Here is a 72089-nt window from a genome sequence, read left to right on the forward strand (position 1 = left end):
AGCCAAAGAACCACAGTTTTTCCAGCTAAGTAACGTTAGACTGAAGCCCAATGATTTTTGAAACCTAGCACTCTGCTACTAACTGAAAAAATATGCCAATGACCGTAAATGAATGGGGGAAAAAAAGCCATTGATATTTTTTATTTAAATTTTAATTCCTTCTTTGCCATTCAAGTTTGCCAGTTTGCTAACTTTTCGCCCTGAAAATCTGCGGTTCTTTGGCTCCGCCCCTCGAGGTTTGACTCAACCAATGAGATTATTTCCAGCCTCTGAGAAGCGATTAAGTAAAACTCCCAATCTGCTGTTGGAGTTTGTCGTTTGCCCGGTGTCTGCTGTTGCACTCAGCCCCCCTGAATTTCAGTCGAGCAGACGCTTTGTGACAAATCACCCCGAAGTGAACGTCTGTCCCGATACTCTGGAATAATCTCTCTGTCGAAACATTAAATGCACTTGCTTCTACCGTTCTTGGGATGGGACTCGTAGTCCGGACCGGGTGCCTGCAGGGACTTGACTCGCCTGTAGATGGTGACTTGGCGGTCTAGTGAGAACATTAAAGGGCGCTGGGAACCTTACTGGGACTCTGTTGTATGATAAGCTTCTGCCGAGTTCTTTGTGCAACCTGTCTGTTTATTTGTGCCTTTTTTGATAGTCTTGATATCCAAGATTTGATGTGCAGCTTTTGTTCAGTCGGGAATCCGTTGTAACTGCAGTATACGCTCTTAAAAATGAACACAATCAAGTGGGGGGATGGGATGGGATGGGATGGGATGGGATGGGGGGGGGGTCCTTCTCTTATCTTTCAGTTATGTAATTTTAAAGAGATTTGTTGCCACAGCTGTGTGATTTGTGACTGTACTGAAAAGATGAAAAGCGAACATTTATATATATTTTTTTTTTTTGCGTTACCCTTTCTCCTTGAGCCTCAATTTTTTTTTTTTCTTTTTTGATGTTTTTGTGCAGATATTTTTATTGTAAAATGAATGTTTTGTTTCTATCAGACACTAATCTTGTTTGAGTTGTCTCCAATTGAACTACTTCTCTCTGTATGTTTTGATCAGTATAAACCTTTAATTGTGTAGTTGACATTTCTGAAAGCAAAAGGTCCTCGGTTGTGTTTTTAAAGGTTTCTGTTCCACCCGCCATAGAAATGGTTTGAATTGATCGGTCAGTTTAATTTTGCTGTCGTGTGAAGGATTTGACTTGAACGAAGCATTTCTTTGCTTTTATTAAAGACTGGCTGCCACTTTGAAAAATCTTTTTTTTGTTTTTTTTGTTTTTTTTGTTTTTTTTGTTTTGTTTATTCGCAACTCTGCCATGACATTTAACTAGCGGTTAATTAAATACACTGTACCTTATTTAACATCTCTGTGAATTCTCTTTGTAAGCCACAATACTAGACAATACTCTCTCTGTAAAGACTTTAGCACATTCATTATGGGCTTTTGATATAAACATTAACTGTCGACATGTCAGACAACTTGCCACATTTATCATTACATACAGAATTTCAAAATAAAAGTTTCTTGGAGCGAAACAATATTCAAATAAATGTGTTCAATGAGCAGATTGAAAATTCTTAATAAAAACGGTGTGTTACTCCAAAAACATTATGTATTGCTATTATTATTATTATTATTATTATTATCATTGTCTGCCACTTCACCATTTTGCTGTTCTCTTTAAACTTTAAAGGTGAGGAAAAAAGCTTCCAGACCCACTATGGGGGAAACTTTTTATTTTAAAGCGAGTTGGTCTGCCATGCTTTCTTCTTCCACAGTTCACTCTCTTCTGAAAAGTACGGAAGAGGATTAGGGACACTTCTTTTCTCAGAATTCTGACTTTAGTCTCAAAATTCTCACTTTAAACTGAGAATTCTGACTTTAAACTCAGAACTCAAATATTTTTTTCACGTGGCCCTAATCCTCTTCCGTAGAAAAGGTTATCATCCTCCTTTAGTATTTAATGTTATGAATGTAAGCAAAATGATGCTCAAAAGACTATATTGACAATCCCATAAGGGGCGTTTAAGGGGGTTTCGATGGGGTCTCCTCCATTAATAACCCACTTAATTTTAAGGGGATTTTTGCATGAATCAAAGGGGTGAATTAATGTAAATGTAAGGTTATTTTAAGGGATTAGTGGTTCTCAAATCCACAATTCAGCAAGTCCAAGAAAGGACAGAGACAACAAGTAAATACATGAGTAAATTAATTTTTAAAAAAAGGGAATAAAGGGGAGGATTAGTCACAGACAGACAGGTCAGATGCAGCTCAATGCATCCGAGTCTCTGTCGTCAGTCATAAACGTCTGGACAGAAGCTCCTGAGGGCAGAGAGATGTTTGTTTCCTCTGCAGCTTCTGTTTCACACCCAGACAGACAGAGAGAGAGAGAGAGAGAGAGAGAGAGAGAGAGACACTGTGCTGCTGTCTGGCTCTGGAGGACACAGAATAAATAAACCAAAACCCTTCATTTTATCCCTGAAATGTCCTTAGTTTCTCCATTACATGAACACTAATTATCTATTAAAAATTTAAAAAAAAAGTAATGGTTAGTATCATGAGTTTTTAAGGGGTTTATTCACGGGTTGGTTCATGGAGACACTAGAAATTAAGGGATTTTTCATGCCTTTTGTGAAGGTTTACAGGTTATTAATGAGTTATTAATGGAAAGTTCATGTCTCCCTGAATTTCACATTAAATTATAATGAAAGGAGTCAAAAATTAAGGCGGTGTTTAAGTTGGTTTTGACGGGGTCTCCATTATTAATAACTTCCTAAATTAATTTTAAGGGGATTTTACATGAGTTAATTGAATTAATGTAAATGTGAGGTTATTTAGAGACAGGAAGGACAGGAATAACATTCAGAAAGTGTTAGATTGAGCGGTCGTCCCCTTTAATGACTGATGGTGTATCAGTTTAAGCAAATTTTGCAGTGCGGGGTCATATACTGTGCAATGCAAAAATAAAAACAATACAGATTAAGTGTATCACACCATGAAAACACAAATGACCAACAGAAAACAAGTTAATGCAATTTTTCTGTATTATGTCTATATTTGAGTCGTGTGGTTGCAGCTGTTTTGTGGATTTTATAATTCGAAATCTGAATTCTAATTTTAAACAATTACATAGAATAATCCCCCCCCAAAAAAAACGTCCAGCAAAAAAAAAAAATCCTTATGATCATATAATCCTAATCCAGGATCAGACAGACACTGAACAGGCTCACCCATACTGCAGACACAATATGCCGCAGTGTCCAGTAGGGGGCGCTGTCGTATTGACTGTGTAGATTTCATGCAGTCTGCAATTCACTATTCACTCATGGCAATTCACTATTATACGAAGCATTTCAGTGTCAAAATCCTGTTTATTTTTGATTTATTCTCTTGAGGTAAACGTGAGCAGCATCCTGTCAGAATAATGGACACTGATCTGACTTCATGTTGGTCACTGTGACGTCAACGGAGCCTATATTATTTTGAGGGATGTGGTTTAACCACTATTTATAATCATAATTATTATAATAAAGTTTACTTACGCCTTACAAAACAAATAAAATGGATTAAAAAGAAACACAGACAAAATAAGAATAACATTAAATTAGGCTTTCCTGCACAAGTGTGCCTAGAGAAGTGATTTAAAAGATTATATTAAATATTTAAAATTTTTAATAAATATTTATGATAGGCTATATTACAGCATAGTAAGTCGAACTGGTTTAATTAATGAGGATATGGTCTTTTAAGAAAAAAGTGAAGCTTTTTCTGAAAATAGAATTGATTTTTGTTAATATTGGTGTTTATTTGTCTTATGATCACCTACTGGTTTATAATTGATCCACCTTTTTGTTTTCTTCTGTCTCGTTGATAATGCTGACTTCCACTCTGCCTTTGTTTACTTGCTGTGCTTTAACCACGTGCTTACAATGCGCACACGCATGCGCGCTATGAGGATATTGGCATTGGCACGTGTCTGTCTCGGGGGCGCGCATGGCCAAAAACAACCCTTGGCGACGCGAGCGCGCAGCCCAGTAGCTGGCCTCAGAGGAGCTGCGGTGATTGGCTGTCGATGTGTAGACCCGCCCCCTATCGCAGCGGATTGGTTAGAGCGAGATTCTTCCTCTAACTATTGGTTACTATTTGTAGTGAGGACGACTGTGTAGCTAAGGTACTGCTGCTGCCTTCAGGTGCTTCTCGTAAACTCAGACTTCCGAGTGTCTAAGTAGAAAATACAACTTGCGCTTTCAATTGCTTTTGGTCGGAATTCAAAACGAAATGAATGTAGCAAAAGTAGATTTTTCGGTGTCTGTTTTTGTACTTGATGGTTTTGTTTTAGCAATCAAGCAGCACAAAGGTTCTTTGTGAGGCAGCAGCAGTGTGACGAGCAGAAAATGCCCATCAGGCATGTAGCGGAGCCTAATTGACGTTTTAAATAATTTATCAGCCAGAAGTTGTTGTGTGTGTGTGACAACTTAAAGCCAAACAAAGAGTGAACATAGAAACGTAGGCTGTAACAATGATCATTTACACAGAATGGCAAACAAAAACCTAACACAAAACACATTTGACAATCAGTTGTTGACATGGCAACCATGCTCTCTGCCATCTGTCGCTCAGTACATTCCCCATTAACGTCACATCGTGATGATCATAGAAAATTCCGACTTTCTCAGTGTTTTTATATTCCACTTTGTTGGGTCGGTCATGCGCGCTCAACTCGTAACTGCCATATTTCCGACAGCATTTGAAGGCAGCACGGGCAGAAATAAAGAAACGCTGCTTTATTTCACTTTTGTAGAAGTTGGACTGTGAGCGGCTCGCGCGCAGCATCACACGGGGAACCTGAACAGCACAGAAAGAGCAGAGCAGAGCAGATACATTTGACAGATTTTGGGGTCGTTAAATGTTTGTTGCATTATTCAGAAGACAGCGCGCATCATCGCAGCTAATTAGGATTTCGGTATAAATGAGGCCGCGGGCGGGACGGGCAGGCTGAGCCGCTGCTGTCGGACAGAAGCATCACATGTTATCAAGTTGGTTAAAACCTTAAATGACACCTGCTCTTCCTCCTCCGGGCTGCAGCGGCATGCACGCACTCTAACAACACTTCGCCCGATGGGATTTGCTCCAGCCGTTTTGGACGGTGTGTCGCGGGTGTGTTTCAGCTCTGGCCCGGCTCGCGCATCAGATGCGTATTTTACGCGTATAGAGAGCGAAGCCTAAATGCGGTCCAGCCTGTCTTCTTCTGGAGACTGGATGGGACGGGCAGGCTCGGCCGACTGAAGAGAGGAGAGAGAGCGAGAGGAGGCTCCGCGTGGGACAACTGACGGTGTTTTTATTCCCGCAGACGGACCGTGTGCTGAGGGGCTGCCTCAGCGGAGAAACTGGGTTCTCCACCTTTTCCGCGGGGGAAAGGCTCGGTGTTTTGGGGTGAGTATAGAGCCAGTGACCCGCTGTAGGCAAAACATCACCATGATATCTCTATAATACTCCTGGAATATTCCTGTAGGGAGTTAAACTGTCTGTGGGGAGTTTACTGTGGCCTTATCGGACTTTCTGGTGTTTTTTTTAAATCTCCTGTGGCATCAATATAATATTCCTATAGGGGTTTGTAGTTATATGATATTTATGTATGTAGTGACACTTTTCATTGCATATAATTTGATTTTTTTCATAATCAGGGGCTGCGTTCAAGAGCAAAACACCGACACCCAGTCCCCTTTTTTCCATCTTAATTCCCGTGTCACTGTTATTATCAGCATGCCGCCGCTGGCTGGCTCGCATATCTCGGTCAGTGTGGGGCTTAATGCCACGTGAACTGGTGACAAACAGCATGAAAGGCGCTGCATCTCTTTCATAATCCTCCCATGCAGACGGGCCGCAGCTCTCGGTGGAGGATCAGGCGGTGCGGACAGCATGCACGGCGGATTTACGTCAGGTCCCGCTCCGTAGGACTGAAGCAGCGTTTCGGCTTTCCCAGCACCGTTCTTTTGGGGGGGAATTGCAACACGCTGCGTTGTCAACAATGTGTGTTTTGGGTTTTTTTTTTTCTTTCCTCAAAGGCAAAAAGCGACCATGAATTATAGTCTGTAGGCTGGGACGCGCGTCCTCGTCATTAGGACAACAAGGGTAGGACAAGGGTAGCCGGTTGTCTGGGTAGGTACGAGGAAATCTGTCTCATTTCATTTGACACTTTCCATCCTTCATCGCATGATATTTCACAGCTGAGATCCGTCCAATGTCATGAAGCGATGATGCGGCGCTGAAACATAAACAGTGGAGGAGGAGGGAGGAGGGAGGAGAAGGGGAGGAGAGGGGAGGGGGTGGGGTGGAGGGGGGGGTCGTCGTGTGCACGCTTCTCATGTTTTTATACATTCAAATAATCAGGAACAGCCTTTATTTGATGTGGCACAACTTAAGGAAACGTCAAATGAGACGTATCGATCTGTTTCTGCGCTTATTGAATTAATGAGGCTTGTTGGCGCAAAGCCTTGGAGACTTTGGTGGTTGTTTATGTGCAAGACCCCCCAGGAAGAATCACTGTAATATTCCTACAGGGACTTACAGCGTGTCTCAACGGTGACTCTATGTTGATTTTATCCTGCTTAACTGTGCTTTTATCCCCCTATCGTATCAGTAGGCTATAATATTCCTGTAGGGATTTATTGTTTTGCTGATATTTGTCCTTCTAAGATTTATTATAGGATTACCACAGATCTTTTTGTTAAGGAAAGGGTTAAGAGTTTTACATGCCGTTCAACTCAGGTCCATATTTATTCCAGATATTATTCGTGTCATCACGCAATAGGCAATTTAAGAGGAAATGGGAAAACGTACAGAAAACAAATGGGAATCTGCCATTAATCCGCACAAAGCCAATACAGATGGCAAAGTCCCACTTGTTGGATCACTTGTGGATATTGGTCTTGTTCTGAAAATGTCCGTTTCTAACATCATACAAAGACATCATATTCCCTGGTCTTGTATTTATTTACACATCCGGGTGTCTGGCTGCTCCCTCCTCCCCTTCGTGGCGTATTATGCTGCGTTCAGGTCGTATGGGAAATAATCCGATTCACGAATTGGCTGCACAAAAAAAACAACTGGAGGCTTTCAAACTCCACGAAGGAAGCTTTCTCTGAATTAGAACTATAACTTACTTTGAGTTGCTCGGGATAATTATTCTCAGCTGTTCACACTCACCACCCAGGCAGCGTGTCAGATATTTGATTTTACGTTTTACAGCAAACCAAACATTGCTATGTCAACTGCAAACGAAAAATGCAGCAAGGAGTTTGTTTGTGTTATTCTAACTGAACATAGCATTTCCTTCACTTGACAGCATTTCCTTCACTTGGTGACGCTCAAAATTCAGAAAGTCAGAGAAGTCGGAGTTCTTTGCCATTAAAAATGAAATCAATAACAACAACAACAATAGGCCTAATAAAGACCCTTATGTAACACTTACAAGAACAGAGTTACAAAGTGATTTGCAAAACATTTAAACTGTTAGCATTAGGCTATATCATAAAAATGTGAATAATAAATCTTGGGGTAAATGTGCAGTGTTATTAAAACAAGAATATAAACTAAACACAGACCATTCAAGTAGTATTTACCACCTGAAAGCTGAGGTGAACGGTCGTTTCAATAACAATAACAACAACAGCAACAACAATAACAATAATAATAACAACCTTGATTTATAGAGCACTTAACAAAAAAGTTACAAAGTGTTTAGGAAGATTAATTTAAAAAATGAGAAACATATAGAAACATCAACAATAAATGAATAGGAAAAAGATGAAAATACAAAAGGGCAAATGCACACTGTGATTAAAACTATAAACAAACACTCAGACCATTTAAATTGTATTTAATCACAACCTGACAACAGCATTGTGAAGCGTTCCAGTCTTTCCCACGGGAACCTGAACGCAGCACCAGGAGCCATAGACACCAATTGGGAACCGCGGGTGTCAGTCACACTTTTAGTTTCCTCCCCTGGTGACGTTTCCATATCAAAGTAAGCAGGCCAGTCGGTCCATTACGCACACAAAAGAAACAACAAAGCCTGTGGAAAAATGAGAGCCGTCAACACATAGAGGACAGCCGCTCTCCCATGGACCGGAGCGCGTTCACGAAGCCAGTCAGACGAGGACAATCATTTCTTTAAAACCCCCTCCAACAAAAAAAAAACACCCTCCAACTGCGTTTCGCTCAGATCTGATCCAGGTGGTGAGTACTCAGACCCAGGCAGCGTCTACCTCAAAAACACACACACACACACACACAAAAAGACACAGCGAGGTGTTAGAAAAGCTGGTGATGGATCCACCTGCACGAGCCTGGGAGAGCAAACAACAACACAAAAAGCTGACACTGTTGCACTTCAGCTGGCGTCGTGTCGGTGGCTCTTTGTTGGGGATAAACACGTTTGGAAGTGAGGGGGGAGAGAGAGAGAGAGAAGGGGGAGAGGGGGGGGGTCTGGTGTTGCAAATCCAAATGTTAAAGATTTAGATCTGGAGCCAAACTTATCCCACTTGATTTCTCTGATTCCCAAACAAAGAAAGTGCCCGTGCGTAAAGTGTTGTGTTGTTGTTGTTTTTTTGGAGGCAGAGCTGAGAGTCTTTTGTCTGGCCACTCTCTTCCTGTTAGTGGTTACCAAGACGCACAATGTGCTGCCTCTTTGTTTTCACTTTGCTCTCTGCTATCAGCTGTTCCTGCCGTTTTACTTGTCAGGAAAAGTCGCTTCTCTCTCTCTTTCTTTCTTTTTTTTTCGTATTTGACAGCCACGCAGACGAATTGAACGATGTCATTTTATTCAGATTTTGACTTGTTGCCAAGCGATACAGGCTTCCTGCAGTGCACGACAAAAATGATTCTAGAATATATTTTAGAAGGATACTAAATGGAACTTTAAAAATAAAGAAAATAAACAATAATACTACAGAAAACCCTCCAGTCAAACAATAGAAGATGACAAAAACACAAAAATACCATGTGCCATCTAATGCGCTGAAGTCAGATAATGCAACTTGGCTTCATGAGGGACATAAACAAACAAATAAACAAACAAACAAAGCTCTGCAGGTTGTGTTTACTTCTTCTTACTTGGCATGTATGAGGAAAAAAATGAGGTGTGCGTCACGTCATCTTGTCACTTTCTGACTGTTTTTCTTGCTTGGGGGGGGGGGGGGCAATAACAACATGCTATTGCGTGTGTGTGTGTGTGTGTGAGAGAGAGAGAGGGGGAGAGAGAGAGAGAGAGAGATACCCCCCCCCCCCCCCCAAGGGATGCATGATACAAAAGCAAATTTCATCATTGCACATGATTATCATGATGATGAAGTGTAACCAATGGAACAATTATGAGAGTGTGTGTGTGTGTTAGTGTGAGTGTGTATGTGTGTTTGTTTACCTTTCCTCATGCACATGCCTGTGCTCGCTACTAAAATTAGACTAAAACAAACAAGGCTTTCATTCTTTTCATATAGGGATTTTACCTTTGTGGATATATGAACATGGTTTTTTGTGCTTCCAGGGCGGTGGGTTGCCAGTTTGGTAGCTTTTGTTTTCACATTTGCACATTCCCAGACGTGTGTGTGTGTGTGTGTGTGTGTGTGTGTGTGTGTGTGTGTGCTTCGCGTCACGGCTGCTTCCTGTTGAGTTGCGGAAGCTCCTTTGTGTTCTGGTCTGGCTGCTGGCTGCCGTCTGCACGCTGCTCTTCCTGTTGCAGCACGTTGCTCTCAACTGGAAACTTCTCGCTCTACTGTGGCTTTATTTTTACTCTATCTTTCACTCTCAGGGATGCAGCAGAGCCTACTGCTGCTGTTGTTGTTGTTGTTGTTGTGTGGAAGGAGCGGGCTTTGTTATGGACTGTTCAGACAGTTGAGTCTGTGCACTGCAGTGGAGAAAAAAAATACATTACCGTCTGTTGTTGTTGTTGTTGTTGTTTTTTTAAGAAGAGCAGGCAGTTTAGCATCCGTTCAACACTTTGGATCATGGCTCAGAAAATAACAATCAAGCCCTGACACATTTAAAATGTCTCCTGTTATACATTTACAAATGCTCATTCAACAGTTGGATCAAAGTAGATTACAAACTAATGATGACAAGAAGTGTAATTCACTGTATTGTCTTGGAAATATTTAACATTGAGTGTCTGTGGTTCCTGAATAAACAAAGTCCTACTTAAAGTAACAGTCTACAACATCTTCAGATAAAATAAATGTTTGTTTTGCTGCTCTCTGTCGCTGATTTCTATAACACAACAGTGATTCAACCTGTATCCAGTTCATGAAAGCTTTTACATCGTCTGGTCTAAACAGCCGGTGTCTGGTAGCTCTTTCCTGGGAAAAAAATCCTCTGCCGCACAGGAAGTGATGCGTTTTAAGTTGCCGGTTTTGTTTGGAATAAACAGAAGAAGAAGAACTGGGTAGTTAGCATGAGCAGCATGAACAGACAAAGAAAAGAGAAACTCAAACTTCATCCCCCAGAAAATCCAAGGAAAAACACGTCACAGTCCCGCCCACACTGTTTGATTGACAGGTGATCTGTGGGAAGTGAAGTGCAGAAACACCACAGTGACGAGTGCTGAGCAACAAAGATGGAGACAAAATCTGGTGGATTACCACTTTAAAGGAACACTCCTCTGTGGTAGAATCTCATCTTTTTTTAGCGTGCACATCTTCACATGAGTCCATGACCAGTCAGCCGTCTCTACTGGCTCCGCTGGGGATTCACAGTCACTTTCACACGCTTCAAATTTTACTGGTAACAAATAAACAAATATTTGTGGAATGGTTTGGATGTGGAGATAAAACAAAGTACAAACATAAATCAGTTCAAGAAGATATACAAAAAAATATATTTTTAAGAGGTATATGGATGAGGAAGGGTTGTGTTAAAGGTTTAGTTTTATTTTATTGACATCGGGTGGATATTTGGGTTGTACATAGAATTGGGATAGTTATAAATTGTATATAAGCGTTTATGGATGAGTAGTGAGAAAGGGGGTAGGGAAAAATAAGTGTATACTCCTTTTCGAACATGTAATATTTAATTTGTGTTTATGAGAATTTGTTTATTGAGTTTGTTGTATAGGTTTTTTTGTTTATTTCATCTTATTGTTCTTGTTTTGTTTTTATCTTTTTTTCTTTTTGTTTTTTTTACGTTCGAAATAAAATGATCAATCAATCAATCAATAAAGAGTTCTGTTTGAAAAGGAGATATCCACAAAAAACCAGTGTCACCTGCTCTAAAGGTGCACAAAATGAAAACAGTTATGCTTCTTATTAAAGGATAGTAGTTGACTTATGACCTTGGTTGACAAAGTGATGACGATCAGACCAGATACTCAACAATTTGAGGATATTGAATAATGAACTTTTAAAATGGATTCATAGCAAGTTGGAGTAGAACTCTTCATAGTCACATATTTTCATGGCAGTTAAAAAGAAAATCAAAGGGCAAGACTGAAACAGCGTGAGACGATCAGATAATTGACGGTTAGATGCGACTGGATGTTAATGATGCATTCATAACACGTCTATGTCACCGCCGCCTGTTGTCCCAACACCGCGGCGCTGGGATGAATTCATGCCGTATCTATGTGGCACATCATGACACAAGATATCCACACGCATATTAATAACACCAGTAGCTGCATTTGATAAAAACATATTTTGTTGGATGAACGCAGTCATAACAAATCCATATCACAACGCTTATGGATGCCACATGACACCTGAATGTGAAACCTTAGCAGTCATACAAGTCCAGACCACAGATGAAGTCAGGTGTCAGGATCACACGGATTTGGATCAAATCTATGAATTACCTGAACTGTATAAATGACAACAGAGCTTATTTACTCACAATTTTGCGCTTTTGCCTTTTGAGTCTGGCCACTTCTGCAACGTTCCCCAGCTTTGCCGCTTCAAGTAGGTCAAGGCAAGTCTCAATTATACTGTTGAATTTAGTAAACCAGGTCTATCAGGATTTGATTCCTCATCTTCAAAAAGTACAAAACTGAAGAGATTCAGTAGATTTCAGCAGGTGTGTGTGTGTGCGGTCCGAATGAAACTGATTTCATCCAATTTGTTGACTGAGTGGTCAAACTTTTTCTCTTTCGCTGGCGGGTTTTGTTCAGATTGTCATCATGTGCAGCAGTTAACAGTCGAGACCGCTGGGCCACAAGGTGTGTGGATGTTTTGAACCACCTGCTTAAAATAATATTCCACTTAGTTTTAACATGGAGGTTATTTGGCACTTGACCGCCATGAAAACCAGAATATAAACTAATTGCCAAGATCAGATGCAGCTGGACGAGTTTGTAGCATTCAGATTTTTACTTCCCATTCATTTGAATGAGCCACGAAAATAGACTGAAAATGGACATTGAACACGTTTGTGAACAGGTTCAACAACCGTGAAACACTGACCGTGGGTCCAGCGTTTTAGGATATAATTTTGCCAAATAGCATTTTTATTGGTAGAAGAGAACATAGAAAAGGGACCATTTAGGACAATCTCGGAACCCATCGTCTATCGGTCTGACGACGGTTAGACTCTGGGGGCAACGGCCAATATTTTGGGGTTTCCGGTGTAGCCAGCGGACATCCGGGCCAAGACTTCCTCTTCCGTGCGCCAGTCATTGTTTACAGTCCGATTAGCAACTTGAGACGCCAACTTTTCATGGCGGTCAGGTGCTAAATAACCCCCAAAAAAGCTGTAGGCTATTAGGCGATTTTGCACTTTGGCGCCCCCATGTGGCAGCGGGAGAACTGTTTGAATTTTTTTTTTTAAGTTTGAAGGACTTTCTTACCCAGAAGTCATGGGCATAAAATGGGCAGAAGTGAGGACGCTTTTCTCTGTTGCAGCCCCAGTTTGTGATTCAGACTGATAAGACGGTGTACTTTTACCTAGGCACAGCAGCTTTAAGCTGTTTGTTGAAACAATATTTGATCAGTTGCAGCAACTGAACTACCAACTCATTAAAGCGGTGACTAGTGATTAGACATGACTCAGGTGGATGTCACCGAGCAGGTCAGACTTGAATATTCAGATGGTAACAAGTCAGTTGGTGAGTATTTAGGACCGGTTGGTAGAGAGATTGAGATCAAGTCAATTCACTCTTCAAAGAGTCGTTAAAAAATCAATTTGTTCATCAGTGTTGTTTCAATCTGTTTCATTTTCGCTGCTTTATTTATTTTGGCGCCCGACAGAATAAGGCACGCAGACAGCTGTTACGAGCGCCAAGTAGAGGCAAATTAAGTAATCTCCATTCTGCAAGTCTCCAATTTGAGAAAGATTTTTGAACCTCATATGATTCACTCAATATTTATATTTTTGGTTTTCATGGGGAAAATAAATGTCACACTTGGCCGACGGTGATCCAACTTCTTTCTGGCCCAGAAATGCAGCAGGTCTCCATTCTCTCTGGATGTTCAGCGGTGTTGTTGGTCTGTTGTCGGTCTGTTGTCGGTCTGTTGTCGGTCTGTTGTCAGTCTGTTGTCGGTCTGTTGTGATCAGTTGGTCTCAGTCCCTTCAAAGGTCACACATGCCTCAGCTGCATTGTCCAGTAGGCTATTCTAGTCCGCACTCTGCATCAAACTTGTATGCATGTGTTTTTGTGAAGCTGCCTCTCATATAAGCCTGTTGAATTCATCTGCTGAAAACAATATAATGTTTAGACGGGTTAAAAAATCTAAATCGGACAATTATCCAGTTTTCTAGGTTAAATATTTATTGATATTTAATATCACTATCAGAAATCTGTCACAAAGTGCTCTACAAAAGATAACATTGTATATAAATGACAATGAGGAAAACGATAAGCATTACAGACAGACATCAATCAAAACAAGGTTACATTATACAGAATATAACAATGACTACAAAACACAAGCTCTTCTTCCTATTGAAAAGTCTGTAAAAATGTGTTTTGTTTGATTTTCCCGTATTTTCTGTGACCGACCAAATACAAGTTAAAACAAATTCACATAATCTTTATCTCAGGAACTTCAGTACAGTCTGGTCCTGCAGCTGCAGGTTCAGTGGGACAAAGACAAACATTAAAAACACTTGATCATATCAGAAACAACGATGAAGAACTTACCATGAAGAAAATTTGCTTTTGCTCAAGTGAAAGATGATGTGTGATTTCAAACAAGTGAGGGTTCAGTTACATCACCGCACGGCCATCTTGGAAGTCAACAACATGCGATTGTAATCATATAATAGATGATTGTAATCAAATGATTGCCCCAGTAAATGAGCTGTGTTTATATTGGAAATGCAATCAAGATCATGAGTGCTATAAATAGGAAGTATGGAACGTGTCTCTCACCACCCCCCTCCTCCTCCTCCCCACAGGTTTGATTTTCTCCTGTGGTGTCTGTGTGGAGCGTGCCACACACCCACTCCACAACAACGACGGCTTTTGCTTGCATCTTCCAGTGTTTCTTCTGTCAGCAAGTCCAGCAGAGCTGCAACTCTTCCAGTGCCAGCCCTGACGCCAGCGAGGAGCCCTGCCCCATTGACATGGTGAAGATGACCAAGTCCAAGACCTTCCAGGCTTACCTGCCGACCTGCCACCGCACCTACAGCTGCATCCACTGCCGGGCGCACCTGGCCAATCACGACGAGCTCATCTCAAAGGTACGGCGGCGGTGCGAGGTTTTCTCAGAAGCATCAGTTCACCTCTCCCTTTCCTTCCTGTTAGTCCATCCTAAAGCTATTCACACGACGTTCCTATAATCATCAACCGGTCCATTTATATTTTATATACATGGAAACAAGCTGTAGAGGCTTTGCAGCTGCGTCACAGGTCTCCTAGCAACCATGGCTGGCTCCATCATGGAGGTCCAGTGGAGAATTGGCTGTGCACAAATAAAAGATAAATATAACAACCAGGCAAGAAAAAGACAGATACCTAAAAAAAGATTGTTGTGGTGTGGGTGTAGGTCCATTCAGCAACGTTTCAAATAAAAGTGGATAGTCTGGCAGGGCAGATTTGTTTCTAAACTAACTTACTACTTGCTACTTACTGACTACACTTTACTGTGACACAGAAACCTAATTAAGGCTAATTGTCTTTAGCTTTTGCCCCTTTGGTTGTTGCCTTTACTCCACTGCATTACAAGTTGTACTTTGAGAAGAGCTACCTCATTTAACCTAAAAAATAAAAAAAAAAAAGTTGGGTTTTGGCTTTGGTAGCAAGGTAACTAGCTTACAGGCTAATTTAGCAAAGCAGCTGATGTGAATGTGAACAAACAACTATTAGCCACGACTAATGCTGCGTTCACATAGGGCTGGGCGATAATTCAATATTATCATTTATCGTCTTTCAGTGGAATCATATCGTGATGATATGAAGATATTTTAATATCGTGACACATTTCTGCTGTCTAAATTGATGATGACAAGCAAATTTTACTTAAAAACTCTCATAAAATGAGGTATGGTAGGAATATTATTTGAATATTTCTGTTTTGTTTGACATCACACCTAACATTACCATTCGGTTCAATGAGATGAATATTAATTTGATTATTTAACATGATTTTGCATACATGAACTATATTGTGATATATATTGATATCGAGAAAAATCCTTATGATTATCGTGATATTGATTTCAACCATATCGCCCAGCCCTACGTTCACATCATATTATCGTCAACCTCCGAGTGGTAATTCAGAGTAGGAAATATGGGAACTTTCTGAAGGCTCCAATATCTCCAACCTGACTGTAAAAAACAGAAGTGTGTCAGTGCAGCAACAGACATGGCTTGTTGCTAGGCTACAATACAATTTACAATATCAGTTTAAACTTACAATTACCATTTTTGTTCCTCCAAGTCATTCAGAAGAAGGTAGCAGTATCTACTGATCGCAAAGTACCCAACAGTAAAGAGAAGGAGCGCAACAGTGACTGAGCACACGATCGCCATCTTTCATCGTTCTGTTTCCTCACATGTGATGTGAACGTGGCATTATGCTAGCTTCTACTAAATACTTTAGCTAGTGTGCTAATCAGATGTTTACAACAACACACTAATGGTTATCTGACCAGATACTATGGTAAGCTAGCTAACAATTATTATCTAAACACAAAATCGATGAGGCGGGGGGTGGAACCAACTTCATGAAAAAATAAAAATCTGTTTTATTTGGCTGCAGCCAGACAAAAACTATTAGCGATCAAGTGTCAATATAAAGACAAATGGCAGCAGGCTAAACATTGAAATAAATGGCTTAGTTTGAACTTTAGTTGCATCCTTTCTTTTGTTTTCTTATCTATGAACAGGGATGTAGTGGAAGGTAAACACACCTAAATTTAGTTTACTCACCTTTTTATTTGCAGAATACAGTTTACCCACCTTTTTTTGGCCGAAATAAATTTCTATCAAGTAGTAAATTCATAGTATACATTATAGTAAGCAATCAAACTGAGTCAAACTGATACATTATGAGGATAGGCTCTTTATTTATCATTTTTTGTGATTGTTTGTTGTTGATATTGGTTGCTGTTTCTCTTATGGCGATCACCGACTGGCGGTTATTGTTTACCCATCTTTTTAATTAACACCGCCTAGGAAAGAAATACATTTATTTTAATTACAGTATAAAAGCTTAGTAACTGAGTTGTTCAATCAAGAACACAAATTTGTTGATGTGACTGTCCAAGATCTGACATGAAGCACATACGTTGTGTTTGAAGATGGATTTTCACCTCTCACCTCGACTGAACTCATCCAGTCTGTGTTTAAAACAAGAGATTATTCCAGTTTAATTGGATCAGAGCATAAAATGTTCGACTTTCCGTGAACCCTGGCTCTCTGGTCATGGTGGCAGGAGCAGTTATCTATAAAAATGTATTCAAAGACTCATCTGTTTCCTCTGACTGCTTCTCATCATTTGCACTATTGTATCTGTTAATTCAAGTTAAACTAAGTCTTGGGGTTTATTTATTATAATTTTAAATGCAGGATTATCTAAAAAATACTCTCAGTTTAATCTCACTTTGTGGCCTTGCGTTCGTTATTAAAACCAACTGACTATCTGACTTTGTAATTATTTTCAAGTCTTACAAATCATAGCTCACAGAAATTAAATGTAGATATTAGCCTAATGGCCTAATGTTTAATTTTTCCAAGCAAATAATGTTGCTAGAATATTTGTCAGTTCAGTGTGTTTCGTTTATGAGAATACTGAATGGTAAACAAACTTCTAGACACAATGCAGCATGTCTTGAAATTATTATGCAAATCAGCCTGTATGACTCAATTTTTAAGAGAAAATAACACAACAGGTAATGCCCCCCTTAGGTTTCTTAATAAAATTCTGTTGAGTTACTGGTCCTAATCAGCGGGGCACATCAGTCCACTCCCTGCCAACGTTTCAAAACAGAAAGCAAACAAGTCTACAGTTTACCACTTCATGGTTGAATAAACAAGTTACTCATTTTAAGGAAGTTGGAAGTTTAATTTTCAAGACTTCAGCCAGCTCCTCAAGGAAAAGCTCTTTGGAAAAAAGAGTCGGCCATCTTGGTTTGGGTCATTGTCTTCAGGCTGAGATCAAATCATAAATTGAGGGCCATGATGACACACTCTTTTCTTTTAGCTTCATGCAGAGATGTGACCAAGTCAACTTTGCTCGAGTCCCAAGTCAGTGTCAAATCTTGAGGCACAAGTCTCAAGTCAAGTCCCAAGGCTAAATGTAGATTACCAAGTCAAGTCCAAGTCAAGTCCAAGTCATTAATGTCAAGTCTCAAGTATAAATGTAGATTACCAAGTCAAGTCCATGTCATTCAAGTCAAGTCTCAAGTCTAAATGTAGAACAGTCAAGTCAAGTCAGAACAAATCAAGAGTCCAGTATCAATTTAATATCTTAAAGAAAACTAAATATCTAGGACTTTTCAATGCAATATGGTTTTAATAGGATAAAAACTTGGTAAGAGCATCATGAGTTTGATTTCTTTAATCAGTTTCAACTTCAATAAATTCAATCCTTCCGTACAAATTCAGAAAACAGAATTTAAATTCAGTCGTCTGCTGGAACAAATCTCATCACTTTCAATCTGAGTCATTTACACAAACACAAGATCTTTTGTCAAGACTTTAGAAACCTTTTCAAGTGGTCAAAGCACAAGTCCCAAGTCACCAGAACCAAAGTCAAGTCTCAAATCCATGCCCAGCTTGAGCGCTCACTGCTGCATGTATAAACTCTTTGGCCTGTCACCTGAAGGGACTCACCAGTGATTTAATGTCTTCTGGTATTAGCGGAAGTATTGTTGTGGCAAATGACTTTTTGTGTTTGACAGCGGTGCCGCTCCCCGCCTCGTCCCGTCTCTAACGCCTGTGTACCTGTCTGCTGCTGCATCTTTTATTTTATTGCCGCTAGTAAATTCTCAGAGGCTTACATGACAGCTGCTGCTGCTGCTGCTATTATTACTGAATCGTTTCTGCATCGCACACCAGAGCTGGTCAGTCTTTTCTGCATTACTGGCATAGCTATTTTTGGTTCTGTTGCTCCTTATAGTATAAAAAAAAAAAGTCAAAACCAAAAGCGTTGCCCTGGCTCGCTGAGCGCACTCGCTTACCAAAGAGAGGGAGGGAGAGTTATTTTCAAAGTATCAGATAAAAATCAAGACAATCAGACCCCAGATCTGCTTCACTGGCTTGGCTTTTTCTATTAACTCTGGGAACTCTACTGTACTGAGCTGTTTTGCATCCATTTTATATTTGATCCTAGAGAGTAGAGTAGAGGGTATCTCACTTGACATCTCCTCCCCGTCATCTAGATATTGAACGTACAGAATTCCTCAAAGAAATCATTGACACAATTAGTAATAGCATTTTATCAACTGTCAGCACCTATCTCTAAACTTTGTTTTCTCTCAGAATTTTAAGACAAATTGGTGTCAAATTAGCCGACATCTTTGAGTCAAAATGATTTTTTTTTTCAGGAATTACGATCAGGTTTTAGAACACTCTGCGGAACAGAGACGGACCTCCTGCAAGTCACAAATGATCTTTGTACTCATCTAGTTACTGAGACTGCATTAGGAAAAGGATTGTCCTCATCTGCAGCAATTGCTAAACATCCACTCCTGTTGAACATAAACATTTTAGGCAATCTGTCATTGAACGTTCATAGAAATGAGGCGTGTCCTTGTTTTTTTTTTTTAATGCAATATATCTGTCAAACAGCTGTCAAAGAAACCCGCCTCTCTGAAGTGAAGCCAAATGAACGTTAAGTACAAGTGTCGTAAAGGCTTGGCAGTGTTGCTCTGAATCTAGAGATCACTCTTAAAGCTCCTCTCAAAGTAATATTCAATTAAATTATGTTTTAAAAGCTGCACTAGGCAAGATTTTAATGTAAAAATCCACCCGTCTTATCAGTCTAAATCACAAAGTGGGGCTGCGACTGAGAAAAGCGTCCCATCTCCACTAATTGAGACATGGCGGATTTGCTCTCTTTGCCCAAATGAAATTCTGGTGTCAGCTGTGGTTGCTGGCGGGAAATCTTCTCCAGCCACAGAAAGTGGCAAATCGAAATTGAATAGCAAAATATAAAACTGTCTCTTAAACGTCAGTGAGCGAGCCCAGCGCCTCTCTCATCCTTTTTGTTGTAAAGCATCACAGACCTGATGAGCGGAGTGAGCCGTGTGCAGTTTACTGTCGTCACACCACAGGATTTCTGGGTATTGAAGTTCACATTTTTCAAACAGTCACCTCTCACTGCCGCCAACGTGAAGTTGCCTGGTGCAGCTTTAAGATAAATTCCCCACATGAATTGAAATACAGTAGTTTTGTTGAGCATGTATTGAGTGAGCGTGTTTACATGCAAATTAATAAACCAATCATAATCCGATCTAAGCAATTCCCCCGATTATTCAAGTGTTCATGTAAACAGCAGAGTGCGATTTCCTTAATCAGATAAAGGCCATTATGAGAAAATGCAGCTAGGGTTTTGGTCAATCTTTCAAACTATTCAACGCATGTTTACCCTTTGTCTGGTTTCTTTTGGTTTCTACATCTGTGCATGAGTGCAAACATACAGATAGTCGTAGTTGGTATTAGAGGTCGGCCTACGCTGTGTCCAATAGCGGAGGCTTGCTCTAAGAAAGCTTGTCGGCGTCTTCTGCTCTTCCAGAGAGCTAGAAGGAGGAGAGTGTTTGTTAAACTGGTTTGCAGCCGTAAGTACTTCGCAGTGATGAGACACAGAAACCTGACCATGTGAAAATAAGCGGTGCCATGTTCAAAATCCAAAACACCCGTCAGGAAATTTGAGTTTTACTTCACTTCCTTAAGGAGAGAAATCCAACAAATGAATCTTGTAAACCAGGGTTTTCCCCGTTATCGCATTACTAGAGTGCATGTAATTGCGTCAATTGAATTATTGCCTTAACCTGATCATTCCCAGTTACCGGGTGCATGTAAACGTGCTCAGTGAGTAAATTTATATACCATCAAATGAACCAAAGTGCCACTGACTGAAGCTGTGACCTTTCTAAGTGGTATGAGAAGGGAGTGACAGTGTGCTCCCTTAGTTTGGCACTCGCCACACACATGGTACCGCTCCACACAGCTAAGCTGATTATTTAAATGGCAAAGATGATCAATCCATGCACTTGCCATCTCCGTGTCAAAATCCATTTGCCTCCTGCAGCTTGGAGAATTGGAAGCTCACAGCTTGTTAGTGCAAGCAGGAAGACGTTGGTCTGCAAATAGCTCCACCAGCAGACCGGCTGGTTCCTCTTAGCAGCGCTGAAGGCCTCAGGATAGAAATTTGGAGTTGAAAAGTCTGCGCAACAGGGATTTCACAGGGAGTTAATTGTTGAAGAACATCATAATTCAGTTGTTAAGTGCCTTTGGCTAAAGAGAGTGGCTTGTCTCATATATATGAACCTCATTCAACCTGTCAACTGCCCAATCAGATATGTTGATTTATTATCACATCAAAAACTCGAGGTGTTTATGAGCATTCTATGATAAAATCACGTATCTGTGTGAGATCAGGTTGGACTGGACAGCGTTCCAGGGTTCAGCAGGAGACTCGTCTCCAGCTCGCTGAGTGAAGACAGACCCTGGTACCTCGGGTGTAGACTTCAGGTTTTCCAAATGTCTGGTACACAGGTGCATAAAGGCGAGAAGCAGAACTGCGTATAACTGCTCATAAAGGTCCAGCAAGAACGTTTAGTCATCCGAAGGGAGATATTAGCAGAGCTGTTGGCTGTTTCACTGCTCCTCAGTTGCCTTCAACCTGATTTTCTAGTAGTTAAACCTCTCATAATGCATTTAAACCTTTTAGCACAACCTGCTTTGTTGACACACACAATGAATCATTACCCCCACATCATATGGAAAACTCCCAAACTCAGCTTTCCTGCTTTATAATATATTATGCACCAGTCATTTTGACTAAGTACACCGACGCTCTTGTTTGAGCTGCATCAGTGTGACTCGGTGACTTATGAGTACTGACTGTTGCTTCCTAAGTGACAAATGATTGGAGGAGAGAGATATTTCTGTGTGAGCCCGGCTCCTGAGGTCACAGTGGGAGAGGTTTAAATTGTTAAGGGTGTTTTTTTTTTCTTCTTCTTCTGTTTTGTTTTGTTAGCGTCACCCCACATTGTTCACCCTGGTTCCTCTGAACTGCCAGTGGAGCAGGAATGCTGGAGAACCAGTAGCACTAGAGAGCATCAAACGGGGAAATGCAAATAGATTGAATTAATTCTTGCACAGTAGGCATGTCTTCCTCTCACAGTATATCGAGTCTAAACTGTTCTGTGTACTCTGCCATCTCTCTGTTGGAGGAAGTTTTGGCGTGTCTCTCACTGCTGCCGCAATCTTAGCTTCCCCCTGTGGTTTGTTCGGTCTCGGATGTGCAAATGTTTGCCCTCGAAAATGCAAATTTCGAACCTGCGTTTCCCTTGAGTTCACCAGAGATAAATCCCCAAGAGTGACACTTTCAAATGTCAGTGTGTTAGTCCCGGTACTGCAGGTTCTTCGACCGGCACTTGTGTTACTGGAATACGCTGACGTTTGACAAAAATGCTTCGATAATCTACCATTGCACAATTAGAAGATTGTTAGCACACCAAGCTACTGTACATGCTAACGCTATGTGTGTTTAGGGGCCGGAACAAGCTAGCATCGCATTTTCTCAGAACTGTTAGCATATGCGCTAAAGCCGACATAAGCCTGGACAGAGTTGAAACTGGTTTCAGTCATCTTGTCAAGGAGTTTATTTGCCAAATAAGTTGTGTATTCCTTTTACAAAAAATCTGTCAAATATCAATTTGAATGAACTTGCTGTCAAATTTCTTCCTCTTATCACATGAAAGTCTGCAATTCTGGATGTACAGTACAGTGCAAAAGTCTTAGGCATATGTCAAAGAAATCCATAAAGCGAAGATGCTTTCAAAACTAATGAAATGAAAAGTTTCTGAATATCAAAAAATTACAATAAGCAGCAGTCTACTGACACGCTAATGCAGAAAACAAATAAACATCTGAGACTTCTAAGAAATTAATATAAAAAATCTAGAGTGCCTAAGACTTTTGCACAGTACTATATGTTTACGGCCCTCAAGTATCTATGTGTCACCTCTTTATGACTCCAAGGCACAACAAAATCATAGCTTTATCATTTCAATATTATGTGAAATGTTGAAGTGCCCTTGAGCAAGACACTGAACCCCTGCCAGCTGCAGGACTGCTGCTCTGCACCTGACCTCTGACCTCTGACCTCCCAGAAGGGAGGTCAAACGAACAGAGAATTTCCCTGCAGGGATCAGTAAAGTATTGTATGAAAGTGGCTCGGCGACACGGAGGCTGAGCTTGCTGCCTTACAGGTCTACTGTAAGAGTGTTTACTGGGTTGTGTTGCCTTGTTTACTGGGCTAATGCCATGAGGTCACTCTTGACAAATGACCTCATTAGCCTAAGCAATCCACTTTAAAAGTAATTGGATTTGCTCGGGATCTTCCACGCACAGTCTGTCTTTCTCCACTAGATTTCATATGATAAACACTTCAGCAAGTGGAAAACGCCCACATCCCAAAAAAAGTTTGTGCAGGTGTGTCAGAGAAAAGCAACGATGAAAAAACTCCTGCACTCACTTTTTTTTTTTTTTTTAATTCAGAGTAACGTTGCGGTCCAGCTTGTCAGACTAATCAGTTAATATGATAAAGACTTGGCAGAGATGTGTGTCTTCATTTCGCTTTAATAGGGAATCTTATATATAATAGGGAAACACAATAATCTTTATCTATCTAATAATTCTGTATCTATCTGACAACTTTTGACAAGTTCTCAGTTTAATGGACTAATGGACAAATAACTTGACTTGACTGAACATGACCAGGCATGTCTCTGCAAACTTTGCAAAACATTCCAAGCAGCACTGATGGGTCGTTTGTGTTTGACAGCCAAATGCTCCCATGTGCTTATCTTGATTTTCAACATCAGCTTTAAGACTACATTGAAACTAGGGCTGGGCGATATGGACAAAATCAAATATCACAATATTTTTGACCAAATACCTCGATATCAATATTGCGACAATATTGTAGGGATGACGATTGGTGCTTTCACAAAATATTTACACAATGAGATTTTTGATAAATAATCATCAGTAATGTGGATATAATGACTAAGTGGGTAAAGGCAAATAATAGAACAGCTAGAACAGTCTGGTAAGTTCAGAAAATGACATCACTTTACTGTAATGCAGCCTTTAAAACCAGGAAAAGACACTTATGCCATATCACGCTATTACGATATCCAAAATGTAAGACGATATCTAGTCTCATATCACGATATCGATATAATATCGATATATTGCCCAGCCCTAATTGAAACTTGTAGATTTTTTTTTTTTTTTTTAAGTGAACCTGTACTTAAATCATCCACAACCCTAATTCAGAGCCCATACCTGTTAAATCAGGGAATAGGGAATAAATGTCATGATCTGTATTGTGCACTTCATGCTGTGTTTTAATTGAATGTACAAAACATTGTTTGAGTTAATGAGGAAAATCCACAATCAAATCAGATCCTAATTTTGAAAACGGCTGTTGCCAAATGCAGCATGCTGTTGCTAGTGTTATGGTATCAATATCTTCATCATTACAACAGCTCACAGGTCTATTTATAAGCCGTCTATTCCCTGCCACACCTCCTTGGCATTTGTGTGTGTCGTAGTCCAAGGCAGCATCACCGGTCCTCAGCATCAACCCTCCTAAGCCGATTATGTTACTTAGGAGAAGATGACACCGTAGTCTGGTGTTTTCCACTACATGCTGCCAAGGGCCTGTTGCCCCGTCCACATTTGATTTGGATCCCATATGAAATTTGTAAAGTGCCGCGTTTTGCTGCCTCACTCCAATATCATGCTTCACAGCTGTCACTAATACATGCGAGTTATCACATTGTGCTCGTAGGGAAAAGAAGCCACGGTTCAATATTCAGCCATGCTAACACCAAAGAAAGGAAGATGCTTTGAGGGTTTTTTGGAGGTTTTGGCAGATTTCTCCCTACAGTTGCAGTTTGAGTGCTGGAAATCTCATGAGCCAGGTATAAAACTGTTCTCCCCCCCCCCCCTGAGCTTATGCAGCGAGCCTTCGAGGCACGGCAGCAGACGAGCAGAGACGGAGACGGAGCAGCCGAAAGAGAGGATTAACCTGAGCGCACTGGCCAGGAGGAAATATGGCTCAGCGCCGCACCCCTCCCTTCCCTTCCCTTCCCTTCCCCTCCCCTCCCCTCCTCTATCCACCAATCCCCCAATCCTCAACCATTAAACAAAACATGGGAAGCTTCTGAAAAAGCCAGTCTATTACTGCTAACCAGAATGGGGAATGAAAAGGTTATTTTGCAATCAAATTCTCTGACAAACTTTTGTTTTATTTGGGCTTTCTTGGGGCCGTGCAGTTATGGGACTCTTCTGTCAATAGACTTGGTCCAACTTGGGCTGCGGCTAAAAGTGTCCAAATGCAGATTTCTTTTTTTCCCCTCACATGTGACAAAGATCTGATTGTTTCCTAATTGCCGTGAACAGCAGAAAGCTGCATGGAGTCGCATTTTTTTAAATTCTGATCTGGACTGCTTGGGCATGTGGTGTGAAATCAGTCCAAATCGACTTGTATTTAAACGCTCTAATCAGAATTTGATTATACGTAAATCGTATGTCATTCACCTGAGACAGATATTGTAATTTTGGTGCCACAGCAGCTTCTGTGGTAGGTTTTCGCGGTGTTGTCGTAGCGGTGGTGGCGTAGTTGCAGTGCGCACAGGGTGAAAAAATACCACAAGAACTGTGATTGGTCCGCTTCGTAATTCCTCCTACCTGTGTCTGGTTGATGTCCACCGATAGCGAAGACAACATGGATTTGTACGACACCTCATCTCCAAATTATAAAGACTACCACATGTCACTGAATTCTTTTCAGAGTTTCAGAGAATGTAAACACGACTACTTCTTCTGTTATTACTTCCGGGTTTACAAAGCACCACACCGCTATCTAGCTTTTCGGTGGTCTACGCGCAGAACCACCGACGCAGAACTGTAAACGTTTTGGCGTACAATTTGGCCTTTAGCATGGAGGACAGCGAAACACAATGCAAAGAAAGCCAAACAGCCACTTGATCGGTGTCTGGGGAGACGCCTCAATTCAGTCCAAATCAGATGTGACGCCTTTTGCAGTGGTTACTCTGCTCGCACATGTCTTTTCAACATCGCCGTCAGTTCATATTACTGTCATCCAAAACCCTTCAGATACTGTATGAGCAGCGATTCAGAGTTGAGCGGGAAGTCCTCAGAACGGGCGTGTGCAGCGTGCATACTGAGGAGTTGGAGCACGCCTTCTCCCTCGCCTTCCCTCTCAGGGTTTATTCAGCACCTTGGCTCCGTCCCTCCCATCAGCCTGATGGAAAACTCTGCTAATGGATCGATCACATTTATCATTTCTTGCCATTGCGTCCTTTCCTTTCGGTCTTTTGTTCCCCGAGCTGGAACTTTGGCACCGCTTCCCACGGTTTAGGTGGAGCGAGGAAGGCGGTGACAGGACTGGCAATTTAAATATGAATTATTTAAAAAAATCTCGTAATTAAACCCAATGTATTCCAGGTCGACATAGCTTATTAGACTGCATACAGTGCAGTGTTTGAGTATACATGATACCTATTTATAGGCAATATTTAAATGCTATCTGAGGTGTCACTTTAAATAGCTTAAATGTTAATGTTTTCTTGTTAATTGCCTACATGCCACATTATTGTATCAGAATAAGAAGTTGCACAGTCATTTTTTCATGGTAATATTGCAGAATTTAATGCAAATATTAGTGCAAACATCAGAGGTGTAATCCGCAAAAATACTTACCTTAAAGTTGATCTTAGAGGTTTTGTTGAAAAGCTTGTTTAGTTTTAGTTTTATTTATTGTATAATGTATTTTCAGCACTGGGATGAAGTGTTTTTGTGAATGTGGGTGAACTCTTGGGGATGCATCCTCTCTGTTGCTAATGCTGAACTAATGTTACTACCAGAGAATCTCCTTCTCTCCAGAGTGGATTTGTATTTTGTGTTTTTGCCTAAAGAAGTGGATTGTTACCTGGAAGGCGTCGTTCCCTTCAGTCCCATGTGGGGACTTCTAAGGGGATTCGTGGATTTTTAAGATTCGCTTTTTTAGAAATAATTTCTTGGAAACGAGTGTTTCAACGAGAGTCCCTTTCAACGAGCTCAATAACCACGCTCCATTTTCTTATGTTTTATTGAGTAGTGAAAAGCCGGTGGGAGTACTTCCAAACTGCATTTGATTCTAGTTGCACTTTCAGATTTTTGGAAACAATCCTTTAGGATCCTATTAGACTGTCTAATAGGATTGTTGGAGTCTGGGATCGTGTAAAAACCCTGCAGGCTTTTAGTGCAATCCAAAAACTGTCGGGCTCCTATCTGAATTTGACTACATCGTATGTTTTTTGTTTTTTTTTAGGATTTTCCCGTTGAATTCTTGAAGGACTTGTGACAAGCATCTTCTTGCTTCTAATGTTTTTGTGGCTGAGTGATCTACTGTGAAGCTCGCAGCTCAAGAGAGAATAACACTGCTAAAATAAAAATAGACTGTGGGAAACAGATAAGGGCAGAGAGAGAAAGAGAGAGGGAGGGAGGGAGGGAGAGAGAGCCGTCCTTTTGCCAGTGGTTAAGTTGATAGCTCGGCCGAGCCCCAGTCAACCATAGATATGACACCCACCGCTTGTCACATGGAGTAACCCCCCCCCATCCCCCCCCATCCCTTTCCTAAACACTATGGCAGAGCTTGTCGTCAGCTCCATGAGGGCCGACCTAGTTCCCTCGCTCTCAGCTAAAGGTCGCGTGTCTCCTGGCCTCAGACTGAGTGTGTGTGTGTGTGTGTGTGTGTGTGTGTGTGTGTGTCTACCTTTTGCTCCTGTCAAATCCGAACTGTGAATTTGAAAGTATAACAGCGAGACGTTACACCTACTGTGGCCGCAGCAGAGAGAGAGCAGCAAAGGCTGGTAATCCTTTTTTTTTTCTGGCAGTGGCAAGCACTTGTTGATAAAGCTGAACAATTAATCAAAAGTAAAAAAAATTGAAATCGCAATATGAACTTCTGCAATTTCCAAATCGCAGAGGCTGCAATTAATTGGTGAAGAGAGAGAAGCATCCAAAATGGATTTGTGAACAAGGTGTTTTAGAGCTGCAGGTCTTTGGTCCATGAATCAAAACCTTTCATCAGACTCAAACTCAGTAAATCCTGCACACGGGCATCAATTTTTCTTTAACAAAATCACTTTTCTTTAAACAATTTTAAAGTTATAAAAAATGTATGACAAGAAAAACTTGAGATGATATGAATGTCAGTTTAAATTTTAGTCAGTATCTTTCAGCCCTACTTGTTTAAACCCAAACTCTTTCTTTTATTATCTGAAATGAAATTCCCTTTGTTCTGACCATGCTGGCAACACTCGGGGGGTCTTTAACAGAAAGAAAAAAAACCAAGTCCCCTGAGCGGCGGTGGGTTCCCCCCTGCGGAGGCGCGGAGGCTGTGGTCAAGAGGAGGCAGCTGGTGCTCCTATTAGACAGTATTAGCTCAGCGGCCTCAACCGCAGCCGCAGCCTTATCTGCCGCACTCATTTGCAATGGAAAAAGCAAAGCCGATTGGGGCCCGTCTATCTGTCTGCGCCGGCCAAGGGTGACGGGGCCGGGGGGGGGGAGCTGGCAGGTTGAGTCTCCGCCCACTGGGAGAGCATTGCAGCACTCAATATACATTAATGCAGTGATTCTCAACCTTTTTCATGTCAAGGACCCATAATTTAGTCCACATTAGGGCCACAGACCCCCATTTGGTGAGATTTTGTCTCTCGAACCCAAATCTGAGAATATCTTTGTTGTTAGCTATATATGATTTTGTCCAGAATTCCATGACTGTATTGTAGGTAGAGAGATAACAGAGAAACTATGATCAAAACAGTCATTCTTCTACATTCTCTAATTGTGTTAACTTCTTGTAAAGGAAATAATAGTGAAGTTTAACAATTCATCACTTTGCTGGGGACCCCCTGTAACTCCCTCAAGGACCCCTGGTGGTCCCCGGACCCCACGTTGAGAACCACTGCATTAATGCATGTTCATGTATGGACTTACTGGCCGGTTATTTATAATGGCATGATATTGTGGTATTGTGATATTATTAAAACCCCTTGCACCCCGACTTTCCCCTTAAATTTCCCCTTAAGTAGCTTCAAAGTTAGAAAAAACATTTTTTTCCATACTGTACGACAATGTCACAAACATATTCTGTATATCTGCTGGTTCCAACGCTTCACTGAAGCTTTAGCTGCTTATACTGAGTGAAATATTCAAATCCAAGATGCCATGTTTTTATGGCTGCAGCATTACATCAAATGGAAAAAATCCATAGTAGATGTCTTGTGCATCATTTTATACACATTTCTCTGTAATTCAGCATGACATGTTTGGTATCTTTGGAAACCGTGGGATCTTGACTCTTGACTAGAATTTAAAATACAGTTGTTTGGGTTTGAACAGAGCTTGGCTGTGCAACATGCGTATGTAATCATGGTCCTGCTGGTGGAACCGGTAGGGTGGAAGAGGTTTTAATATTCTATATATACTATTTCCCCATAAAGTTCAATTGGAAAAGCAGCAGGGATGAATTAAGGGGTTCATTCCAAACTGCAAACTGTCTGAATTTGAGAAAAAATGTTACCAAAAGTTCATTACTTATTATTTTAATTAAAAAAAAATTAGAAGAGGTGTGGCCAGATGTATTCTGAGCACTACTGTACAGTTCAACCAAAATTACCTTGCATGCATTTATGCCAACAGGTTTGCAGAGTGCAATTCCTCTGTTTTCTCTGTTTTCAGTTGTGTGTGTGTGTGTGTGTGTGTGTGTGTGTGTGTATCTAAGTAGGCTGTATTTCGGCTTTGTTTTTATTGACATTTCATTTAGGGAGCTCAGTGTCTCATCTTTGTTCAGGCACTAATGTCTCTTACTCTATTAACTCTTACCTAATGAGGCTAGCATTGGCTAACTAACCAACATTAACTTACGTTACTGAGGTAGAGAGTGGCTGTGCAGTGATCTGTTCTCATGGAAAAGGGATGAAATCGAACTTGACACACATGTAACTAGAAGGCACTCGGAGAGCAATGCTGAACAACTCTCCAACTTGCTGTTACACCCAAAGACATCATTCCTGTCACTTGCATTTTAAGTTAAGTTGATTTCCTGCAAACATCCCCTTAGGATTTGGAATCAACTCTCTATCTCCGTTAGTTTCATATTTATTGCTAAAAAACTATAATTGTCTAATGGTTGAAATCCCAGATCCGGATCACCGTCAAAATCGAATCAGTTGTTCCTCGGCCCGAGGCCTGCATGTCCACCAAATTTCCTGGAAGTCCATTCAGTTTTTGAGAGATATCCTGCTGACAGACCAGTGAAAACACAACCTCCTCTGCAGAGGTGAAAATTACACATGGACTGAAAGTGTTTTACTGTGTTTTATTTTCCATGTAACTCAACATCGTGAGTAAGCTGTGTGTTTACAACACCACGAGTCTGTTATTTCTTAATGTAAAATTATTATCTTTTAAAACACTATTGAAAACATATTTTTATCGGAAATCCTTTTTAATGATCACTCTACTCTCTTGTATTTGTGTTTTATTTATTTATTCATTTATTTATTTTTATGTAAACTTGTTTTATCTGACATTTTATCCAGTGAACTTGGAGTCACTATGGTTTTCTGTTTTAGGGTGCAGTGGATGTGAATTTCCTGTTCAGTTTCCTGTTCAGTAATATATTAATAATAGTAATATTTGGAGATTTGATAAATATTCTGCTGTGAAAGCAGCATTGTTGCTCCGTATGTTTTGCAACACTAAATGTAAACGATGAAACTTGACTTTTGGACTTGTGCAGTGCAAACCTGGGAGACAAAATGTGAACCTCACACACTTTCCTCCATCCATTTTCACACCCGCTATTTTGACATTTTCCTCAAATCTAAATGGAGCAAACGAGGGCAGAAAGCTGGGCTGCCATCAGGCTTTAACGAGAGTTCACCTGCCCAACAAATGCAAAGTGCTGAGAGCTATTTTTTTTACTTTATTTTCAAGTAACTATTTTGTCATAAGAAGCTTGAGTATAAATCTATTGGAAATAACAGATTCCTGCAGGCTGAGGGGGTTTGAGGTAGACTGTTAGTGTGTCTAGTTGTTACTTATCTTCTGATGTGAAGATAAGTAACAAGGAAGTACAGAGAATGAACTTCTACTCTCACGCTCTTCTCTCTTTGGTGTTCTCAGAAACAAACGCACCTCTCTCATCGTAAAATGTGATTTGATGATAGACTAGCTGTGTGAGGTTGACACGCTCTGTTGTTTTCCCTCAGACAGCAGCACTGCCTTTTTCTTGTTTTGTTTTTTTAGCCTAATTTTACTTCTTACCTGCGGCCAAACTTCTGTGTGGGAGCCTTGACAAGGTGGAAGAACAAGTATGTGCGCAGCAGTTAGCGGGTGAAAAGCACCCCGGGGTGTTAGTGCTGACATTCCTCCACGCTTTTCACGTGGCTCTTTATTGTCAACTTACATGCAAATTTTTTTTCTCTCTCTCTCTTTTCAGTCATTTCAAGGCAGTCAAGGAAGAGCCTATCTCTTTAATTCAGTGTAAGTATGAGCCCCTGAATTAAAATGTTAAGTAAGGGTGCGATCACACCTACATTTTGGTCCAAACCCTAGTGGAAAAGTTTAGCATTTTTGTATTAGATGGATATCGCCTAATTACAAGCAAACCAGGGCTTGTAAACAAAAAGTCACATGACTCACAAGTAGCTTCTGTATTGGACAAAGTTTTGGTCACCTGTCATCCTGCCAGGTTAGAGATTTTGGCAGCGAGTGAGAGTCAAAACAAATCTGACTCCAGTCCCTGTAACTTTAGCTAAGCATGATGGACTTCTCTGCTCTCTTCTTCTCTGGTGTTCATACCAGTTAAGAACACATGAAGAAACAGCTGAATATGAGCATCAGTCCAGACTTCATTTTGTCATGCCAGGCTTTCCAAGCATGAGGATCTGCTGGCTATCAGATGTCAGCATCTGTCTCCTTATACCCACAATCCCTTGCATTTTTGGGGTCGTGTCCTGCAGCGCCGCCCGAGTTCGAGTGGCGTTGTTCTCACCTGGCCAAACGAACCGAACTAAAAAAAAAAGTGCTTAGACTTCGACTAAACCGCTCCAAACTTGCTTGGTGTGAACGCGCCCTTACACAGCAGTATGTTGTGTAGTAAGAGATGTGAAAATACAAAAAAGTCCAAAATGACCCTGAGTGCATGCAGCCAGATTGTCCTGACCTGTGGCCTTTCTCCTCCCGCAGGGTGAATGTCGGCTGCGGGCCAGCTGAGGAGCGGGTTCTCCTTACAGGTTTACATGCTGTGGCTGATATCTACTGTGAAAACTGTAAAACCACCCTTGGCTGGAAATATGTAAGTCAATCACTCCTTGAACTATCACTCCAGCCCTGTGTTGTGTTTTCCCATTGAAGTTGCATGCGATGCTGTGGACTTTCCCTTTTTTTTTTTTTTTTCCGATGCACCGCTTACGCCTTGCCGCTGTGCTGTTGCGTAACCTGCGGTTCCTTGGCTTCCGACGGGACAAATTATGCCACTGTAGGTCAGAGGAACAAGGTTACACTCATTAAAACATTGCTTGTTAAAGCCGCGGCGACAGTTTTCGCTCAGGTTTGTGTTTTGGGCTCGGGGTTTGAGCGCTCTGCGGCCTCCCAGCGTGTGAGATAATTACAGTGCCGAAAGGTTGGCTCCAGACTGCCAGACTGGTACCTCTGAGAGTCTACAGTGATTAAATGTCAGGCCATTTTGAAGAGGCTTGTCCTGGTAATTGTCTGAAAAGACTATAGAAGAGTGTAAAGTAACTGAACACAATATAAGACAGGGACTCACTTAAACCTCCCATCTCCCCTGCGGTGACCAAACAAACAATTAGAATTTTTTGAACAGGAGTTGCAAGCAAATGATTTGTTTACAAGGCAAAGCAGGTTGAATAAATAATTCCAGCTGATAAAGGTGCAGATGCACATCGCTACGCTGATTCCCCTGAAATACTGAGCCTTGTTTTGCCTGGGATTGGGACTAGTAGAAACAATCAGGCATAACATAAACTTGAATGGAGTAATCCTATAATGTCCGGAATTTAATGACAAGATTAGTGCTTTGCTTTGTTTCTCTGTAAAATCATTTCTCACATATGATGAGGCCAGTTGGAAGAGTGCTTAACTTATTTTTCTTATACTTGGTGTTTTGGAAGTAAAATGAACTGCTGAGTTACTGCATGCTGTTTTTATACGATGCTTGCCTCCATGATTTCCTCACAAAAACATTTAAATACTGTCAGACTTGTTTTTTTGGAAGACCACAGTTGCAATGCAGGCCCAAGTTTGAATTACACCAGTAGTGTAGCTTCTTCATGAGGGGAAAAAGGATAGAAAAATGGTCAAATGATTACATGCTCGGTTATTTGATTGAAGAGCAGAAGCATTAATGTTCATGCTCTGTTATTAGTAAAGCACAAGGCTGCAGTAGTTGATCCTTAAGAGACTCCTCAAGCATTATTTTTACATTTGGAAAGACATTTTCACTGTTTATTGCCTGTTTTGGTCTTGGAATAGGACTCAATTTCCTCTGGTCTCGGTCTCGGCTTGGGACCCGGTCTTGACTCGAACTCAACTGTCTTTGACTCGACTAAGTAGTAGTAATGTCACTGAAGTTTCTCTCTTTCCTTTTTTGTTTTGTGTTTTTCTTCCAGGAGCACGCGTTCGAGAGCAGTCAAAAATACAAAGAGGGAAAGTTCATCATTGAGCTGGCGCACATGATCAAGGACAACGGATGGGAGTGACCGGCTGCGGCTGCACTTCTCTTTTCTGACCTTTGAATGCTCTATATTGAACTGCGTGGAGCGACAACCATCGACCACCGTGCCCCCCCTTCCCGCCCCCCTTCCCCCCCCCCCCTTCTACACCCCACCACCCCCTCCCTCCTCCTTCACGTGCACACACCCACCTGCTCATCGTGAAACTGAAAAGAACAATGACATAAAGAGGAGCAACTTGGAAAGATCGCTTCACAGGAATCCTCTCGTTACTTTGAAAGATTGTGTGTTTCTCCTTCGCAGCTCCTGGAGCTTCGGGTTCGCCGCCCCACGTCCCAGGCCCCCCCCCCCTCACCCCCCCCTGCCCCCCCTCACCCCCCTCCCCCCTCCCAACACAGCTTACAAGTGATTGTGATGATTTGGCGACCACTATGCGAAAGGAGATAGACTTCACTCAGAGGACATTTCTTTTCTTTCTTTCTTTTTCGCCCCCCCAGTGAGACGGAGGAGGATGACTTTGGGGTTTTGTTTTGTTGTTTTTTTTTAATGTTATTTTCTATAGTTTTAACTTCTGGGTTTGGTAAGGCTTTGGTTTGATGGCAGATGGATGTTACTGGTTAGCATTTCTTCCCCTGTCAGTCCGTCATGGTTTTTTGGTCTGTGTCTCTGCCTATAGCCCAGCATGCTTTTCTTTGCTAATGTCCAAATGGGTATTCAGGGAAGGGTGAGGAGGGGAGGGGAAGGGGTTAATGTAGTTACACATATGTAGCAGCATCTTGCTTTTTAAACAGTGGCGAAGGATGAGATTGCGGTAGTGTGGGATTTTATACCCATTGTGTTTTCCCTTTTTATCCTTTTATCTTTCCTTTCTTGTGAATTTTCTTTACTTTCCCCCCTTCTGGTACTGTTCAGCACCCAAAAAGCATTGAAAGCAGCACCTAGTATTTGTTTGACATAAATGGATATTTACATAGCCTATATATAATATATCTATAGATATATAAATATTTGTAGTGTTTGGCTAAATGCGATTGTGGCTGGTCCCATTTTGCAGCAGTACCATAAGTGAAAGAGACATGAACGACAAGAGCAGAAATAGATTCTAGACTGGGGAACCGAACATCAGTGTCCACATGTCATAAAACATTATGGCAGACTGTATTATTCCATTGTCTAGTAATGAAATAATGAGACACAACTACATGAATATATATCAATACATACTATGATTACATATCCATAAATACTATGACAATTTTCATAGTATGTAGATATTGGAACATGGATTTTATATAGATTGATATTTACTCTCATGCACTCGTGTATATATGCATATGATGTATGTATATATGCACTGTGTGTGTGTTTACGCATTACACAATGGCATACTTGAAAGAAGCTACTTGGTTTGCACTTTGCAGAGGCCTTTGGTTCATAAGTTTAGAGGCAAAAGTTTGTCTGTCAAGTTTTTATGGCCTTTTCACAGATGAATGGCAGATTGTTGAAGATACTTTGAATGAAAGTGGGAGCTGGATGGTTACAGGTTCGATCTTCTCAGTTGGGATTGAGCCAGCAGCAAATTTTTAAGTTTTCGCAAGCAGCCCATGTTGAAGGATTCCACTGTAGTGCGTTTAGCAGCCATTGCATCTAGACACCTTCACTTCCTATCATTGAAATTATCTATAGACGCCTTCAACTTGCTTCTTGGTTTTTCCACAAATTCCCCTTATCCCCGTTGGAGAGAGAAATATCATTTCTGTTACTTTGCTGCTATCCTAGAAAACATTGTTTCTTCCCGCTCTTGTAGGTGTTTTGCACTTTATGCTTATCTGGCTTACTGCAGCGTCTGAATTGTCACTTTTTTTGTAGATGGTGTCTGTGATTTGCCTCTAAGCGGTATGAATCTTGTGCCTCTTCAAAAAATGAAACGCCTCCCCTCTTCTGTTGTGCAGTGCATAACTCCCAAACCTACATGTGAACCGATGTGTCTTCCCCTTCTGGTTCAAAGTGGCCCTCAAAATAACACTCCTCACCAAATCCTCATAGAGCTCTGCCCTTCTGCGGACAGGAGAGTCTATCCAAACCTGAATGGTATACATAACACACATATATATATTTTATATGTTAAGATTTAGAGGTGCAAAAACAAGATGAGCTATGGATGTTCAGTATATTATTTCTCAGAGTAGAGCATAGAGGAAATGGTTTGAAATAGGTGGGATGACTAAGGGTTGCCCAGGGGCTTGTTGTGTAACTTTTTATTGGGAATGGTAAAAAAGAAGCTGATTGTAGACTGAGGCGGGGCAGGGTGGGATGGGAGAGATTTAAAATCAGCAGTGATTGATTACTTTGCCGGCAAGGTCAGTCAGATCACACGACCTTTTATTCTAAAAACGATGACAATGCAAACCCTAAATAGTTAGCAATGATACCTACTTGAAAAATATAAAGACAAAAACAGCTGAGATATTGGCCCGTGTTACAGTTTTTGTACATAAAGTAACATATTTAAGGTTTTATACGTATTTCTACTGGGTTAGTTCTTTTACTTCCCCAACTTGAAGCACTTTTGTTCACTGTACCTCTGGCTGTGTGTGTGTGTGCGTTTGTGTGGGTGGGTGCGTGTGTGTGTGTGTGTGTGTGTGTGTGTGTGTATGTGTGCGCGCACGTGTGTGCTCATGAGTTCGTGCACATGCGTGCGCACACAAGTGAATGTTTTGTTTCTTCTCCTCAGTAAATGTTTTTTTTTTTTCTCTTTTTTAGTTTAGAGGTGTTTTTATTTGTCCTACCGTTTCTTTTGCAGCTGTTAGGTTTTACTGTCTCTCCCAGTAATCTGTGAGGTCGAGAGCCAGGCTAGTTTGTTTGAAAGTGATTTATCCCCATTTTGTTTTTCTGTTAGCTTGTTGATTTAGTTTGTGTGGTGAGAGCCCGTTAGAGGGCCGGTGGCTAGGTCTCTGCTGAGCCGTGTAGACGTCGAGGGCGAGCTGGAATCTCCCACCATGTCGCAGGGAGAGCCTTTACCAAGACCCTTTCACCACCGCAGTCCGTTACTCCTGTATAGAGGGCTTTCAGCTGATGGATCGCACCCTCTGGCGGCCATGTTGGAGGTCCACAGCTCTTGGCAACAGTGGCTGTGAACAGCCCATTGCGTTTCTAAACGTACAACTTGACCTTCTCAACAGAATTCATTAGACATGGTTCATTTCTGTGCTGTTTTTGACTGAGAACAGATCATGTCATCACTGATACTTCTGATTGATTTTGTGTTTAGATAATGTCAGCTTGTTAGCTAGCTAACCATCTGGTCACCTAACCATCACTGTTTTGTTGTGTAAACACATCTGATTTGCACACTAGCTAACGCGTCTAGTAGAAGCTAGCATTATAGTGGCTTGTATGTTAACATTAACATTGGTTGTTTTGTTAAATTAACCTGCTGGCTGGTTAGCTATCTACGAAAGCCAAAAAACAACAGTTTGTTTTGGTTAACTTGGCTAACTCTTCTCAAGCTGGAGCTCACAGTGCTTTGGAGTAGAAACCAGCACCAAGACAAGATAGTTTAGTTTCCTGTGTTACAGAAACCTACATTTGGAGACAAAGACTATTCACTTTTACCTAGAAAGTTACTGAATTGACTTGACACACCACAACAATGTGTTTCAGGTATCTCCTTTTCTAGCCTGTTTTATATTTTGCCATTATCGCCACACAGCCAGTTCTCCAAAGGACCTCCATGATGGCGCCAGCCGTGGTTGCTGGGAGATTTGTGACACAACTGCAGAGCCTCTATACTCTCCCTTAAATCAATCAACATAAGTAAACCAACAAAAAGCAGTTGCCAGTGTCACTGTCGGTGTGTACCAAATAAGAACCAGGTTCTATTGAATGCATCAGTGTCATGTGTGAGTCAGCAGGCGGGACGCCAGGGATCGTGTTCGATACGAGCCTCTCCTAACTGCTATACCAAATTAAAGACGAGAAATCCTGTCAGTTGTGACATTGTCTTTCTGTAGAATGTTTTGATTCTATGAACTTTAACAACGTCAAAGCAGCCTGCAAGGAAAAATGTAGATATTTGCTGCTGAAAACTGTTTACTTTTTTATTATTTTTCGTGACACTGGCTACATACTTTTTGAGCTCTGTTACTCTCTAGATGTAATTGAAAGGATGTTGATTAAAGGCAAGATGGGTATACAAAGGAAAAGACTGTACAAGTTCTTTTCTTAGAACTGTTAAAATACAGTATAAGGTCTAAAGCATGTTGTATTTATAATGGCTATATGTCGTGCCTGTTTTATTATTATTTTTCCTTAATTCAAAGCAAAAATATTATGCTTTTTATTTGACTACATTGCTTTGCATTCTGTCTTAGTAAAACCATGTCACATATGTCTGTTTTCACTCTAATGTAAACTATCAGATATCACAATAAATTTTCAATGGCATTCAGTTGTGGATTGTGTGGCCTTGTCATTTATTTTTAGGACGAGGCTAATGTTGGGAAGCTAGGGGCAGTCTGATTTTGTTGGGGGTTTACTTAAGGATTTTTTCATCAAGCTGCTTTGGAAATTTGACCGTAAGAAATTATGAGTGAACCATCAAGCTAAATTTGAAGATGTTTTGCCTTATATTTAATGTTCAGAGTAATAATTGTCTAAAACATACAGTGTATCTGCTTTTGCAACAGTTAAAAACGTTGGTCTTTGATGCAGGGTTGCACCAGAAGAAACAAGAAGTCTGAAGTTGTCTACCCACAATTTTTTTTTCCCTTTCACCCAGTCACATATTACAAAATATGCTTGACGATATTAGGAGCATCACAGCTATATCAGATTTCTAGTTCATATGAAATATCTCATGAAGATTCCTCTGTCATATAACCTCAAGTGACATTGGCCTTTTAGAACTTTGAGGGTCATGCAGAATATTTGTCAAGAGATATTGGGTTTTTCAGTTTGGTCAAAAAGTCAAAATCTTTATATTTCTGCACATTTAAAAATGTAGAAACATTTTGGAGCGTTTTTTGAGTTTCATGTGCTAGTTGCAATTGAGTGATATTGAGGTTTTCACTACTTTGCATTACTTTCTGTAATTTATTTTCTATTTCTGATTTATTATTGTCCAGTGCACAGCATGTAGTTATACATTTGGTTAAATATTTTCTGTATGTATATTGCATATACAACGGATTTGTCTTATGCAAAAGTATGTGTTGCTGTGGCTCACAAACAAATTGTGTATTTGTATGTATTTGCAAAAATAAAAACTCAGTCTTTACATGCATTTCATGGCACGCATTAACCAAGAAAGTCCATCAGTTGCACACAATTGATATTTTTCCACAGTTATGAAAGCCATAACAAAAATGGAAAGACACACGGTAAAGTACAGATAACATAATTTCAATCAGTCAGAAACAAACATAAACCATAAAGAACATTGAATGTGTACATCAGTATATCAGTGTGTTGTAAATCATTCATCATGATTGTTCAGTTCATTGTTCATGTTCATGAGTTCTCACTTAGAGCTGTTTTTACATTTCACCACTGTGTCAACCCAGTATCCTGTGTTTCTTCAACAGCAGAGTTGAGGAGGAACTTGACTGTGACAGTTGTGATATCTGTCAAAGGTGATGAAATGAGCCTGACAGGATACCACAGAAGCTAAACTTCTGATTAAACATTTGAGGCTGGGCAGAAAATATGTCAGAAATGCCATGTAAATATGTAAAAACAATTAATCACTCAAGCATGAAATTCACTCGATGCCTTGTTGATGTGTGAGTCCAAGACAGAAGTGGTACACAATAGAGTATAATATTGACATTGATTTCTTATTTTAGGTTTTAATATGATCATAATAAAAAAAGACATACTAGTCTACATAACTGGTAAGATGTCAGGAATGCAGACTGTTCTTTCTCAAATCTGTAGTCCAGTATTTCAATAACTGGAAATATTGTAAAAATGTCACTGAAGTGAGAAGTTATCTATTCATTATATATAACTGCCTGTAAGTGTGACTTGAACAACAGTTTCAGGAACAGCTCCTACAAAAAACAATGCTTCATATGACTCACTTCAACCTGAGAGCCCTGTGGCGTCGTGGCTCTCATCTTCACTGTCAAATATGAAAGTCTGCATTGGTGATTATATTTCCTCTGCTTCATTGATTATATGTGGTGTGCCTCAAGGCTCAATTCTTGGGCATATTTTGTTTCTTCAGATATGATAAATGACAACAATACTGCATTATTCATCAGCATTGGATTGCTTTTCTCTTCTATGCTGACGATACTCAGCTTTATCTCTCAGTTACAACTCCCAGTAGGTTGGAAATATTTCATCACTGTCCAGCTGATAAAAAAAACAGGATGTCTTACCTCAACTAAATTCAGGCATCTTTGTTATTGCCTTTCACATATATCTTGACAAATTCAGCTGTTTCTTGGTCCTCTAACTCTTGATGTTAAGCCTCACTAAATGAATTTAAGAGTTACCTTTGAGTTGGGCAACAAACAAAGCAGGCTGATATACATTTTACCAACTTTCAAGCATTACAAAGATCAATTTGTTTCTGTCTTTTAATAAGACTGAGATAATTATACATGCCCTTAATGTATATCTACTGTAATGCTGTGTTCTACTTTCTGAGTTGACAAATTGAGGCACAGCTCCAGATTACCCATAATTCTGCAGCTAGGTTATTGAAAAAAGACTGGATGAATATTACCCCTAGTACTCTAGCCTGTTAGTTTTAGATCTGATTATCATACTCTATTGATTATTTTTAAAGCTTGGCTAGGTCTTCCTCCTCCTCCAGTCTTATGATGCCCTACACACTGGTTCCTAACACACAGCGAGTGAATAAAAGCCTGAGAATATCACTTTGGAAATGTTTTTACGTGATATGGACAGTGTTGCTGAGGTACAAAATGGGAACCAATCAGCTTTCATTGTGGGCATTAACTTTATTTGCACTCTTGACCTGTGCCTTTCTCCCATTACTTTCATGAAAGCAAGTGAGCATCTAAATCAGGGCTGTCAAACTCTGGTCCTCGAGGGCCGGTGTCCTGCAGGTCTGTGATCCTTCCTGACCTGGTCTTTAACCTGGTCTCATAAAGTCAATAAAGGAACTATCACATATAGTGTAGATGTATATATACAGATTAAGAGAAGGAACAGATGGCAACACTGAGACAAGATGTCATTCTAACGTCATACAATATAATGTAATATATACATACAATATAATATACACGCAATAGCACTGAAACATAAGGCTAAACAAAAGATTGAACAAACATAACACTCTTACCCCAAGAGATAAAATTGTCAGAGTTTATATTTTTATCTCACTGTTGTGACCGGGGGTGATGACTGAATCTCACCTCCAGTTCCCCAGGAGCCTGTAAGTCTGTTCTCACACCGTTTAATCTGGAGTCGCTATACAGTAGATTAAAAGCTGTTGCGTACATTTGCAAGAATTTCTCGTTGTTTATATGAGGCGTGAAGTGTATATAGAAAAAAGGAGCTTGGCAGGGCTCGGTCTTATGTCATTGTACAAATCAATCCAAAACAGAAATGCAAATGTAAATATTATCCATAAATATTCCATTATGTTTTGCAAGACATGGGTTTGAAAAGCCTTCCCGCCACGCAACGTTTCAGGGATAACAAAAAAATAAAATATAAAAGATCAGCTTCAGTAAAGCAGTACCAGAGGTCACATATCCCAATCCATAAACCCTATACACAGATTACACACAGAAGTATTTAAACCGTGTACCTTCTGATTCAAACTGAACTACTGGGCTCTCCACTACCTGAGGCTAGTTTCCATTCGCTCCTCAGTCTTGTTTACTGGTAAGGCGAAGGCAACCGGCTTCAAACCCGTGACTCCAGCAGGGTGAGCTCACTGAAAGCAACAGATGGGCATCTATCGCATCGGCAATCAACACATCAGGCGACCATAAGAACGGTCCAGCATCGTTCTGTTGTCCAGCACGATGGAATATGACCTGAGGAAACCCTGTTGCAAATTAGCATTGAAATTGATTTGAGATGTGAGCATATGGCAAAACCATTTGTAAAAACTGGCACGCACACACACACACACACGCACACACACACACACACACACACACACACACACAGATGACTGCTTTGACCATGGGAAGCTGTGAAACACGATTAAATTAATCTCTTCTAGTATTATAGTAAGGTGTTCTAGCTGATGCAAATTTGAGTATTTGTCAAAAACTGGCAAGTTTTGCTGTGTGATGGGCAAAGAAAAATAAAATTGCAGTCTATATTACTGTGATTTCCAAACTGCAAGAGGCTGCATTTTTTCTCAGAGAATTGTGCTGTTTTGCTCAGTGTTCCACACAGCCTCCTGAACAAGGCATGGTGGTGTTGTGCAGAATCTCTGGCCTACAACTCAAGATGCACTTTGGAGAAAATCCTTCATTATATTCTTACACCACAAATCTTCAGCATTAAAATCTCATTTCCCCACATATTCTTTTATTTTTTCAGAGGACTGACAAATAAATTATGCAGAGAAAGCTGCATATCATAATTGAAATGTTGAACAACAAATCTCCAAACTACTTTATCAATATTTGTGCAGCCCCAGCACTTCAAAGTTATCTGAGTTGAGAGCCACGTAGCTAACTTCTGCTGATCAGATAAAAGATATGCAGGAAACAGTAAACAGATGTCAAAGTGAATAAGCTCTCCTGCTGGTCTTCTCACTGATTTGAACCTGCTGCACAGGTTCTTACAACTCTGAACTTGAATGTGTGTTTGCATGAAGTAACTGGAACTGCCAATGCATCTGCAGGTCTATGAATAGGCCATTTCTGCTGAAGGATGACCAGAACTGCTGTAGTTAAACACAAAAGGATATACAATACATTTATTGTAACATACAGTATGGAGTTGCTATGGCATTGTAGAGTTAGTTGATTCTCCTCTAGCCTCATGGTTTGATGTCCTTGGGATGGCCGGCTTGTCTTCAAACAGCTAGTAGCCTGTCAGCCTTTAATTTATCTCACACTCCCTTTCTTTTTCTTAAAGCTGCAATATGCAACTTTTTTCAGATTAACATAACAATAAATCAATAGCATATATTTTACATTACCAACCTGTGCCTTTCGTGGACCTGTGTGTTCATGCATAAATCCCCCTGTTTGCCTTTTCTGCCCCCTGCATTTTTGGTTGTAAGTGTTTTGTTGTGGGCGTGGCCAGCAGTGAGCTGGTTGTGGCTACCAAGATGAGGCTAGCAGCCACACAGCAGGGAAGTTATAACAACAACAACAACAACAATGGTGGAAAGCAGTAAGAAAAGAAAAAATAGCCAAGCTAAACAGGCTAGATGTCATTTCAAGGTGGACAGCTCATCAAGATGAGTGACAGGTGTTGGGGGGGGCGGGAGCTTGACCAGCTGAGGTGGAGGAGGGCGGGGCTAACAGCACACTTCCTGCCTCGAGGAGAAAAGTTGCATATTGCAGCTTTAACAAAATATTCCTCTTCTGACCTTCAAGCAGAGAAACATGCAGAGAAACATGAATTGGCAGCTCGCTTTGTTATTAATAATACCATAGAAGAAGGGGGCGGCGAGGGGGAGGGGGAGGGGGGGCAGTGAGAGAGAGAGAGAGAGAGAGAGGGAGAGCATATTCCATTTGCTTTTATCCAGAGCGCCTCACGCTACCATGAGTGCATACATATTTCAGTATGGCTGGCTCCAGTGCGAATCAAACCTAACCTTTGCATTGTTAGTGCCATGCTCTGCCCATTGAGATAGATAGATAGATAGATATATAGAAGGAGAGAGAGAGAGAGAGAGAGAGAGAGAGAGAGAGAGAGAGAGAGATGAGGGAGGGGGTTGCTGGTGTTGTGTTGGCTGCAGATAGACAGGACGTAGTGGTGTTGGTTGTGTATGTCGGCGCGACTCACTCTCACACTCAGTCACGTCTCCTGACCTACTTCTCAGCGGCGCCTGGGCCACACAGCTGATCCCACCCTGCGTGCGTCTTCCTCCACCGCGCCGCGCCGCGCCCTGTGGTGGGAGGGGGGGGCGGGGTCAGGGTCCAGGGGGGTCAGGGGTCAGCTCTTATCCCAACCTCTTCACCACAGACTGGTACTGTGTGTGTCCGATAGGCAGGAAGACAGATACAGACATATGGGGAGAGTGAGGGAAAAATACAGAGTGAGCGATGAACAGAGAGAGAGAGAGAGAGAGAGAGAGAGAGAGAGAGAGAGAGAGAGAGAGAGAGGCCTGTGTCTGGTAGGCGCTTTCCTGGGAAAAATCCTCTGGTGCACAGGATTTGTTTGGAATTAGCAGAAGAAGAACTGGGTAGTGAGCAGTGATATGGGTCTTTCACATGGGATGTTGTTTGCTAGGCGCTTGCCTCTTGGTAACCAGCCCAACTCTAGTGTTGTAGGCTATATATCATCCAATATCTAAAATCTCAGATCCAATGGCCATAGATCACTCATCTCCACCTGGTATGCCCACCTGGTTAGAAGACAGAGCTTTTCAACTGAGGCTCCTGTACAGCTTCAGAATTATGTTGCATAATTCTGAAAATTCTGACACTGTCACTTTAAATGTTTCCTGCATTTTCTTTTCCTTCCTGGCGGGCTACTTCCCTCGTTTCTATTGGACGCGCAGCGCAGGCCATTGGAAATAATGTGTTTTCTCAAACTTCGTCAAAGGAAGATACAGTGAAAAAGATGTGAAAGTCCCGCCCACACTGTTTGTTTGACAAGTGAGGCGAAGTGCAGTGCAGAAACACCACAGCAAAGAACCACCAAAAAAAATAAAAAAACAAATGTGAATCTAGTGATTATCACTTTAATAAGATTCTATTTGTAGTTCTGTCAAAAAAATACAAACTAATTTCATTTTTTCCATAGCTGATTAAAGTTAATACTAAGAAGTTCAACCTCTATAGCTTAAGGGTTAGGCGCTGTAGATCTCTTATTGTATTGTGTGTGTGCTTTGTTCTCATGCATTTGTGTTCCTAACGCACAGCTACAGTGTGTAATGTATGTACTGTATTTATGTTGTGACTATACATTAAGAAGTGTCACCATGGAGACCACAGTGTAGAGCTCCACCATTGGGAAATGCAGATTATTCAAAGGTGTCAGTACGTAATTTGACAGAACATCATCATCGCTGCTCTCAGATTTTTCACCCCCTCTGCGTCTGACATTTGTTTTCAAAGGCTGTCGTGCCAAATGACCCCCGTTTTCTTGTTGCTGCTGTCACTTCATTATCTCCCCTGTCATTTTCTTTTCTCTCCTCCGTCCGTTCATCCCTCCCTCCCTCGCTCTTCCTTAGCTGGAAGTGGCTGTCCTGAGTGCAGGGCGCGCAGCAGGCTCCCATGACTGGAAGCTTTAATGCTGCTGCTATTTCCAGCCCTCTGATGTCATGTGAGGGAGGGGCCAGCCCTTATCCCCGGAGCGGTGAGTCATAGGCGGAGAGAGGGAGAGAGAGAGAGAGAGAGAGGTAAAGAGAAAGAGAGGAGAGGCGATTCAATGAGGAAGAGCTATAGAGCGTCCAAAACAACAATGTTGGCACAGTGTTTTTTTTTCCCTTATTGTCACCTGGGTAATGGCAAAAGACTCAATACTGCAGATGAATTTGTGAAGCAGCACAGCAGGCAGCCAGTGACTGGGGTCCATCCTGGGGTTATCGGGACGATATTGGCCTTTTATTAAATATCAAATATTAGCCAGTCAGTGTCGTCCACCTCTGATATGATGCGGGTTCCTCCCTGATCACAGCTACATAAAAACAGCCCATAAACCTGCATTGAAATGTGATTTCTTTGCACATTTATTCATTTAATTGGGTTTTTTTGTACATTAATTCTTCATTAAAAGGCCTAATGTATACCAAAGTTTCCCTGCCATGGAATAGGTGAGGTGGGTCTCCCTAATGCTAAAAGAATTTCATTAGTCTGGGTTTCAGTGGAGAGTTTTAGTGTCCCATGATGATCTAAATGCTGTTTCAGAGGATTTACAATACTGACAAGAAGAAATTTCTGGGGGAAACACTGAAAACGTATATTTGTTTTGTCATAAAAATGCTCAGATGTTAAGATTTTGAAAATTGGTACAAATCAGTACAAAATATAGGCTTCAGTATGAAGATATCAGTATCAAAATCTTTATAAATCCATATCAGAGAGACACAATTTCTGTTCACTTTTAAGATCATCAAAATCCCTTTCCGTGTGTTTCTGTCCAGTCAGTCAGATATATTTGGTGGAATATAAGCATCTGCATCCGTATAATATTTGGTGGTATTGTCACGGGCATAAAACCAGACACACGGACAGAGAAGGAGATGTTGTTTTTCTCCTGTCTCCCAAAGTGATGTCATCCCCATTCAGAGTCTGCCTACACAATGTCGTGGCAGCGCTCAGCATCCACTGTCGCCATGGCTACAGCACTGCATCTGCCACACTCCCCGCGTCCAAAAAACCCCTCGGACGCCGGAGAGGGAGGAGCCATTGGTCAGCTCCGTCCGACCGGCAGGCGTTCCGCCCAATGGGAGAGGAGGGGGGTGATGTCATCGAAAGCGAAGGAGCCGAAGGAGGGATGTGGATCCAAAACGCAGGGTGTCAGAGAGCTTTCGCTGACGCACCAACTTAACAGGGAGTGACTAATTTTCGCTGTCATATTAGCAGTTATCTGTTTGAAGGATATAGGTAAGGGCGCGCATCAGTGTCTGGGATGATCTGCTGCTGCTCTTTTTTTTACATCACCATGACAAATTAATTACCCCACTGCTCTTCAGGGTGGGGTGTATTTTTGGGTGTGGTTTGGCACAGTGCTGGAAAGTACAAACATCACACAGGAGCCTCCACACCCATTCAAAAAGAAAAAAAAAAAACTCCTGTGAATGAATCTTTTTCTGCAAAGGTAATATGTTGAATGTTTTTCCCCCACAAGATCAGGTGAAGTGAAAACAGAGATTTTTCTTTGATTTGCGCTGTATGACAACCGTAAATTACATTTAAATATACTAACAGTTCAATTTTATTCAAATATTTCAAATTTCAATCCAGGAGAAATGATTCCAAATAATTCTGGAAGTGACTTAAAAAGTACTTAAAAAACTGTGATACTTGTGCTACTCAATTTAAAAAGTAATATCTTACTCAGCAGCTGATCAGTGCTGCAGTGCATAAGTGATAGTTAGGTAACTTATTTGTCCTTCATCACTGTCTGGAGTGAGGATGGTCTCTGGGAAATGGAGAACAGAGAGTAAAAAAAACAGACGGCACATAAAACCGCTGCTATAAAAGCCTGTGTGTAATCACAGGAGGTTCAGGATGTCGAAACTGCAGCTGACGTTCTGTTCCACAATCACAGTCGGGGAAAACAACCGGTCTGAAAGTGAATTTTCGGTGTGGAATTTTTTTGTTTTTCTTCATAAACTCATATTCCTCCCATTTGTTATACATTGCATATACACTGACATTTACATATATACATTTTCACGTATTTATTTCATACTACATATATTTCACATTCTTTCTTGTCTCATTAAGTTCCACTGCTACTACTGCTGCTATGTTACACAGCCTCTTAATGCTGTAATTCATGCTTTCACCCATACATTTCTAATTACTGTAAAGGTGCTACGTGCAGCATTTTTAAACACCAATATATGATTGTCGAATTAGTTGTGCCATCTTGGTATAATTACTGTAAACAAATGAGACCATGGAGAAGATGATTGGTAGCCTCTATCTCACGCTACTGGTATTGTTAGCGCTATAGTGTTTCTCAAAATTAAGACCTCATTAACTATAAACCCCTCTGCTTTCTGTCACAAAGAGGATGTTGCTTCCTCGGTTTTCTCTTTGTCTTTCCTGAAGAGGATAAACATGTTGGAGGTGATTTTTCTACCGTTCTTTCACTCCTTCCGAGATCTGAAACTCTGAAAGCTTTAGCTCCGTTTACTCTGGAAGAACAGCGCCCCCTTCCTGTTTTGTGCTGTAAAGCGATCCAGCAGAAATCCGCCTCAGTAGCACACAATGTAAAGTGCAGTGTAGAGGCTCAGTGATGGTCTTGTTTGTTTATGGTAAATATACTAATGTCTTAAAATTAATGTAGTAAGGATTTATTGATGTTAAAATGCAACACACAGCACCTTTAACATGTTCTAATGTTTAAATTGTCAGTTGTGTATGCTTATATAACTCAACCCAATTTGCTCTGTTCTTATGTATATTCTATTTTTCTTTGCTGTATCCTATTACTATTTGCTGCTGAAATGGCCCAATTTCTCCCCGGGGATCATGAACGTTTCTCATCTCATCACCTCTTCTGTGCAGAAAGGCCTGGTAAACTAACGGTTGAAGCCTTCGGAGGCCATTTTGATAATTCCCCATAGTCCCTTTCACAAAGAAAAGCCAGCAAAACATCACACTTAGAAATGCAGCATGGTTGATTTCAAACCCTTTTCTCGCCGTCCCTTGAAAGCCATCAAATTGCCTGGATCTGCCCTTTCATACACAAAAACATTTACTGCTTTTGTTGCCTAGCAACACAAAAGAAGCATGAATAGTGTTTGTTTACTGTTGCTGCTTTCTAGTAAAAGTAAAGTGGAATTCAGCACAAAGTGCATTTAAACAATGGAGGATGTAAGCATAGTTTCAAAGGAAGCAGTTAAAGTTATTTCAGGAGAAAAGCCACCAGTGAGACTGTTTGACTGGTTCCCGGTTCTGTCATTACACAGTGCAATGTGACGTGAAATGAGAAGACGTGCCTTTTTCTTACAGCTCAAAAAATTTTCTAGGTTCAGTATGAAAAGCTTCATTACAGATGCTCAAATTTACAATAACTTGTTATGTAATGTGTCAGACAATGTTTAAGATGTTGGGAATATCTTCTTTTCTCCTCTTCCAGTGTACTGTATTACTAAAACAAGAAATTTGTCAAATACTTGAAGATCCAAAAGACCTTCCTGTTCTCTTCCCTTTGTCCCTTTCCTCCACATGCTGCACTGCATTAGCAAGTAGTATCACTCCAAACACAAGTGCATATTAGTTTAATTAGTATAATTATTATGTTTAGTAATTGTATCACTCAAGCATATAGAATTAAAAGCTCTTTATGGCTTTTAATTGCTTCCTGAGTAACACTGAGTGGAGATTTGTCGCAAGCAGATAATCCACAGAAGAGTGAATGAGGAAGCTTTTTTAGATGGCAGAGAGTTCCTGTGACTCACTTCACCATCTCTCTCTGGACTGAGTAACATCATAAATGTTTTAGATTAAAAAGCTGGAGCTCTGATGTAACTCAGATGAACCCTCTGCCCTTGCTGAGGTAATGAGGAAGTCACGCATCACCTCCTGTTCTAACATGGCTGATTATTTTCCTTGTCTTGACACGTAAGAATTGATCTCTATGACATTTTAATGAAATGGTTAAAGCATGTATAATGAAAGCAGACAGTATTAGACAGTCATGTTTTTGACTGTATTTCAACTATTAGGAATCCATTAAAGTCCAATAAAGGTAAAATGTATTTCTGTTTCTAACCTGGGTGATTGTTTTCCTTGTCCTGACAAATAAAACATTGATCTCTACTACTTTTAGAACAGTTGTAATGAAATGGTTAGAGCAGGTAAAATGGATGCCTGGTATGCAAAATGAAAGCAGACCAGAAGTATTTGATGGATGTGTGTTTGAAAGTATTTCAACTACTAGGAAGCCCTTAAATTCCAATGAAGGTAACATTTATTTCTGTGTTCATGATTGTCATTTTCAAGAGGGAATTTTACCCGTTTGCCACAATAACAGGAGATGTAAAAAGATCTGAACACTGGTGGTGACAGCAGCTTTTTATGTGGGAAAACAAGTGGAATCAAATGTAAATACTGGTTACATAATACCCAATAAAATTAGGTTTACTGTAAACAATCGTGTGTGAGTTTCTATTGAATGTGCCTTCACTGTCTGTGTTGACAGTCCAGCTTGTTAAAGTCAGTCTATCTCAATCAAAACTAGAAGGCACTCCGCCAACGCTGAACAATTCTCAAACTTGATATTACGCCCAAAAAACATCTTTTCTATCACTTACATCTGAAGTTAAATTGATTTGTTGACCCTGCAAACATCCCCTTAGCATTTGGAATCGAGTCTCTATCTCTGTTAGTTTCATAGTTATGGCTAAAAAAAAACAAAAACAATAATTGTTTACTGGCAGAAATCCCAGATCACCACAAAATTGAATCACTTGTTCCTTGGCCCAACGCTTATTTATCCACCAAATGTCAGAGAAATCTGTTCATACGTTTTTGAGATTTTTGCCTGCTGACAGACAGACGAACTAACTGAGCCTGACCTCTCTGGCAGAGGTGATGAGTCTCTGAAGCCGCTGAATGAGAAGAATTTCACTCAAAAAAAACAACTTTGCTCTCTATCAGCTGCAGCAGGAAAAACCATAACCAAAAACCACTCATCCAATCCCATCAAGATCTGTAACTGGATGAGGCGGTCTGTCCAGCAACCAGCGGCCAGTATGTACAACGTGAGCGTAATGTACAAGGAGCCAGGGCTTAAGGCATTAATGAGCAAATATTTAAACCTGCAATAAGCAATATCAGACCCTGTAACCAACCCTGAAACTAACGTGTGCTATGTGGAGATTCCCTTGAGACATGATGATATAAACCAATATCCACACAGCAGCCAGTTGTGTTGCTGTTTTCACCTCTTTTCTAAAGCTTGTTGTCAAATTCTGCTCCGGAACAAATCTCCTCCCGCTCCATTCAGAAGCTTTTCATTTTTTTTTTTAAACTAGCTTGGCTCCTCCCTTCGTGTCCCATTCCTGAAAAAAAATTAACTCGCTTCAATTGATGAAGCGAGTGAATAAACATGTTAAACTAGTAGACTTGCTACCTACCTCTTCATCTTCAGCGGGAGAAAGATCTGTCAAAGTGAGACTGGTAACCGGCGACACTTCTCCATAGGTACGCTTTCCTTCTTAGTCCTCCGTAGCGCAGTGGCTTTGCTGTGTGTTATTTACAAATGTGTTGCAGTTTCTGTTGCCCTCTAGTGGTCAAAAAAATCACTTCTTGTGGTGGAATCACTCTTTAATAGAGATTTTATCTATGGAGCTTTCTGTTGCTAGGATGAATGGGGCAGGCCAGGTTATGCTCAAGGCTAGGAAGGAGGCACTCAACGCAGCTATAACCACGATATAAATTTTTATTTTTATTTTTTGTTTCCTTATTTTTTCTTTTCTTTTTGCAACGTACTGGTGTGGAATTTAGAGAAAGACCCATGGGGATGGGGTAGGTCAGGGTTAAGGAGTGCCCAAAGGTGTAGGTGTTTGCTTTCTGTTACTTTTCTGTATCTTGTACTGTCTTAGTTATAATTGCATGGCTTTAGTGCGACTAAAACGTTAAGTTATGAATTTGTTACGGGAAAAAAAAAGAAAAAAAAAAAAAAGTATATATTTTATTTTTTATTTTTTTATTTTTATTTTTAAATTTCCTGTTTTATGTACTTACCTGTCTATCAATGCCCTGGTATACCTATATGTTATGTTATTGACAGAGATCACTTGTTGATCTACACCTGCAAACCTTGTGGAAAGTAAAATGAAAAAAAAAAATAAAAAAAATTGGTCAAAAAAAATAAAAAAAATCACTTCTTGCAGTTTTAAATATGTCACCATACTTGTCTTCACATAACACATGGGTGGTATTAATATGAACTCTATCTTACAGCATTAAGGAGTTACAGTAGTTTTAATCGGTAGCGTCTGGCTTTGGTCAAAGTTACCTGCAAACTGGTGTTCCTGCGGTGTGTAACAGGTTAACGTCACAAGATCCAGAGCAGAAAATCTTCTTGTACCTGAAATCTGCATCAGGTCTTTTCTATTTTGATGCTTTTTTGTTGCATGCTGTTGATTAGGATATGCACTTATGTGTTTTATTATTTCTATGGAAAGTGGCTTGTGATAAATAAGTTAAATAAATTAGATTTTTTTCAGTTTTATGACCCTTTAAAGTGGTAATCTGTGAGATGCTACTTTTTATTTTGTCTCCATTTTTGTTGCTCAGTGCTCATTGCTGTGGCGTTTCTGCACTGCACTTCCCCTGTCAATCAAACAGTGTGGGCGGAGCTTGGGTTTTCTGTTGATGCAGTTTGAGTTTCTCTTCTCTTTGTCTGTTCAGCCATGGTGGCTATCGCTGCTCATGCCAACTACCCAGTTCTTCTTCTTCTTGTTTATTACACTGAAATGTAGAACGCATCACTTATTTTGCGGCAGAGGATCTTTCCCAGGAAAGAGCTACCAGACACTGAATTGAATTTCGATCTATCGTCCCATACATAGAAATTAGTTAAGGAGTCGATGACAGTGCTGGGTACAGGTTTCCTACACAGTTTCAATCTCAAATTTCCACACTTTTTCCTTATTACCTTATTTTCTTGATTTGATTCTGGATAAGATTTTGGTCTTCAATACAGTTTAGGTAGATCGTCGTCTTGTGTCTGCTAACTGCCACATCACTCCATGGATGATGAAGATTATTCATACAGTGACAAATACCAGAATATTTAAGATGTGTAGTACATCGGGACATTATAGCACAATTTTTCCATAATTTTCCAAACTTCTGTGCGATTTCCAAACTTTTCAAGACATGGAAAATAACTAAATTCTTTTTCCATACATTTCCAGACGTGCAGGAACCCTGTGGGTGGAGGGACACGAGCTGTGTGACGACACTCTGGTATCAGTATCATTACAGCTCGCTGCACTCGCTCCCTGCGGGACAGTAAGGTGGATGGGAGGCTCCCAAGACGTCAGCACACATCTAGACATGTGACCTGCACACACTGCAACAACAAGAAACACACGAGGCATCACCTGCACCGCCACACACACACACACACACACACACACACACACACACGCTGCAGAGTGAGGACGGGTAGGATTTTGCAGTGGTGGAAAAAGTACTCAAATCCTTTACTTAAGTAAAAGTAGCAATACAAAAATGGTAATATACTTCATTAAAAGTAAAAGTCCTACATTCAAAAGTTTTTCTTAAGTAAAAGTATAGAAGTATTCGCAGCAAAATGTACTTCAGTATCATAAGTAAAACTACTCATTCTTTCAGAGTGTTAAATTATTGATGCATTAACCTGTAGCCTAAGAAGTATTTTAATGTTATAGGTCTAACTGCTCCATATACTGTTGGGGAGTTTAAACTCTAACAATGCAACATATTTTATGTTGTATGTTTTGCATGTAAAACCTTATTCTGCAAAGTAACTAGTAACTCCAGCTGTCAGATAAATGTAGTGGAGGAAAAAGTACAAGATTTCCCTATGAAATGTAGTGGAGTATAAGTAGAAAGTCGCCAGTACCTCAAAATTGCACTTAGGTAGAGTACCTGAGTAAATGTACTTAGTTACTTTCCACCTCTGAGATTTTGTAATATGTTGTGTTTTGCAATTTGTATTTTGCAAGTGTGAAATATCCCTCATGCAATTTGTCACAAGATCCTCCTGAGAGGAGCACTTCCTGAAATATACACTCTGCCGCTCAACATACGTAAGTGTTTTGGATGAGTAAGTACAGCAGTTAGAAAACACCCTCGCCTTTTCAGAGCTGCTTGTGTATCTAAATGCTGTCTTAATGGATATGGAGGGTAAACCCACCTGAATCCACTTTATCCACCTTTTCATTTGCAGAATAGAGCTTAGCTGCATTTTTAGGCTGATTTAAGTATTTTGAGGTAAATTTATAGAGTTTATCATAGTTAAGTAGCATCAAACTGATACAAGTTTAGGGTCTTTTATGGGGGCAAAAGCATGAATCAATGCATCTCTGAAAATATAATTGTTTTTTGTTCATATTGGTGGATGTTTTCCATATGATGATCACTGACTGAAGGTCACAGTTTATCCTCCTTTTTTTTTATTTACCAGCATGTCACTGGCCTTGATAATAAGCTAATGAGACTATTTAATGATTAAAAAAGCAACTTGGGCCAGTGGAAACCATAAAGACTTTAATTTCGAAATGGGATATCCTACAGTTTGGAAATTGGATGAATATAGTAAAAAAAAAAAAAATAGTAATTCATTAATTGAAGGATTCATTCATTAATTGAAATCAATGAAACCAGCTGGATCTTTCTTATTTTTGAGATACTGAATGATGAACATCACAATAGAACATTAGATTTTTATTTTTCAAACAGACATATAACACATTGGAAATGAATTTTTCACATAGAATTACACACCAATCAGAAACAAAGGCAGATGGTTCAGATATCACCATCTCTCTGCTGTACATCCAATCCTACAACTCTTGTCCTCCAAATATACAAATCATGACCTTAAATCATGAGGACTTCAAGTCTGCAATCTCTCAAAACCTGGAATTAAAATTTAAAAAAAATGAGGTTGAACATCATATCGCATAACTAGAGACACATAATAGCTTCTTTGTCTTGTTTTGTTTACATTGTCCATCAAATTTTAGTTTTGTCTGTGGATGTTGAAAAATCGACTTTTCAAAGATGTTTTCTCAGTATTTTGAAATGACAAAATACACGCACTTTAATGTAATGCAGTAGTATGTTAATTTTGATACATTCATTGAGGGAAAATGTGTAATTTGATACATTTCGGTATATATTTTCACCCACCTCTGACACACTTGGCTCGTGTGTGTACAGTATGTGAGCACATGACGCGAGCAACCCACTGTCTTAAGTTACCGGTTGCTTAGACAAACTACATTGTCTCCGAATCACTCCCAAGTCTCCAATCCCCCATCTAATGCTCTGAAGGACCACAGACCTCAATTATTCATTCAATTAGTTAATTCAGTCTCCCGGCGCTGGCTCCAATCCATTTCATGCCACTGTGCTGGAAAGGATGGCGGGGGGAAAAAAAAAAAACGCATGACGGGGGAAGTTTTAGCTCTCTGTGTGTGAAAAGGATAACCGTGTAGCTCAGACTCGGTGGTTTGAAAGGTTTCGGCTCCCTTTTCCCCTCTTCCCTTCATTTACTCATCCTCTCCTTCATCTGAACCCTGACAGGGGCGTCACTGAGGACACCCCGGGGTGTCTTCATTCAGGTGAAAGCCTGAAGCTCAACAACCGCTGCCAAGAGCAAAGCTAAATAATGAGGTTCAAGTGGAGCGGCATTAGGGCGATGTCAGGCTTCCAATACATCATGTGTTGTGGGTTTCCAGTGAGCCACAGATGTCTGAAAGTTAATAATCTGTGACATTTTTCATGTAAATAAATCTCGGTTCTGCTGCTACTCTCTTGATTGACACAAACAATAGTGATTCAACCTATAGCCAGTTCAGGAAGGTTTTTGGATTTGCTGTTCTAAACACCCGGTGTCTGGTAGGTCTTTCCTGGGAAAAATTATCTGACGCACAGAAAACGTTTTACATTTCCGGTAATGGAAATTTTGTCATTTAGTCTCATAGAGAAATAACCGTGAATGAAAATGTTTGCTTCAGCCGTGGGGATCGTATCCACCGTGTCAAATTGCTTAACTGAGCTGCTGCGGGTGAAGAGCAATATCAGAACCTAGTTTGACCCAGGGTCCACAGTTAATTTCAATATATGGCTGTATCTCCAATAATTTATAATCAAACTTTTAAACCATAGTCGGTCAAGGAGCCTCAGAATGGAACAAGCTGGAATTACAAATCAAACAGACTGTCAGTTTAAGGTCTTTTAAGATGAAGGTAAAGAGGTGTATGCTGAGTAATATTGCAGAGTAAACCACTCATGTGAACTATTCAGATTTTTAGCTGATGTTTGTATTGGAATCAGCAAGATCAGTTTATGTCTGTTTTTTATATAATTATTTATTTGATGTGTTTTCTTATGGTATGAACTGTGACTCTCGGCCAGCCGATGACATGTTTTCTTAGCCTTCTTGTCTTGGAAATAAGTTTTGGAAACTATGTGTTATCCCCGATGATTTTAAATAATGAATGCATGACTGATGGCTGTGCATTATTTTGGATTATCAAATAAACAAAACAAATATAAGTGACAGGGAATAAAAATAAAATAGTATTGGCAAGGTATTGGTCTGAGAAGCTGTCCTGTTATCAAAAGCACACAGGTTTGATCTCCACCACAGTGTCCCAGTCAAAGTGTCCTGGAGCGAGACAAGCAGCTCCAGACTGTTTACTTACTGGATGAGAGCGTCATCTCAAAGCCTAAAATGCAAAAAATATCTTGGCCGACGTTGGAAAAATGATGGCAGTCTTTGCAAACTAGCTGCAAAAGCCAAACCTTGATGAGGCCGACTACAATTTGGCAAAAACATTAGCTGAGAGGAATAAAACTGTTATCATCACAGCAGAAGTGACACTTTGTCAAATGGCATGATGCCGACTCAATACAGAGATGCTGAAAATATGAAATACAGCTGAAAATATGAAAACAGCTGATGAAAACAGAAGATGGATGCTCTCAATCAAACAATCGCACCCGTCACTGCATACCAGAGCCGATATTTATTATGGTGCAATTTGTTTCTTTGCCATTTATGTGATTACATTTCAAAAGCACAGAGTGCATTTGTAGATAATTTGGTGTAACTGCCCCATGTACAATGCTGCTGAATGAGAAGACTTCAAGAACATTTCTATTTTGCTGAATGTACAATCAAACTCTGGAGTGCCTCTTGTTCAGGGAAAGGAGAATTCTCTTGTCAATTTAATCATATAGTGAGGGAGAAATTTAAGAAAGCATGGTAGTTGAAATAAAAAAAAAAATAGATCTATGTAAGGTCAGGTAAGGAGACAGTGTGTCCCGGTGTAACCAGGTCAGGGTTAATTATTTATATCAAGGTTGTCTTAATTTTAGAGACGATGTATAGCTCAAACTTTCAGTAGAGCACTAAAGAAAATGATGATGCAATCTTGATAAGCATATTTATTGAAAATATTTCATAGTTTAACAAGTTGAGCCGCCTGAATCTAATCAGTTCTCTACCAGAAAATGAATTCTTACCCTGAAACCCCCTTGGTGTTTTCACAGCCACCAGTCTGGCTTTGGGAGAGACAAACACTGATTAGACCGTCCTGGACCAAATATTGATCAGCCAGTTTTGGACCAAATATTGATTAGACTGTCCTAGACCATAGGGATAAGATAAATGATTTCTTCCATTGAGTGGTGTTTCCTTTCAATAGCTGAACTCTGTCCTAACATCTTCATGCTCAGTGTGGCCTTTGGCCGCCTCTCAACAGTTACTTGCCATATCTCTGAAGCAACATGTATAAAATAACTGAAAATATCACACCATTTTGAAAAAGTAGCTTTGATTTATTGTTTCACACGAGAGCCAACACTACCGAGACATAATAATAAAAACAACAAAAAATGAGAGTATATGGGGTGATATTGACAATTCTGCCGACGCTCAACCTGGCCAGTCAAAACGTCTTCAAATACAAAAGTGTATCAGATGAGCATTTCTGTTCTACCAGGAGCTGAAGTCTCCCAAGCCCGTCTTGCCTTTGGACTTCTTGGCTGCCGCTCCGCTGGTGGATGGCCCGCTGTCGTCTTCAGCAGCCGGGCGCTTTCTGGATGAGAAGAACCAGAATATCAGAATACTGAAAATGTCTAATGATCCCTGAAGGTACTCGCCTGATTCTTCTTTCATAGACTTGTCTATGGTGTAAAGTAGGGCTGAAACTAACGATTATTTTCATTGTCGATTAATCTGTTGATTATTTTCTCGATTAAACGATTAGTTGTTTGGTCTATAAAATGTCAGAAAATGGTGAAAAATGTGGATCAGTGTTTCCCAAAGCCCAAGATGACGTCCTCAAATGTCTTGTTTTGTCCACAATCCAAAGATATTCAGTTTACTGTCATAGAGGAGTAAAGAAACCAGAAAATATTCACATTTAAGAAGCTGGAATCAGAGAATTTTTACTTATTTTTCTTAAAAAATTACTCAAACCGATTAATCGATTATGAAAATAGTTGGCGATTAATTTAATAATTGACAACTAATCGATTAATCGTTGCAGCTCTAGTGTAAAGGTTCCTTGTTCCTTGTCAATTATGGTTCTCTGTGATCTCTGGCTTTTGCCCGATTTCCCTCTCATAGCCCCATTCTATATCATGATTTGATGATACAAGGTGCTTTATGGTTGTATGACTTTGAGATGGAAAGCTAAAATATGTGTACCTCTCCATTGTTTGCTCTGCATGCTCGGATGAAGGTTGCTTGACCAAAAGGATTGCTTCCAAATTAAAGTGGGATACTGGACTTAATGAAGTCTTGTTTCCTGAGACTCTGTTATTATCACCTTAACAAGAAACTGTCTAGCTGGGTGAGCGGTAGTCTTCTCTTGATCGGATGAGAAGAACCAACAATCAGCATGGACAAATCACAAATCACGCCATGTTATGATCTGAGATCCGTCAGTCAAAGTATATAATGCAGTGAGTATTGTATCCAGAGCACTATCTGCCCACTCGCCTACTCTGGAAACACTCACAGATGAAGAGATTGTGCACCTTACACATCCAGCCTACTAATTCTTTTTTTTTTTTTTTCCAAAATATTGCATGAATTCTTCAGGTTGTTTCTGGTTAGGCAGAACTGTGCTGATAAATCCTGTTAGTTGATTGGTTGCAAACCGTGGTGGTAACCAGGAAGCTATTTAGCGATTTTCCTTGTTTTCTCCTGTTACATATGAGGAAAACTTGTCAGTCAGTATACATGTTATATAAAAATGTATAAAAGCCAAGCTTGGCTGCACTTCATATCTTCATCACCGCCATAACCATAATCTCAGTGAAGAATGCCCTCTTGGGTATTGCTATATTGCCATATTGCTATATTAAAAGCAAAGTTTCCATAATGGGGGACGGGGCTCTTCCTACTAACAGCATGAACTGTAGATTGATAATTTTCCTGACAACAAAGACCACGCGTGAGAGGAGTGTGTAACCTTTACACCCTACACCACGACGTCTGAAGTCCGTTTTTAAATCTAAAAATCAACCAGAAAGAGATAAAAAACTGAACTAGACTGATTGTATTGCTGTCCTGTTGCCTTAGAAAACCTGAGTGCTGTGAAAGTGTTATAAGATCCAGGAGGAAGCGTTTGCATCTAGCATCTATTTTCTGCAACTTAATCATGGCGACTACAACAAGCATTATGAAATTACCATTTTATTTAGCATTTCAGCCATGCTATCCATAGTAAATTCAAGTCTGGAGAAGCTTACAGCATTCAAATGTCACACAGAGCTGTTTGCATTCCCACCATGCTGACCAACCCTCAAATGAACTGATTGACAGTGTCATATGCATGTGTGTGTGTGTGTGTGTCTGTGTGTGTGTCTGTGTGTGTGTGTGCACATTCAAAACGCTAGGCCAAAGTTTTCCAGCCAGGGCAAGTTTTCCATGAAAACACCCATGCCTTCTGCTGAACAGCACCTTACAGTAGGTGGAGCTTTCATGACCCCCGAGGGGAAAGTGGGTCACGGGTCCCACAAGACAAACTGTACTTGGAAACTACGCACAACAAAAAGGTCAAGTCACAGCAGATGCAGCAGAGACTCGTCAGTAACCAGGGACCTCGTTTAGAAAGATTATTTCTAGGCCTTTTTTTGCTTTGTTTACAATAGAGATTCAAATTTCCCCACAACACAAAGTGGACACACTACTATACTACTGCATGTTCATCACAGGAAATTTTAGATTAGGTTTAGGCAACTAAAACAATTTGGTTAAGGTTAGGGTAAGGTTTTGGCCATGGTTAAATCCGAAAAGCTTTCGCTTAAAATGAAAACTTCACTCGTGGTATAAAAAATCCACGCATGAGTTTTGAATTAAAGCCCGACTTCAGAGTCAGAGTTGAAGGTAAAAGTATGTCTTTAACACCCGCAAATCACCGTAACTGGCTGTTGAAACGCCTCATATTTGCCACTTTTACATTTTCCTGCCACTTTCAGTCATTCATTCTATGAGAAAATGACAAAAGCAAATTGCAGTAAACTGAAACACACACAACATCGCAATCATTGTGGGTTAGGTTCACTCAAAGTCCAGAAAAAAAAGGGACAGGCTGCAATTTGGGAGCATTAATACTGGCATGACTCAGAGAACTGAATATGCAAAACTGAGAAACTGATGTGATGACAGCAGTAGGCCAAGTCAGGTAACTTGTGAAGATCTGAAGCGGAGGAATATCATCAGTATTATCATCTCATCACTGTCTTTCAACAGTGCCAGAGCAGTTAATGTGCCTTAATTATGCATAATGACAGTCATTTCAGTATTTCAGCAAATGATATAGGGTAACGCGTTGTGTTAAGTGGCTTGGGTGTAACTGTTTCATTGTTTCACTTTTCTGAACAGATTTCTCCTTGAATGAAACATAAATTGTAGTGGGACACAATGGAGCATTGGAAACAATGCATCAAGCAAAGTCCAACACCATGAAAAGCTTATATGACCATCAACAGGACAGGAATCTAATGTATCAATCTCTTTTTCAGTTTGGATAATTGATTGAGTGATTATTATTTTGGATTTGAAGTTGCAAGTTGTCATAAAATTAAACGCTTTCCAAAGTATGTCCAAAGGATGGAAGTCAAGTCTTGAAGCACAAGTCTCATGTCAAGTCTCAAGTCTAAATGTAGAACAGCAAGTCAAGTCAGTCGAGTCCAGTATCAATTTAATATCTTAAAGAAAACTAAATATCTAGGACTTTTCAGTGCAATATGGTTTTAATAGGATAAAAACTTGGTAAGAGCATCATGAGTTTGATTTCTATAATCAGTTTCAACTTCAATAAATTCAATCATTCCATACAAATTCAGAAAACAGAATTTAAATTCAGTCGTCTGCTGGAACAAATCTCATCACTTTCAATCTGAGTCATTTACACAAACACAAGATCTCAAGTCAAGACTTTAGAAACCTTTTCAAGTCATCAAAGTACAAGTCAAAGTCAAGCATACCTGCCAACATTAGGCTGTGAAAAAGAGGGAGATTTTCTTACGAATGGATAGGCAATACTTTGTCTATTGTGGGGGGGGGGATCAAATCAAAATCAAAATCTGCCTTTAACAACTATTTTCTGGTGCGTTTTGTACATTTATTGTACATTATTGTACAATATACTTGCATTTGTGACCTCTTACAGAGATTAATAGCCTATGTAATCCAATCTAGAAATAACAGAATGAAATGCAGAATGAAATGTAAAAAAAAAGCACTTAAAATATCAAATATGACCCTACCAAAGTAGTTTGTTTGTTTACCATGGTAGTTTCCATTTCCATTTTCCAGTAACTAAGAAAAAAATCAGTTTCTATAGCAGATAAGCAAGCATTCAGTCAGTGTCGATATTTCTAGATTATGTCACTTGGTTTATACAAAATAGCTAGTAAATAGCTAGTACATCTACAAGTTTGCTGATGTGGCTCGCAGTTAGAAAGGGGAAGGTCTCGCACCAAGTGGACTGAAATTTGGAAGCGTATTTCTTCTTCTTGGGACCTGTTTCAGCGGCAAACTGACGGGGGGGAGAGCAGGGTCGTCTGCGCACGCTCACCTCTGCCTCTGGGCAGGGTTGCCAGTAGGGCTGGACCCGAATATTCGACTATTCGGATATTCGTTCATTGGGTAGGTTTTCGGTTTTCAATTTTGGGATTCGTATATTCGTTTTTTTAAATGTAATTTTATATGTAATCCGTAAGCCGGTTGCCATTGACGCTGCGAGGCAGTTTCTTTTTTTTTTTTACTTGCATTCAAATGTCAGTCACATTTGCTGATCGCCATGGTGACACAGAGAAAAAAGTGCTGAACAAAACTCAGGAGAAGCAGCAGCAAGACATTTCTCTGTTGATCTTTTTTTTTTTTTAATCTTTTTTCTAAGGTAGGCTGCTATTTTGATATCTCTCTCTCTCTCTCTATTGAAATTATATGTATGTTAAGTATGTTTTCAGCACTGTGTTTTTGTGAGGAGGAACTGTGACTATGTGTGAACTTTGTCGGGTGAACTGTTACCCGTGTATGGAAAGCCAAGCAGTTTGAAGGTTAACACGCTTAACTGATTCACAGTAAGGAGAAGAAAGCAAATACAGTGTTCATACACAGTGAGTCATTAGACAAATATAATCTTGAAACTAAAATGAAACATTGTGCTGCCTTGGCTTCAGTGCATCGGAACGGAACGAGTTGCTGCAACTTCTAATCTGTATGAATTAGCCACTAAAATAAAGGCTTTGTAACTTCTTCTAAGAGAAAGGTTTTTCTTTATTACTATAATGAAATATGTTGCAATATTACAATAAAACAAAACGCCTACAGTCAGTGAAATTATGGTCTACATAATAAGATAAACTTGAATGATCCCCGTGGGGAAAATGGGTAATCCTCACTATAACTGCCAATTTTGCACATTGTGCCTCTTCGCATTACGTGTCGCTATATAATCAGAATGTTTTTTCATCCATTCACTACTATCCCATTTCTCAAATAATTGACTTCGAACTGTGCAAACACATGCAATATAGTGTGTGTGGAGGCAAGCGTATTCTCATGCCAAGTAAATTCTTTTAATGCAAATTCTGCTTAGAAAATGGAATAAATATAATTAAACTCCTAGTTTGTGCATATGCAATCTTTATACATAAGGCCCCAGAGATGCTAGAACATTTTTAGTCTCTACTACAGTGAAACTGAAAGGGAGAGTGTAGTTTGTTGTACAGTAAAATCTGTGTGTGTGTGTGTGTGTGTGTGTGTGTGTGTGTGTGTGTCCTTACACTGTGGCTGGGTTGATGTATTTCCCCACACCCTGTTTGAAGGTCTTAGGGGCCTGCTCCTCCTTGGCTTTCTTTAGGGCAACGCTGGCCTGCTGCCTCTCCTCCTCCTGCTTCTGGAGCTCCTTTTCTCGCTCTGCTGCAATCTGAAACACACACACAGACACACACACACACACAAATCATGTAAATGCCCATAAGCATGTACCAGATCAGAGGACAGACTTCGGCTATGTTCACACCGCAGGCCTTCATGCTCAATTCTGAATTGCTCCTTATGTTTGACTTTTTTGGACGACTGTTCATGTCTATTTTAGGATGACACCCATTTCTGATACCAATATGAACTGACAGCGATGTTGAAAAGACGCACTGCGCAGAGTAACAATAACAAAAGACGTCAAATGCATTTCACACTTTGTTTCAAACACATTTCGGTTATGGCATGTGCCTTCGACTTTTGACTGAATTGAAGCGTCTCCAATCAAGTCGGCTTTTTGGCTTTTCTTCCATTTTTGTGTCTCGTTGTCCTCCATGCCAACGCCAACTGGTTGAGCCAAGCTGCTGTGTCGCCAAAATTATGACAACTGTTTGAGGTGAATGAGGTGAATGAGATTTACTTATTGTCATGGCAACACTGACAGATTGTGATTTGAGCGTTCAAATACAAGACGCATGTAGCTCACATGCCTCGGGATTTTGTAGCACATACAGTCCAGATCAGAATTGGAAAAAATGCGACTCTGTGCAGCTTTTTGCTGTTCACACCGAGTAGAAAACATCAGATCTGTGTCACATGTGATGGAAAAAAAACAGAATTTGGACACTGTCAGCTACAGTGTGAATGCAGCCTTACAGGTCAGACAAGACAGACACACAGAAAGCAATATATAACTGAGGTTAGAGACCAACTCAGACGATACATGGTGCAGTCTAACACAGATGACCATGCAGGCAGACTCACACACACATGCCCCATGCACACACATGATGTATTTGTAGAAATGTAACACGCAACCTAGGTGCACTCTGGGTAAAAAGCATATTATCATACACACAGACAGACAAACAGAGACACTAACCTGGGCATCAGCCTCTTCGTAAGGATTCACGAACACAGTGGCACTCAGGAGCTTAATCTCCGACTAACAGACAGTCAAACAGAAAATAAATTACGATCCAAAAACAACAATCTGACATAAAAGAAAACTCAATGTTGCGTGTCCTTCTTCGCTTATCATTACTGAATGATTTGTAATGCTGAAGTAAAATTTATTCAGTTCCCAAGGAAATGGCAAACTTGTAGGGAAATAAGTTTGTGTAAGAAACACCTTGAGAACTTCATATTATTTTCTCAAGTTTTATCTGAAGAAAATGTTTGAGACTTTTTTACCACTCTGTACGAGCAGGACAGTGAAGGATCAAAACTTGGAAAATGTAGTAGCATTTCTTACACGTTTGCTTGCGGTCAACTCATTTCTAATTTGACACAATCCTTCTGCACTGTAATGATTGGATTTTATCTGTCCACCACTGCTGTTATTATAACTTATAAGCATGTCTTGACTTCAGGGCTATTTGCTATTTCTCTCTCTCCTTAGCGCTGATTTTATTTATTTTCCCAGCAGCGCTCGTCTCTTACATGGAGTCACATGAATATTGTCACTGTGGCTCTGACTCTTGCACTCTTTACAGCTGGCTGCTTGTAATGTTGGTGATCTAGGAACTTAAACTTATTCCACTGTTGCACTCATTGTAATAAGTTGCTCTGGATAAAAGCGTCAGCTAAATTGCATAGGATGGATATTTCTCTTGTGTTTGTGGCAAATCCACTCACACCCAGGAAAGCAAAGTTCTAATTTGTCTCAGATGACTCAAAAAAACTCATTGATTAGGATGAATAAAATCTACATTATCCTCTCAAAATCCAACTTAAATGGTCGGAGGTAAAATAAAACTAAGTTTCAGCCAAATCACCGCTTCATACCTTGGGTTTGTCTGTTTTGGGATCACTCTCCACGTTCTCCATGGCTGTGATCGTCTCAAAGCCTCCGACGACCCTGCACAAGAAGACAAGACAAAACATCCTCTGTTTACCAAGATGACCGCTTGTCTCGATGACTGATAACAGAAGAGGCCCCCCCATCGCTTTAATCTTCATCGGTCAAGATCAAACAAAGGCTGCGTAGTCTTGACCTTAAAATCTAACCATTAGAGAACGACAAGAACCGCGTCCATTAATGCTTTTTGGCAGTGTTCAGTCAATCTGTTATTTTGTGGAAAATGGGAGCTGAGGAGAACAGCGTTAGTTGTCTTGCCAAGAGGTTCAGAAGGTCATTTTAGCATTCAAACTGACATATCCTAGCTCAAGGTGGATAAAAGGTGTTACGATTAGAAAGACAACAGGAAAACAGGTGGTGCAGAGAGTACGGAGGCCGTCTTTCGGGTTCAAACCCCTGTGACAGCGAGCAGCCGCCCTGCTGAAGTGTCCTTGAGTCAGACACCAGATCCCTGCCTCCATCTACAGGGAGCTGAACTGTAGTCGACCCTGCAGCTGACTTCAGTATGGAGAGCTGCCAGTGACAAGGTGAATTTCTCCTTCAGGGATTGATAGAGTCTGTGAAAAGTCTGAGAGAGACTGATACGCAACTGTTTGACCAAAACCATTTGATTGGGTTTTTGCGTGTTTAATTAGTGATGCTGATTGTCTTTTCATTAGTAATAGAAAAAACAGTCATTAGGGCTCCAACTAATAATTATTTTCATTATCATATGAATCCATTAATTATTTTTTATAATTACTCATTTAGTCTATAAATTGTCAAAAATAATGACAAATGGCTATCACAAGTTACTAGAGCCAAAAGTAATTCTAAAAATTGTTTATTTAGTCTGACCTGCAGAAACCCCAAAGTATTCTTTTAATGATGATATGGAACGGAGAAAAGCAGCAAATCTCAGCATTTGTGAAGCTGTAACCAGCAAATGTTTGTATTTTTACTTGATAAATGACTAAAACAATTAATCAATTATCAAAAATATAATCAATAAATTTTCTGTCGATCGACTAATCGATTAATCGACTAATCATTTCAGCACTACCAGTCATTATCGCAATAAGCCTTGACTGTGCACACGCTGTACATTATCCCATCTACTACACAGCTACTTAGAAAAGACAATCATTTGACACGAAATACTGATTTAAAATATTTCATAACAAGGTAAAATAAGTGACAAGCTTCTGCCAAAAATAGTCCAGCAGGGCTGCTTGCAGTTAGAAATCAATAAAATCACCTGAACTTCTTAACTGGGGGGGGGGTGATATGATTAGATGTGAAACAAAATGCGTTCATTGGCCAATTAAGTATTCATGTAAACAGGAAGTACTGGGTTTGAATCCGGCCCAGGAGCTTTGTCGCACATCATCCCCCCCCTCTCTCTCTCTCTCTCCCTACTTTGATGTGTCTAATAAAAAAGGCAAAAACACCCCAAAAATAATCTTTGAGCACTCGACAAAGCCGCGTAATAACATCTATTAAACGATGAATTGGTGGTGTATCTAATGTAATCATCGACTCATCCACAGGCCTCCTCCGACAGCCGTGACTGTGGGTTTGTGCTGAAAGCCGGTGCGTCTAGTGTTTGTGAGAGACGCGGCGTTCTCATGGTGTAAACACGACGGAGGAAACTGCTGCTGAGGAACAGGACGGGGCAGGAGGCAGGAGGCAGGAGGCAGGAGGCAGGAGGCAGGAGGCAGGAGGCAGGAGGCAGGAGGCAGGAGGCAGGAGGCAGGAGGCAGGAGGCAGGAGGCAGGAGGCAGGAGGCGATCCGTTAGCGACTCCCTCGGTGCAGAGCGCTTACAGACGCTGTTCTCACTTCGCTCTCTTAACTGCGAGCGCTTTATCCAGCTGCTCCTCTGGGCCCCACTGTTACCATGGGTAGAGACAGAAGACACACACATGTACACACACACACACACACACACACACACACACACTGTATACCCAGTAGCTAGCAGGAGCTGGGTCTCTCACCACATGTGCTCTAGAGCGGTGGTTCTCAACGTGGGGTCCGGGGATTCCAGCGGGTCCACAGCAAATTGATGAATTGTTAAACATCATGATTATTTCATTTATAAGAAGTTAACGCAATTAGAGAAGGTATAATTGCTGTTTTGATCATAGTTTCACTGTTATCGCTCTACCTACAGTACAGATAGTCATGGACAGTCTGGACAAAATCATATCTGACAATAAAAATATTCTCAGATTTGGGTCCGACATGACAAAATCTCATCAAATGGGGGTCCATGGCTTTAATGTGGACTAAATTAGGGTCCTTGATATGAAAAAGATTGAGAATCACTGCTCAATGCTACCCTTATCCACATGTACTGGCTGTGCTCTCAATTACAAAACTTCTGGAAAGACGTCTTTCGTACCCTATCCAACATTTTAAAGCAGAATCTAGACCCGGACCCTCTGGTAGCTCTGTTTGGCATTACCAATGAAGATGATCCTCATCTGACATCTGCAGAGCGCCGCATGGTTGCCTTTGCCTCACTCTTGGCTAGACGCTCAAATGGAAAGATGCTGCCCCGCCCACACTTAGTCAGTGGCTTCGAGATATAATGTCCTGCCTTAAATTGGAGATGATACGCTTCTCAATCAGTGGCTCTGGGGAGAAATTCTATAAGACCTGGGGACCCTTTTTGACATACTTTCATAACACCCAAACAACATAGTGTGACATGCATTCTAGCCCTGCCCTTGACATGAAAATAACACCTGACTTCATGGAAATAGCTACATCCTTAGTTTTATTTCTTTATTTCTAGATACTGTGCCTCATACCTATTCTAGGTAATCAAGAGGGTGGGAGGGTAAGGGGGTGGAGGGTGGGGGGGTAGGGACGTCTCACTTTATTACTGTCACTATTATCACTTTTTATTTTTATATGATACTACATTGATGTATATTTTGTAACAATGTGGAATATGCCTGCCCAACCCTGGGAACTTTTGTTGAAAATCTCAATAAAAAGATTTTGAAAAGAAAGAATCACTGCTCTAGAGGAGCCCCCATACTCTTGAAGATCCTGTGATAGAAGACTTGAGGAACTAGGATAGGGGTAGGGCTGGGCAACACGACCAAACTATCATATCGGCACATTTTTCATGAAGATATTTTGACGGTATCATCTGGTTTTCCAACATAAATTACACTTTACGAAAGTACATCACTCTAGCACACCAACCAATGAGTTCACCCAGTTTTCTCCTCCATTCAGATCATTGACTCTTGACGTTTTGGAGTGGTTTATTCAAACTGGAAACTTCTTCAGTTCGGTTTGTTTGGCCAGGTGAGAACCATGCCATTTGAAGTCGGGTGGCACCAAATAATACCAACTACAGGAAACAACCCCAAAAATGCAAGGGATTATGGGTATCAGCAGATGGATGTTGACATCTGATAGCCAGCAGTTCCTCATGCGTGGAAAGCCTTGCAGAACAAAATGAAGTCTGGACTGATGCTCATATTCAGCTATTTCTTCATGTGTTCTTAACTGGTATGAACACCAGAGAAGGTTAACTATGACAAAGAGTTCAGAAAAGTTCATCGTGCTTAGCTAAAGTTACAGGGACTGGAATCAGATGCGTTTGTCTTTCAGAATCTCCAACTGGCAGGACAACAGGTCACCAAAACTCTGTCCAATAAACGAGCTGCTTGTGAGTCCATGTGACCTTTGTTTACAAGCTCTGGTTCGCTTGTAATTGGCCAGTGTGAACCTAAACGAACCACATACAAAAATTCAACAAAGTAAAGTTTTCCACTATGGCTCAGACCAAAGACAATGAACTATAGGTGTAATCACACTCTTTGAGAATGTGTTTGTGTCAAGGTTATTATAGTTTTGCATTTTTCATTAGTTTTTTATTTTTATTTCGTTTTGACTTTTTGTTTTCAATTTCAGTTTAGTTTTAATTAGTTTTTAAAGCGGGTTTGCTAGTTTAGTTTAGTTTTTAGTTTTTGAAAATGCTTAATTTTAGTTTAGTTTTTATTAGTTTCAGTGTTAGTTTTAGTCTTTTTTTGTAATATGGGGTATTTGTCAGGGGCGAGATTCAAAAATTCTAAATACTAGGCTTATGTATGAAATAAATTGACAAAGACGAAAACTAAAGACATTTTCTCTATAATTTTAGTTTATTTTACTTAGTTTTGTACGCACAATACAGTTTCAGTTAGTTATCACTTTTTTGTAAAGCCTCGTTTTTATTTTTATTTCGGTCAACGAAAATGTTTTTTCACACCTAGTTTTCGTTATTTCGTTTTCGTTAACTATAATAATAACCTTGGTGTGTGTGTGTGTGTGTGTGTGTGTGTGTGTGAGAACGGGCTGTGGCACTGACCAAACTGCGTGCGTAAAAGGAACTGAGCAATGAGCAAGTGTCTGTCCAGGCTGTCACTTTCCCAAGCCGCCTGCCTCAGCCGGGTGACGAGGAAGACGGCGGGAAAACTGCTGCCTCTAGCTGCTCAAACCGGCAAAACGCTGTCTTCCAGTTAATGACCACACGAGTAAATCCATACACACCACAAAAACAGAAAGGAGGTTTACCTTCCGAACACCGTGTGCTTCCTGTCCAGGTAGGTGCATGATCTGAACGTGATGAAGCTGAGAGGAAGAAAACACTCTGTTAGTACGAAACATTCAAAATATCTAACCTATAGGATACAGTTTACATTTTGGTTTAACTACTGTAGTTTTATAAAATATACAGAGCAGATCATCAAAAACAACTATAAATAGTAAATTTAGGAACCAGTTTGAGTATCATCTCTTACAACTGGGACTTGTTGGTGTTTGGGCCGGAGTTGGCCATGCTCAGCACCCCCCGGCCCGTATGGGACAGGTTGGGCCGAAACTCATCCCTGAAAGGCTTTCCCCAGAAGGACTCCCCTCCTACAGAGAGGAGAGAGGAGGAAGAGGGTGAGGGGCGAAGGGTGAGGGGGGAAGGGAGAGATTCAGGGGAGAGAGAGAGAGAGAGAGAGAGAGAGAGAGAGAGAGAGAGAGAGAGAGAGAGAGAGAGAGAGAGAGAGAGAGAGAGAGAGAGAGAGAGAGAGAGCTCAGGGAGATCAGGGAGGGAAAAGAGGGAGAAAGGGAGATGAGAGTCAATCGCTAAAAACACATTTTACCCAATTATTACTGCAGAAATATGCAAAGTTAATCCTTCACAATCAATTAAAGTGTTAATCTGCAAGAGTCTTGTTTTTTGCCACTCAGCCTCATTGCTGTGGTGTTTCTGCACTGCACTTCCCAGAGATCACCTGTCAATCAAACAGTGTGGGGGCGGAGCTTGGATTTTCTGCTGATGCAGTTTGAGTTTCTCTTTTCTCTGTCTGTTCAGCCATGGTGGCTATCGCTGCTCATGCTCACTACCCAGTTCTTCTTCTTCTGTTTATTCCAAACAAACCGGAAACTTAAAACGCATCACCAGGAAAGAGCTACCAGACACCAGGGGGGGGTTTAGAACAGCAAATGGAAAAGTTTTCATGAACTGGATATAAGTTGGATCTCTATTGTGTTATAGCAATCGCTATATCATCAACACAGAGTATCAATTTATATTTATACAGGGTAGGAATCCTGAAGTTAAATTCAATACCTTTTAAGACCTTTTTTAAGACTTTTTCAATATATTTTAAGACCTCAACACCATGTCGAGTTACATCAGCGTCACACCTTTAACTTACATTTACTATACATTGATTTTGAGATTGCAAAACTAAACAGTCTTAGTTTGCGATAACTTCTATGGAGCACTGTATCAATACAACAGAATTCAGATAGGCCGGGAGGGAACTAAGCTCAAGAGAATAAATTGAGTGACTAACCCAAAGGCAAGGTTTATTAAAAGTAATAACAGTAACACGCCCACACACACACGCACCCATGCACACACACACACACACGCACACACGCACGTGTTGTTGTAGTAGTTGTGAGGAGCAAAATAAATAAATTCACACAAACTTTTAGCACACAAACTCTTTGGACAAATAGGCTATTCACATTGAAAAAAATAGCTACAAAATTTAATACCTCATAAAATGGCAATTAAGACTTTTTAATACTTTTTAAGGGCCTTAATTTTCGCTAAATTGATTTATTACCTTGTAATACTTTTTAAGACCCCGCGGACACAAAGTCAGATTATTAATTAGCAATCTGAAACCAGGCTACATGCTACTTTCATAAGAAGTTTACACAGAGGACCTGTCTGCCCTTGGACAGGAGCCATGTAGCGAGCTGTGAATCATTATTCAGACCGACTTCAACATTAAGAATCATCATGATGAGTATCCAGGAATACGCGCTGTCGGAGCCTATTTGCTCCCAACGGGGGAGAGAGGATCTGTCGCCCCGAGGTGTGCTTTACTGTCCCGTGTCCTGCCAGCTGGTGTGCCTGTGTGTGTGTGTGTGTGTGTGTGTGTGTGTGTGTGTGTGTGTGTGTGTGTGTGTGTGTGTGTGTGTGTATATATGTATGTGTGTGTTTATGCTGCCGTGTAAATACATACCGCCAGCCAATCAACCCTTCGGAGGCTTTGTGCAGCCATCGACTTCCCCTGGTGACATTTTTGCATAATTTATCAACTCGCTGACATTTTACCTCAGTATGACTGGATGGTAAATGAGGGGGGGTGGGGGGGGGGGGGTGGACAGAGCAATTACTTCCTGGGTCCTAATCTCTCCAGACAGTTAACCAAGCCAAACACCAAAGCTGAATCCGTCAAACTTCACTCCTTATGATGTTCATTTGAAAGCTCTCTTAAGTTAAAAATTACAAAACGAATCAACAGCAGAACCTTTTCTAGCCAAAACCTCAAACTTGCAAATCCACTGAACAGACCAGATCCACTGAATCCTACTGAACAGACCTACTAACAAAGAAAGAACAAAAAGCAACAAAGTGAAAAGATACTATACTGATGGAAGCATCTCGACAAATGAATGCATTATGAACAACATTTCAGAATATGTGTGCATGTATGTTTGACATTTCATGCACGTCTGGAATTTCATTTACATTTCAATATATCAAACATTTCCTTCTCCAAACCAATCTGTGTTATATTATGTGTATATTCTGTGTCTATTATGAGGCTGTGCTGAGGCTGTACTTCAGCTCATGTGCATCAGCCTGTGATAATGAGGAAACCTTATACCAAGTTGATAAGTGTCATACTCACAGAAAGAGTGATGCCACAGTAAGCAGCATGCAGCTTTCCTATCTTTCTAATTTATGTATAGGGTACAAGGGCGGGATTTACTTATAAAAGGGTGTGAAATGTTTTATGGGATAACATGGAAATCTCATGTTTAAGATTTAAAACAGCGTTCCGACTCCCAGCACTATTGCCTCAGTATGAACAACCTCCAGCACGAGTTGCCCCTGAAATGTACATTGACTGCTGGGGGCTTTACACTTTATTCAGTGTTAGCATCCCCGATTGACTTTATCGATAACTGTGAACAGGCAAATTTACCTCTTGAAAAAGGACGACAACAAACAAAAGAGGAAAGTAAATAATATTGTTTTGGTCAGCTCTGCTTTAGTTTGAGCGCTGATTTTTCAGACTAACAGCAAGTGAGCGACTTTACAACAAACCATGGGCGCAGCCACCTGTGGAGTAGAGATATGGGGGTTCACGATGCGATACAACCACAATACGATGTAATAAATAAAAGATCAATGGCAACAAAGGCTGGCTGTGCAGAATTATGTTTATTTCTGAGCCACAAATCT

General features: G+C 40.4%; 2 protein-coding genes across 5 annotated transcripts in view; one reads left to right on the forward strand and one right to left on the reverse strand.

Moving 5' to 3' along the window:
* The first annotated feature begins 5319 nt into the window (after positions 1-5319).
* Positions 5320-34102, forward strand: LOC139659332 (protein yippee-like 1). 2 transcript variants are annotated; one of them, XM_071537563.1, is made up of 5 exons: positions 5320-5432; positions 14382-14666; positions 31187-31230; positions 31936-32044; positions 33381-34102. In XM_071537563.1, the coding sequence occupies exons 2-5, from the start codon at positions 14550-14552 to the stop codon at positions 33468-33470; spliced, it is 360 nt and encodes a 119-aa protein (XP_071393664.1). In that variant the 5' UTR covers positions 5320-5432; positions 14382-14549; the 3' UTR covers positions 33471-34102. The 2 variants fall into 2 exon arrangements, with proteins under 2 accessions (XP_071393664.1, XP_071393663.1); XM_071537562.1 differs by lacking the exon at positions 5320-5432 and adding an exon at positions 8075-8240.
* A 22411-nt stretch (positions 34103-56513) lies between these two features.
* The window catches only part of ppil2 (peptidylprolyl isomerase (cyclophilin)-like 2), a 35636-nt gene continuing 20060 nt past the window's right edge, over positions 56514-72089 (reverse strand). The window contains exons 15-21 of one of the 3 annotated variants that reach the window (XM_071537566.1): positions 69127-69244; positions 68900-68956; positions 64269-64341; positions 63364-63426; positions 62285-62427; positions 61658-61663; positions 56514-57075 (exon numbers count right to left, since the gene is read on the reverse strand). In XM_071537566.1, coding sequence (XP_071393667.1) covers positions 56973-57075; positions 61658-61663; positions 62285-62427; positions 63364-63426; positions 64269-64341; positions 68900-68956; positions 69127-69244 — 563 coding nt within the window. In that variant the 3' untranslated portion in view covers positions 56514-56972. The remainder of the gene's footprint in view (positions 57076-61657; positions 61664-62284; positions 62428-63363; positions 63427-64268; positions 64342-68899; positions 68957-69126; positions 69245-72089) is intronic. The other 2 variants (XM_071537565.1, XM_071537564.1) reach the window with 2 other exon arrangements.

The sequence above is a fragment of the Centroberyx affinis genome, unplaced genomic scaffold (genome assembly GCF_046629955.1).
Source record: "Centroberyx affinis isolate AG114_WGS23_722 - 3 ecotype Tasmania unplaced genomic scaffold, CSIRO-AGI_Caff_v1 ptg003068l_1, whole genome shotgun sequence".
Lineage (NCBI taxonomy): Eukaryota > Metazoa > Chordata > Actinopteri > Beryciformes > Berycidae > Centroberyx > Centroberyx affinis.

Excerpts from the sequence above, each read along its gene's own strand:
- LOC139659332 (XM_071537563.1), top strand. The coding sequence starts at position 14,550 with ATGGTGAAGATGACCAAGTCCAAGACCTTCCAGGCTTACCTGCCGACC. Across the intron at positions 31,231-31,935 it reads GCCTATCTCTTTAATTCAGT|GGTGAATGTCGGCTGCGGGC; the intron begins GTAAGTATGAGC and ends CTCCTCCCGCAG. Across the intron at positions 32,045-33,380 it reads CCACCCTTGGCTGGAAATAT|GAGCACGCGTTCGAGAGCAG; the intron begins GTAAGTCAATCA and ends TTTTTCTTCCAG.